Source organism: Dendropsophus ebraccatus, chromosome 6 (assembly GCF_027789765.1).
Source record: "Dendropsophus ebraccatus isolate aDenEbr1 chromosome 6, aDenEbr1.pat, whole genome shotgun sequence".
Taxonomy (NCBI): domain Eukaryota; kingdom Metazoa; phylum Chordata; class Amphibia; order Anura; family Hylidae; genus Dendropsophus; species Dendropsophus ebraccatus.
The window spans coordinates 118,826,488-118,887,435 of NC_091459.1; the positions used below are offsets into that span (position 1 = coordinate 118,826,488).

Below are 60,948 nucleotides of genomic sequence, written 5' to 3' on the forward strand. Positions count from 1 at the left end.
TCCAATGCAGAGAAAAACTGATCCACAGAAGACAATTCAGTGGCTTCTGGAGGCAAAGAAAAGGCCCACTCCTGCGGAGGTCCTTGTAAGAGTGACATAATAATGCCCACTCTCTGGCTCTCATCCCCAGAGGGACAAAGTCTGAAAAACAACTTACATCCCTCTCTGAAGATTCGAAAGGCCCTTCTCTCGCCCTTGAACCTATCAGGAAGCTGCACTGGAGGTTTTGGGGGAGCAGCAGCAGATAGCATGGCATTTTGGCCCAGGAAAGACTCTACCTGCTGCACCCATTGCGTAAGGTCCAGAACAAGCTGGTTGAGACTTTGCATTTGCTCCACAAGAGATTTCATGGGGTCCATAGCCAGGTGGGTAGAGAGAAGAAAAAAAAAAAAAAGTAGGGCTGGTTATTCTGTTAGGAACCGGACAGCAGGACAAGACAAGACAGTGAGCCCTAAGCTCAGCCCCGCCCACTGTCGTCTACCTACTTGCCACAATCCGCCCTAAGATGGCGGCGAGCAACTGGGCGGCAGTCCCTGCACTGGCTAGGTGGGACACAAAGACAAGACAGACAGACAAAACACAATGAAGAATACTCAACAGTCCGGGTCACAACAATCGGCCAGCAAAAGTACAAAATCACAATCCAATAACCGTAGTCAAAGTCCAGGCAATATGGTCAAGGGCAGGCGGCAAGCAGGGAGGTCAAGGAATAAGGCAAAAATCAGGGATAGCAAATACACAGAAGATACAAGCAGGCAGAGACTAAGTCAATAACCAGCAATAAGTGCACAGACTGAGATTTGTTATATAGGAGGCCAGGGCTCTGGTCCAGAATGTAATTGGACCATCCCCCTGATCTCCAAGCACAGACAGCTGAGAACTAAACAGATCTACTGGCAGGATGACCTGTCAGTCACAGCAGAACCAGAACACAGATTAACCCTGACATGGCCAGACAGAACTCAGCAGGTGAAGTCGGGTGTGTCTCCCAAAGAGAGCAAATAAACCAGTGTTCAGACACAGCAAAACAAAACACAGAACAGAATAAGAGAATATCAGCGCCTTCTCGGCCGCACAGCACGAGCCGAGGGGCGCATAACGCTACGCAAAGATACCATCCTGACAATATATCTTCAGTCGCCACCCGCGCACCACTATTACACGTAGCGGTGCGCAGTTGGCCCCCGACGAATATAGGTTGTAACCTATATCAACAATTAGCCGATGATCGTTGTATTTATTACACGGAGCGATAATCGGCCGAATCGGGCCTATTCGGACAATTATCATTCCGTGTAATAGTACTATAAGGGGAGTACCAGTGACAGCAGCAGGCACAGTAAGAGGAGTACCAGAGACAGCAGCAGGCACAATAAGGGGAGTACCAGAGACAGCAGCAGGCACAGTAAGGGGAGTACCAGTGACAGCAGCAGGCACAATAAGGGGAGTACCAGAGACAGCAGCAGGCACAGGAAGAGGAGTACCAGAGAAAGCAGCAGACACAGTAAGGGTGTAATATAAAACAAGGTATCTGATCGCGCTCGTTGGCTTGAAGTAGTGCCTGTTTATTCTCAGGCTGTGTGCACACTATGGTTAATCCTCTCACTACAATGGAGTGTGGAAGATAAATATATATAGAGACACAAATAGTATATATTGAATGATGGATCTTAAGTTCGGTATAGATACTAGCGTTCCCCTAATCACAGCAGTATACTCTCCAAGGTCAGTTTGTATACTTATGAAATGGAGCAAAGATAAACACACTCACCCTCTCACTGTGATTGCATAGCAGAGTCCTGATGTGCTCCAGTAGTACAGCAGTTTTTGTCTGTTGTTCCAATATACAAAACGATACTTGGTTCACTGTTCTAATCCTCTGTGGTGGCTAGCAGTCCTTGATCCTCAGTTCTTTGCTTCCAGAGGAGCACGTCCCGGCCCGTGACGGCTCTGTTATCCGGTACTTTTGTAGAACAGGTAAGTCTCTCAGAAATTCAAAATCTCAGAAGATCAGTGTGACGTCACATCTACTACTGATTCCTGAAAGGGTCAGAATACCTCCGACATGTTTCGAGGGGTACGTCCCTCTTTCTCAAGAAGATCCGCCCTTCCATCTAGTGTGGCTTTTTATAGACAGCTCGAACTCCAAGAGACTTAACCCCTGCAATACTTATAAGAATGCAAATAACTCAATTTCTAAATTTAGTCCTGATGGCAGTATCGTATTAACCCCTTAAGGACAGAGCCTGAAATGGCCTTAAGGACAGAGACAAATTTTATGAATATGACCAGTGTCACTTTATTCATTAATAACTTCGGGATGCTTTTACCTATCCGGCTGATTCTGAGATTGTTTTCTTGTGACATATTGTACTTTACATTTCTGGTAAAATGGAGTCGATACTCATAACGAATCTTTATGAAAAACACCAAAATAACGTGAAAAATTGTGAAAAAATGCATTTTTCAAACTTTGAAACCTTTCTGCTTATACAGAAAATGGTTATGTCACATAAATTATATATTAAATAGCATTAGCAACATGTCTACTTTATGTTGGCGGCATTTATTAAACTATTAAACTTTTTTTTTTTTTAGACAATAGGAAGCTTAAAACATTAGCAGCAATTTTCAAAATTTTCTGTAAAATTTCAAAATCAGATATTTTTAGGGACCTGTTCAGGTTCAAAGTGTATTTGAGGGGCCTGTATGTTAGAAAGCCCCACAAAGCACCCCATTTCAGAAACTGCACCCCCACACTCTGCAAAAGCACATACAGAAAGTATTTTAACCCTTTAGGGGAGTCACAGAAATAAAAGCGAAGTGTGTAAGAAATTTGAAAATTTTTATTTTCTGTGCAGAGATTTTATTGTAATTAAATATCTTTCATAATGATAAACCTATTAGCAGAGAAATGCACCCCAATATTGATTGCCCCGTTTCTGCAGTTTATAGAAATACCCCATATGTGGCCCTATTGCGCTATTTGACGCAACCAGAAGCCTCAGATATAAGGGAGTGCCTAGTGAATTTCAACGCCTCCGTTATATTTGGTCATTTGTGACCGTACCACTTCAGGTTGGCAGAGGCTTTGGGGTGCCAAAACCTAAAAAACACCCCTAAAGGGACACCATTTAGAAAACTGCACCCCTCAAGGAATGTAACAAGGGGTGCGGTGAGGATTTGGACCCCACAGGTGCTTCGCAGATTTTCAGAACAATGTGGTGTAAAAAAGGAAAAATTCTATTTTTTACACTAAAATGTTGTTCTAGCCTTCATTTTTCATTTTTACAAGGGGATAAAAGAAAAAAAAAACACCAAACATGTAGCGCAGTTTCTCACGAGTATGGAAATACCCCACATGTGGACATAAAGTGCCAAGCAGGCGCAGGATGAGCCTCCAAAGGGAAGGAGCGCCAATTGGCTTTTGGAAGCTGGATTTTACTGGAATGGATTTCAAGGGCCACGTCGCATTCACAGAGCCCTCGTGCTGCCAAAACACTGAAAACCCCCCACAAATGACCCCATTCTGGAAACTACACCCCTCAAGGAATCTAACAAGGGGTTCAGTGAGCATATGGACCCCACTGGTGACGGGCACAAATGTGGAACAATGTGACGTGAAAGGGAAAAATTTCATTTTTTCTCTTTCACAGCACAAATGTGGCCGTCATCAAGGGGTCCATATCCTCACTGCACCCCTTGTTAGATTCCTTGAGGGGTGTAGTTTCCAAAATGGGGTCACTTGTGGGGGGTTTCCAGTGTTTTGGCAGCACGAGGGCTCTGTAAATGCGACATGGCGTTCATCATCCATTCTGGCCAAATCCAGCCTTCAAAATCCAAATGGTGCTCCTTCCCTTCGGAGGCTTGCCCTGCGCCCACATGGCGCTTTATGTCCACATGTGGGGTATTTACGGACTCAGGGGAAATTTCTCTACTCATTTTGTGTGTTTTTTTCTCTTATAACCCCTTGTGAAAATGAAAAATTTAAGGCCATATTGTTCCACATTTGTGCCCGTCACCAGTGGGGTCCATATGCTCACTACACCCCTTGTTACATTCCTTGAGGGGTGTAGTTTCCATAATGGGGTCACTTGTGGGGGGGTTCAACTGTCTTGGCAACACAGGGGCCTTTTAAATGCAACATGGCCCCTCGAAATCCATTCCAGCCAAATCCAGCCCAAAAAAGCCAAATGGCGCTCCTTCCCTTCGGAGGCTTACCCTGCACCCGCATGGCGCTTTATGTCCACATGTCGGGTATTTGCATACTCAGGGGAAATTCCTCTACACATTTAGTGTTTTTTTTATCTTTTAACCCCTTGTGAAAATGAAAAAATCAAGACAAGATCAATGATTTAGTGTAAAAATTAAACATTTTTTACACTTAATGTTGGTCTAGCCTTGATTTTTTCCTTTTCCACAAGGGGTTAAAAAGAAAGTGAACACAAAACGTGTAGGGTAATTTCCCCTGAGTACGAAAATACCCCACATGTGGACATAATGTGCCATATGGGCAGAGGGCAAGCCACCAAAGGGACAGAGAGGCTGGAATGGAGGATGGAGGCCATGTCGCAATTACAAAGCTCCTGTGCTGCCAGGACAGTAGAAACCCCCCACAAGTGACCCCATTCTGGAAACTACACCCCATAAGGAATCCAACAAGGGGTACAGTGAGCATATGGACCCCACTGGTGACGGGCACATAAGTGGAACATGTGCCATGAAAATAAAAAATACAATTTTTTCATTTTCACGGCCCAAATGTGGCCGTCACCAGGGGGCCATATCCCCACTGCCCCCCTCGTTAGATTCCTTATGGGGTGTAGTTTCCAGAATGGGGTCACTTGTGGGGTGTTTCTACTGTCCTGGCCGCACAGAGGCTTTGTAATTGCATCATGGCATCCTCTAATGGGAATGGCGGCCATATATATTTAGCTGGGAAAAAGGGACAATTCTAATTTATTTGGGGGTATTAGGCCAATTATTAGTTTATAAGGTTGAAAATTACAGGAGTCTATCAAATTCAACCTGTGTTGATCCAGAGGAAGGCACAAAAAAACCCTCGTAAGGCAGACGACAGTAGCCTCATCACAGGGGGAAAATTCCTTCCCAACTCCATAATGGCGATCAGAATAATCCCTGGATCAATGTGACCCCTGAAATAGGAATAAGGGACAGAATTTAGATAATGTAGAACCCCAATGACGTGTGGTGCGCCTTGAAGCGATCCAGTATGCAGAGGCCGGGGGGATCAGGACAGGTGTCACACTGGAAAATGGTGTCCTTCCTGATCCCCCTGTTACACCACACTCTGCACTTCTTCTGGGGTCTCCTGTTTTACAGTGTGGGGGATGTCACCTGGAAAATGTTGTCCTGGTGCGATACGGGGTCCTTCATATCCAGAAGCGCTGGGTCCGCTCCATGGCTGCTAAATATTAGGGCTTTTTTACTACTTCTGATATTTACGGATCGTGCCGCAAGCTACAGTAGCTCAGGCAGCGAGGGACCAGAAGAGGGGGCGCTGGTATAAAAGTTATTCCCGTGCAGGTGGTAACCTTTATCTAGCAGTGGGAAGATCAGTTCCCGAATGATCTCCCCACTAACTCCGAGGATGGGGGGGGGGCATCTGGGGGCAGGATTCGGGTGTCCCTTCCTTCATACACTCTAAGGGTACGTGCACACTGCGGAATGGCGAAGGATAACCCTTTGTACATTCCGCAGCTGGCACCCGCCGGCGGACTGATGGAGGCGCGCGTCTCCGCTCGTGTCACACTCCATTATATGCACGGGCGGATTCTGCCCTCTGTCCAATGTGTTCATTCTTTGGACTGACGACGGAATCCGCCTGTGCATAGAATAAAGTCTATGACATGGGTGGAGACGCACGCCCGCATCAGTCCGCCGGCAGGTGCAAGCTGCGGAATGCACAAAGGATTATCCTTCGCAATTCTGCAGTGTGCCCGTACCCTGGATCTGTAAGTGTACCCTGAGGTACTCTCACAGAGTGTGTAGAATTTCACGCCATACCGTCATCTCTTATTGGGACGGTACTGGCGAAAAAGACGTGTCTGGGGGGCAGCGTACGCTACGCTACCCCCAGACACATCACTGGATGATGAGGATGATGAGGATGAATGGAGGAAAGAAGGATCCCCCCATTCATCCTCACTGGCTGTTTCGGTGTCGGAGGCAATAATAACGTATGATTACGAAGATTTCCGACGCTGGACGACCGAACCCGGAAGTGACCCGAAGAAAATCGTCGCTCCGGACGCCCAGATCAGGTTAGTATGGTACACCTGCACCACACACACCTGTTCTGCATCCCTCAGCTACCTAGCTGAGGGGTGCAGAACGCGACAAAACTGTTTTTTTACAGTTTGATTGCCATGATGGGCCGGCCGGCCTATCACGATGATCGTGGGGGTGGCATCAGCGCCATCTTTGGTGGGGACACTAATGGCGATTGGTGCTGTCTCGGTCAGCACCAATCGCCATTGCTTTCCGGGTCACCGATGACCCGGAAAGCTGTTTTCAGCTGCTATATGCTGATCTGTATAGATCAGCATATAGCAGCGATCGTCGGCACGGGAGGGGTTAATCCCCCCCCCCTTGCCGACAAGCAGAGATGGCCTGCTATACATTATAGCAGGCCATCTTCCCCGACCGCTGTGTGTGAACACACAGCGATCGGGGAAACATCGGGCGTAAGTATACGCCCGTTTGCGTTAAAGCCCACCCTGCGGGGGCGTATACGTACGCCCGATGTCGTTAAGGGGTTAAAGTTAAAGATGTGTTTACTTTCTGCTCTGGACATTTTCTTGATGAAGTCCCCTTTTCACCAATCTCTCTTTATTTTCTCTATTTCACAAATTGAATTGTTTATTTTTCCTTCATGTTTCTCCTTATAGTGTTTTGAGGATGTCCCTCATATTGTCTCTGGATATTGTAGACGTGTTCATTAATCCTTGTATGTAAAGCTCTCTTTGTCTTTCCGATATTAATTTTTTGACATGGGCATGTAATGCAGTAGATCACTCCTTTTGAATGGCAAGTAATGTGCTCTTTGATTTTAACCCTATGTGACCGATCCTAGTTAGCGATCTCCATTACCTCCTTTTTCATACCCATTTTTTTGCATGGCCTGCAAAATCTACAAGGATAGAAAACCACCTTATGCGATATTATAGCATTATTACTACCCATAGTTCTATTCTCCTTACGCACAGTGGGAGCAACAATATTCCCTATATTTTGTGGTTTTTTTTTAAATGATTTGGGGATTTGATGGGATTAGATCGCCTATAATTTTATCCTGTTTAAGTATTTCCCACCTATTTTTTATAATTTTCTTAAAAGCTCCCGATTTATCTGAGTAGGTGGTTATGATAAGGATTTTAAACCTTTGTTCATTCCTATTCTTTTCTTTCAGTTGTAAAATCTCCTCTATCGTACCTTGTAGTAAGCTTCCATTGTATCCTTTCTGTATAAATTTACCTTTCAATTCCTCAGCTTCATCCTGAAAATCCCCCACATCTGTGCAGTTACTCCTTAGTCTCAGAAATTGGCTTTTTGGTATATTCAATAGCCAAGAAGGCAAATGGCAGCTATCTAATGCAATGTAACTATTGCTATCTGTGGGTTTGTTATATGGCCTGCTGCATATTTTTCCATTTTTAATAAAAATTTTCAAATCTAAAAAGTTAATGGATTTTGTGCTATATGTAGGTGTAAAATGTAGATAAAATTAATTTTTATTTAAATCCTTTAAAAATCCTTGAAGGGTCTCCTCGTCCCCTTTCCATATAAACACAATATCGTCTATAAATCTCTTCCAGAGGATGAGGTTCGCACTCCCGTGGGAAATATGGTGGCCTCTTTCCACCTTTCCATGTATAGATTAGAATAGGCCGGCACGAACCTCGTCCCCATCGCGGTACCCCACGACTGTATATAAAAAATTCCTTCATGTAAAAAATAATTTTTAGTTAAAATAAATTCGATGCACTCTCCAATAAAATTTGCCTGCTTCTCTGGGTATTTTTTAGATTTTTTAAAAAAATACTCCGCTGCTTCCCTGCCTTTTGCATTTTCTATAACTGTGTAGAGGGATGTCACATCAAGTGTTCCTAAGATGTAATCCTCTCTCCATTCCAAGCTTTCTAGAATCTGCAGAACATGTTTACTGTCTTTCAGATAGGCAGGTAAAGTTTTAACACAGCTTTGCAGATGTGTATCCATATACTTGGATAGGTTAGCTGTCAGGCATTCTATGCCTGACACTATAGGCCTGCCAGGCGTTTTTTTGTCATCTTTATTGATTTTTGGCAAATGATAAAATACAGGTAGTGGGGGGGTATTATTTAGTATAAAATTTGCCTCCATTTCATTGATAAGGTCCTGCTCTTTCCCCTGATCTACCAATATTTTTACAAGTTTTAAAAAAACATCCGTTGGGTCTTTCTTGAGAATTTTATATGTTTTTTTATCATTCAAGATCCTTAATGCCTCACATCGGTACTCTGACGTGTCCTGAATCACTATCCCCCCTCCTTTATCCGCTGGTCAGATCGTGATTGCTTTATTAACTTGGAGTTTAATTAAGGATTCTCTCTCCATTTTTGTTAAATTGTTGTATCCCCCTTTTTTATACGTTTTAACCTTACGTATATCTGCTGCAACCATTTTTTCAAAGGTAACGAAGGATTCCGAATACTCGTTGATGAGGTGAAATGTAGATCTTGGTTTTAAATTTGTCTGAACGTAGTTGGTGTTTGGTTTGGAGTGAGTAAACTCAGTTTTTTCTATATTAATTTTTTTGTGGAAATATTTCATTTCTCATATTCTCATGCTTCAAATTTATTGAATTTGTTAGTAGGTGCATATTTTAAACCCTTCTGTAACAATTTTTCTTCACTTGCGTTTAGGGGATGCTTACTTAAATTTAAAAAATTTTGCCCATGCTCTATTTCTATATCCTCATTTTTCCTATTATTATTCAGCAGCTTGGCTAATTTTTTCTTTTTGGTGAATTTCCCTTCCCTACATCCTCTTTTTTGTTTTGTCTTGTCTTTATGTGAAAAAAAGACTCATGCTGACTCCCTTTTTTAATAGGTCCATATAGTTTGTTTTTTGTAGTTCTAGTATTTATTGTTCTTATATGTATCTTTTTCTCTTCCTTCTTTTTCCCTTTCCTCTCCCCTTTATATTTGCCTAGTGAAGTTTTTCCCTTTCCTCTATTTTGTTGTCCTGTTTCTATTTGGTGTTCAGTTTCCACTATTTCTTCATATTCGTGTTCATCCTCCCATGCTTCTTCATATTCTATATTATCTACCGTTTCTATGTTTTCTATATTATCTAGCGATGTAAATCTATTTTGTGTCGGTATCATTATTTGATTTTGCCTACAGATGGTAATAGTAGGTGAAAGTGGTAACGGTACTGATTTATTCTCCTCCTCCCGTTGAGTGGCCGGGTAAGTGCTAATTTGACTAAGTAGTGTACAATTACATGTAATATCTCCCGATTGTATCCTGTCTGTCTTCTCTAGAAGTCTGTCATTTTTTATATCACTAGTTTTTTTCTGTGTTATACCATTGTTCACACCCTTTTTATTTTCCCTTGTATGTTGTTTTCCTCCCTCTTGTGGAACTCTATCTCTACCAAATTTGCGTATTTTCTTCTCCCTAATCTCCTTTTCCTTATTTCTTATACGTATTTTAATACTTGTGGTCAGATCCCTAATTTCCAGATGATCATTCCAGGGTTCAATTTCTTTAAATAGTGATTTAATTTTTGTGTTGGTAACAAGTAAGTTTTGTTTTCTCTTCTCTATAATGTATTGTACTGCTTGTCGGGAGAAGTTCTGAAGTTCCCACTCAATGAGAGTCTGTGGGTCCCGATGTCACCTAATAATGATTTTTGTACCACCAAACCTTTTGGAATTTTATTCCATTCTAAATATTGTTCTAATGAGAAGATTTCCCACAAATCTCTCATTTCTGATAATAATACTCTTTCTAGTTCTTTCAATGTGTTTTTAGCAGGGTTCACATCTTCCTTTCGTAATTCAGTTAATTTATTAGGTTTATGAGTTAAATGAAAGAACGTCTGGATATATTCCAGTCGTTCCCTCCGATCATACCACAAATCTGACATAGTGGATTTGCTGCTTATAGCACTACAGGTATAAATATTTATATCTAAAGTACAATATGGTGCACTATATAGCGCTCTCCACTCTGTTTGGGGCTGCGTATCAGTGTAGAGCTACTACCTGCAATGGTAACAATATAAAACAAGGTATCTGATCGCGCTCCTCTTACAGTAAGGGTGTTCCAGAGACAGCAGTGGGCACAGTCTGTGGGGTAGCAGCATAACGCCACGTTTATAGAAAGCCCTTTCCCCTTTCACTTATCACTCTTCGCCTCTCCATAGATTTGTGTGGGCAACATGTAACTCATACAGCTAAGGTCATGTGACCAATCAATAAGACAAGAGAATCTGAGTTTAGGATATTTATTAGGGAGCAAACATAACACAACTTTATTTATATCTGAACAAACTACTGAAACAACTACTCTTGTGATCTGGTAATTCCATTGATTCTAGGACCCAGAACCCTGGGTTGGAATCACCAATAACTCTGCTTTGACACTTCATGGTGAAGATATAGGAAGTCAATAGGATTAAACTGTTAAAGTTTCTTCAAGATTTATCAACTTTCTTGAGTGGCAAAGTGTTGTTGCCTACTCTTTTCCCTCTTGTTTACTTGATTAGGATGTGGATCGTTTAAGGCCATTTGTACAGATGTCCTAGTGGGAAAAGAATCAAGACAATAAAGTTGCATTCAACTGAACCCCCAACAATCCCACAGGAGCCTGGTGTTTGCTTCCACCTCCCCAACCTTTCCATGACATGTCTATAAAGTCCCCATCCTCCTGCTTGTCGATAATGCAATACCTCCAAGAAGTGAGTCCTTCAAAGGTTCCTACCACCCAGTAGAAAATAAAGGCCCTATTCCACCAAGAGATCTGACGACAGATTATCTGCCAAAGATTTGAAGCCAAACCCAGGAACAGACTATAATGAGAGAACAGGTCATAAAGGAAAGACTGGATTTCTCCTCTTTTCAAATCCACTCCTGGGTTTGGCTTCAAATCTTTGGCAGATAATCTGTTGTCAGATCTGTTGGTGGAATAGGGCCTTAAGTCGGGACCAATCATGGATATTGCCTCACGTTGATGTTCAGCTAGATTAAAGAGATTTTCTATGGGACTTCTATAGTCACCCTATGATGTTCAGTATTGTAAAACATACAAACACCAGCCTCCTTGCCTGACCCCTTGGTTTTGCAGCTGTAATACCTTTAAGTCTACACCCCTTTCTTGCTCTCTCTTCCCCTGGTGACATCCCACTCATCACAGAGCAGAGTGGAGTGGGATGTTACCGTAATAAGAAAGAAGAACACAGAAACGGAGATCAGAAGATCAGTTCTTGTTTCTGGGAAGTGGGTGAGGTGTGCGGGTGTTTGTAGTTTTTGGCAGCGGGGAACTTTACTGGAGTTTTTGCAGAGAATATCATTAAAGAGCCCAATAAGTCCAAGTTAGACCCCTTTTTTATAGTCCTTTTATGGCCTTGATTTAATGATCCTCTTCTTTGACAGGACCATCCTTTAGAATACTCTTGTTAAAAAAAATTTAGGCCAGAGGTATTATTTAGTGTGCATGTACTGCAATTTTTGGTAAACCAATTAGGACCCACTGTGATCACTAGTTAAGAGGCTGGGTTCACACTACGGAACCCAAGCGGAGAATTTTGGCCGGATTCCGTAGCTTGTACCCATTCGCGGCCGCACGCCTCTCCGCCCGTGCCATAGACACCATTCTATGCACGGGCGGATTCTGCATTCCACCCGTGCATAGAATGGTGTCTATGGCACGGGTGGAGAGGCGCGCGGCTGTGAACAGATACGACCTACGGAATCCAGACGAAATTCTCCGCTTGGGTTCCGTAGTGTGAACCCAGCTTAAGCCAGTAAAGCATGCAGTAGCCCATCTGGCTGCAAAATCTGACTCATTTACTAAGTATACTGAATGCTTTGTTTAAAATTTTACATACAAGCCAGAAACGAGGCATAAACTAACCTGAACTAGGCTCTGTCTTTATAACGTTCCGTATGTGCAAGTCCTTGAATGCTAATTGAGTAACTTTACTTTTTGTCTACACAGACAGAAAAGACTCTGAAACGCTTGTCGGAGCTTGGAGATGCTGAAAATTAAGATGGCAGAATGTAGAGCAGGTGTAGCCGATGTAAACACAGAGCACAAAACAATCCAAGGACTATCATGTCTGACTACGCCAGTGGTTGTCAAGTTTACAATGATATAGTACACCACATATAAAAAGAAGAAACAACTCATACTTCTTAAAACTCTGAAATGAGATTCTATGTTCGGGTTCTGGAAACTTCCACTTCTTTGCATTACCCTGGTGTGTGCAAAGAGGTAAGTAATAAGAAGAATGACTGAGACACAACACAGGACAAGTGGGGGGGAAGAGCCAAAATTGTAGATAAGGAAAAGGTTGCTAAAATTGGGAACAATCGAGCCGACACGTAAGGTAACATTCCATGAATCCGAGTTGTATCTTGCGAAGACAAAAAAACCTATAGGAAGACTAGACAGAAGTGAAGCCAAGAGAGATCCAGCAATGATCCAAGGAACCAACTTGGAGATCCTTGTTTTTACGTACATAAATATGGGGTGATTGTACGTTGTGATCTTCACGCAATAAAAAACAGAGAGCAAAGTAGCGAACCAGACACTGCTGTAGCTGAAAAACAAGCGGACCATCATAAAGTATTCATTAGCATGGAACCGGAGATGTGGGAAAAAAGTGACCAAGAAGTTGATGGCCAATACTGTCAACAGTAAGAACAACCGTGAGGGAGCCAAGCATAGCAATATCTGGTCACTGGCATGGAGTCGCCCATGTTTCTTCCACTCAATGCAGGTGGCTATGACAATAAATGCATTGATTATTATACCTAGAAAAATTTCAACCAAGAGAATAGAGGAGAAGATAACGTGGAGGGTGGAATCTGATGTCATCCTCTTATCTTCTCAATGTATCCTGCCCAATGGGGAACTGGGCTCAGTGTTGGCTTCTGAAATGGATGGAGCTGGTGAAGGGCAGAGACTGTAATAAAGTGAATCTGCCCAGATTTTTATTATTCATATTGTGTTTTCACTAACGTGACATTGAGTTGACGGAGATGCAAATCATAGTAGTATCAGTGGGACGTTTTGCATCAGTTAATCTGAAAACATCTTAGATTCACTGTCAGCGTTCAGGACAGGAGCTGCTGATCTCTCCTTCATCTGTTTTGAGGCAAAAAATCTGATGAACAGTTCACCTTATAGAGACTACTAAAGTACTATGCCAGTTTTCCGACATAAAAATGTGACAGGCTTGACTTCTTTGATAGTAGGCAGGGCTTAGTTCCTGCTCGGAACTTGGCTTCCAACTAACTGTGAATTTGGGAACTAGTTGGTGAGAATAGTTTGCATTGTTAACTTTCCATTAGGGATGGTTTTCCTGGTTTCCTGGTTTTTTTAATATACAGAGCTCAGTTAGAGATCCCACATCCATAAATAAATTCAATTGAATAATGTGTGGCCCTGGGCATAGCTAAAAGTGAGGCCCCAAATGCAGTAACACAGTCATAGACTATATACTATAGTAACAGTTACTATCAAAAGCACTAATAATACTGCCACACCATGACTACCCACCATATTCCACTAAATTGGAATATACCGCCATACATACTAACCACCAAATAGAAAACTATATACTAAAACCAATACACTAACTATATAGTGCTTTATTCAAGTTCATTTTTCCTGTATTTCCTATCTGGCCTAGACCACCATGAAGAATTCTTACAGCCACAACTCAATTATGTAGAATTTGAGCACATAAATCTTAGGTTCTTTACTTTTCCAGCACCTTCTCATATTGTTTTCCACTTATACAAACTTCCTATCCATAGTATCCTAAATATTAATAATGACCAACACAGTAATAGTAGTACCCTTTTGTGCCCCACACAGTAAGGATGTAGGTGGGTACAGCTTTCAACTGCATGTGCACCCTAATGATGTGCATAAAGTTAAAAGCACAAATCATTAAGCCTCATAGTGACAACATCTTCATATCCTAATATTTCCATACTGTGGCTTCTACCAATGCTGTACCTGCTGCTACCCTATAGTGCAGCGGGCCGGGGCACAGCAACCCAGGGGGTTAGGTCTTGGGGTAGGATGGAGCACCACATGGGCACTTCTATTACCTGTACATTTTGTTATGTTTCTGCTACGGTACATGATTTTGTTAAAACAATAAAAATATACTTACAAAAAAAAAGTAACAATAAAACTAAATTACAAAACATAAAAAAAAAAAATGAAGACAATAGCAAAGAAGGGATGTGGCCCAGGTGTGACAGTATCAGCAACACGGACAGTAAGAAGCATCTCTACACCTTCCAAGGGAAGTGTTCATCTTTCCTTCCGATGACTAATTTTTACTTATATAGCGCCAACTTATTCCACAGCACTTTTCTATTCTAGGTGATTCCCAGCCACCACTACCTTACTAGGTGGGCCATCCTTGGCTGACATTAACAGATTGAGGAGATGGCGTGTGCTGTTCCACATCAGTTGCAAGGTCCATGTAACCACCAATACATGGACCAGTAAGTCCAGGCAGGGACATTACATCTCCCTAATCGTCCACTTGGTTAATGTACTTGCGTCTGGGCCTCAACCATAAAATATTTTGACGCTTGTCCTTCCACCAACCTGGATTGCTAGACATCAATCCTTTTCTCCTGTTGCCCCCTCCTACCAATCTTCCTCCACTGCCACCTCCTCATACTCTCAGCATAGCTGGGGATGAGTGACAGCAGGCTGTTCTGAAACTCATCTGTCTGGGGGTCGAACCATACACCTTGGCAGAGCCGCCGAGGAGTTTGGAATGGTTGCTGTTGCTCAACCTCAATCGAGCCAAGGTGGTGTGTGATAATGGGTAAAACTTTAGACCAGCAGTGGGCTAAGCCTATTTGATGCACATCCCTGCTTGTGATACAGCTGCTTTTTGCAGGAGGCAGAGTAGGAACCTTTATGATTATAGATGAGTATGTGTAGATAGCTGTCCCGGTAAAGAGCGATGGGTGTTCCCTGCTCGACCTCTGGGTTGCTAGATTGGACAGATTTTGCCCTTAATATTTTGAAGGTGCTGGCCTGCAATACGACAATGGCGCTGTCTTAACGGGTGTTTCCGCATGCCACAGATAGTCACCACGGACAAGCTTATCCGCCTATCTACAGCCAACGTGGACAAGCTGACGTCCCTAAAATATAAGCAAGTGGAAGTCCCACAGGACATTTCCATCCGCTGATTCATTGAGGAGACAAGATACAAATGTACTGAATGTAGTGTCACGTGAGGGGGAAAGAGTTTGAGCCCTGGTCTACCCAAAGCCTCTATCCCTGCCTGCTTGGCGATCTTGCGCTGGGCCACAAAGGCTAAAATAAATTAAAATGCAACAAATATGTGTGTGAGGGAAAGGATGAGGACACATCTGCCTGCTGGTGAATGATTTAAAGGGGAAACCTGTCTGGTCAATTAATAACCTCCTCATCCAGACAGGGGTGTTTTAAATGGAAGTAAATTACAAATCTATATACAGTCATATGAAAAAGTTTGGGCACCCCTATTAATCTTAATCATTTTTAGTAATCAAAATTTTTGCAACAGCTATTTCAGTTTGATATATCTAATAACTGATGGACACAGTAATATTTTAATTGAAATGAGGTTTATTGTACAGAAAATGTGCAATATGCATTCAAACAAAATTTGACAGGTGCAAAAGTATGGGCACCTCAACAGAAAAGTGACATTAATATTTAGTAGATCCTCCTTCTGCAAAAATAACAGCCTCTAGTCGCTTCCTGTAGGTTTGAATGAGTTCCTGGATCCTGGATGAAGGTATTTTTGATCATTCCTCTTTACAAAACAATTCCAGTTCAGTTAAGTTTGATGGTCACAGATGTTCAATGATATTCAGGTCTGAGGACTCGGATGGCCATTCTAGAACATTGTAATTGTTCCTCTGCATGACTGCCTGAGTAGATTTGGAGCAGTGTTTTGGATCATTGTCTTGCTGAAATATCCATCCCCGGCGTAACCTTAACTTCATCACTGATTCTTGAACATTATTCTCAAAAATCTGCTGATACTGAGTGGAATCCATGCAACCCTCAACTTTAACAAGATTCCCGGTGCCGGCATTGGCCACACAGCCCCAAAGCATTATGGAACCTCCACCAAATTTTACAGTAGGTAGCAAGTGTTTTTCTTGGAATGGTGTATTTTTTTGCCGCCATGCATAACGCCTTTTTGTATGACCAAACAACTCAATCTTTGTGTTATCAGTCCACAGGACCTTCTTCCAAAATGGCACTGGCTTGTCCAAATGTGTTTTGCATCCCTCAGGTGACTCTATGTGTGGCGTGCTTGCATCCCTCAGGCGACTCTCTGTGTGGCGTGCTTGCAGAAAAGGCTTCTTTCGCATCACTCTCCCATACAGCTTCTCCTTGTGCGTGGTGTGCTGCATTGTTGACCGATGCACAGTGACACCATCTGCAGCAAGATAATGCTGCAGCTCTTTGGAGGTGGTCTGTGAATTGAAGGTGGTCTGTAGATTGTCCTTTGGAGGGGGTCTGTGGATTGTCCTTTGGAGGTGGTCTGTGGATTGTCCTTTGGAGGTGGTCTGTGGATTGTCCTTTGGAGGGGGTCTGTGGATTGTCCTTTGGAGGGGGTCTGTGGATTGTCCTTTGGAGGGGGTCTGTGGATTGTCCTTTGGAGGTGGTCTGTAGATTGTCCTTTGGAGGGGGTCTGTGGATTGTCCTTTGGAGGTGGTCTGTGGATTGTCCTTTGGAGGTGGTCTGTGGATTGTCCTTTGGAGGTGGTCTGTGGATTGTCCTTGACTGTTCTCACCATTCTTCATCTCTGCCTTTCTGATATTTTTCTTGGCCTGCCACTTCTGGGCTTAACAAGAACTGTCCCTGTGGTCTTCCATTCCCTTACTATGTTCCTCACAGTGGAAACTGACAGGTTAAATCTCTGAGACAACTTTTTGTATCCTTCCCCTGATCAACTATGTTGAACAATCTTTGTTTTCAGATCATTTGAGAGTTGTTTTGAGGAGCCCATGATGCCACTCTTCAGAGGAGATTCAAATAGAACAACTTGCAAGTGGCCACCTTAAATACCTGTTCTCATGATTGGATACACCTGGCTATGAAGTTCAAAGCTCAATGAGGTTACCAAACCAATTTAGTGCTTCAGTTAAAAGTCGGTAAAAAGTAGTTAGGAGTATTCATATCAAGAAAATGATAAAGGTGCCCATACTTTTGCACCTGTCGAATTTTGATTGAATGCATATTGTACATTTTCTGTTAGTACAATAAACCTCATTTCAATCCTAACATATTACTGTGTCCATCAGTTATTAGATATATCAAACTCAAATAGCTGTTACAAAAACCCAAACTTTGATAACTAAAAATGATTAAGATTAATAGGAGTGCCCAAACTTTTTTATATGACTGTAACTTTCTGAATCTGATTTGAAAGAAGAAGCTTTTCGCCAGGGTACCCGTTAAAAGAGGAGAAACTGTTAGGGAGGGGTGGATAAAATGCAATGCCAGTTGTGGTGACCCTTGGAAAAATATTTTAAATTTACCGCACAAAATTTAATTTGTATTTGACATTTAATATTTATTCGAATTTTAATTAAATTTTCAGCAAATTTTATTTCAGTTTGTATTTTTGTCAAAGTTAATTTGAAAAAATAAAAAGGAAGCTTTCAAAGAAATTTTGAAAAGAAAAATGAAAGGTAAGAGAGGACACTGCTTTGTGTGGGGGGGGGGAGGGGGGAGTTTGGGGGATAACATTGAGGACCCTTTAAAAAGTGGCACAGACACTCCAGTTCCATACAAACATGTAACATCATCTGCTTGGACGCATCTATCTAAAATTAAATTGATTTGGCAATTCTGTAAACTAGTAGATGTTTCAGTATAGATCAAATAACCAGACAAAAATCTGCAGATATAACACATCAATTGAGCCAAGACAAATTTTAAGTTTGTCCCCATAGAACACTTTTTCTGCTTTGGACAGTTTCTGACATGGACAGAGCAGTGGCAGTAGAGAGCACTGTGTCAGAATGGAAATAATATACCACTTCAGGGCTGGCGTCAGCATCTGGCTTACCTGGGAAGTGCCTGGGCCCACAGCATCCCTAGGGGCCCAGTCCCGCCAGGGCTGCTTTCTTTCTTCACTGAGACTGGCTGGAGGTAGGGAACATTCCCCTCCCTGCCTGGCCAGCCAGCGTCTCCTCTGTGCTGCACATCAGCCTGATCTGCACTCCCTGCATCTTTCTGCCCTGGCCCAGACCTGATTAGAGGAGGCCAGAGCAGCAGAGCAGCTCAGCTCCCGGGCCAGGAGACTGGTGAGTGTACACAGGGGAAAGGGGCGGGCAGTGTTTTGTGGGGTGTTTAGAAACCATGTGACTCTCCAATTGCTGCAAAACTCCAACTGCAATCATGCACTGCTAGCAGGACATGATGGGAGTTGTAGTTTGATAACAACTGAAGAGTCACTTGTTGGGAAACAGTGATTTGTGGGACTGTATATTTAGTGTGGTGTTCCCTAACGTATAACTTTCCAGTTGCTGCCAAACTACAAGTTCCATCATCCACTGCTGGCAGGACATGATTGGAGTTGTAGTTTGGCAACAACTGTCGAGCCACTGGTTGGGAAACACTGATTTATGGGGATAATGGCAAAATTTATCTAGGGGGGCAGTGGCACAGTTTATTGGGGGGCAGTGAGAGTTTATTGTGGGGGAGCAGTGGTACAGATTATTGGGGGACAGTGAGAGTTTATTGTGGGGAGCAGTGGCACAGATCATGAGGGCAAAGTTCTTTTTGCACAAAGAGAGGAAGCCCAAAGGGGCTCACCTACAGATGAGGGGCAGAAAGGAGGCCTAACTACAGATATGCGCACTAAGAGGGGGCACAGCTACAGATAGGGGTAAAAAGAGGGGGCTCAACTACAGATGGCATCCCAACTACAGAATAAGGCATAAAGAAAAGAAAAGAGGGTCCAGTTATTGTTGGGAGCTTGTATAGAGGAAGGTGCTGAAGTGCCTTAGATGTTTGTCTGGCAGAGGGGGCATCTATAAGAGGGCTACACAAAGGGGACCAACTGTTTTACTGTTGTGAGTGGTCCACAAAGGGGCCCGCTGAGGCTCTGTCACCCAAGGGCCCACAAAAACCTGGAGCCGGCCCTGCACCACTTCCTGCAAGACATAGAGCAGCTGATAAATACTGAAATACTGGATTTTTTTAAATAGAAGTGAATTACAAATTTATATAATTTTCTGATGCCAGTTGATTTGAAAGAAAAAAACTATTTTGCTGAACTACCACTAAATTACCCAAGACTGTGAAAAGCTTGTAGTGACTTGCCAAATTATATATACTCTGTTTCCCATTATTCAGGAAAGACTATTTTTTTTCTAGAAAATGGCCAACACTGTTTAAGTGGGCCCCAATTTTTTTCCATGAGCCCAGCTGTGTAACTGTGATGCAGCATAGACTTCTTTCTGTAAGACACTAGAGAAGACTCTAGTCTCATTGATGTTCTTACAGCCACCAGCTCTTCAGCACGGACCACTGTTTTAGGACACTTGTTCAGGACTTTCTATTCTGCCTCAGTGAACAGAGGTGTGAATCTGTGGACGTTCTTTACCCCCTTCTCCTGTCTCACTGATGATCTGACAACCAGCTGCTCCTCAGTACAGACAAGCATACTGTTGTTCCCCGAAAAGAGCAGTTGTTAAAGTTTTTGTCCTACCTATCTCTGCCTGACAGCAGTGCCAACCTTTCCCTACACTAATCAGCAGCAGAATGGTAGTAGGACGTGTGACCAGCATTATTATACACCAGGGTCACATGTCCTACCCGACCAATGTTAGCTAGGCCCCGTAGGGATTGCCAGGGCAACAGTGATATGTACAAGCTTGCCTTTCAACAAACTTTATTGAAGAACAACCACCAGACACATGAACAGACATGTGACTATTCAGGTGTCCGTTTGTTGCTCGAACACATGATAGATAGATAGATAGATAGATAGATAGATAGATAGATAGACAGATAGATGATAGATAGATAGATAGATAGATAGATAGATATATGCAGAAATTCCCACAGCACTCCAATGTGGCAAATCAAACGTGATTTATTGCATGGTGGAAAACAGCACACAAAGTCAAGGCAACGTTTCAACGACCGCTGTCGTCTTTTTCAAGCGTCACGCTTGAAAAAGACGACAGCGGTCGTTGAAACGTTGCCTTGACTTTGTGTGCTGTTTTCCACCATGCAATAAATCACGTTTGATTTGCCACATTGGAGTGCTGTGGGAATTTCTGCATATAGCTAATTGGAAGCCGTGGTCGCGGCCACCCGCTGGCACCCACCTCGAGACTGCAAGTAGTGCTGCTCCAAAATACAAGCTTTTCTAGATAGATAGATAGATAGATAGATAGAGCAAGGTAACAGCACATCCAAGGCTGAAGTAGAGGGTGCTGAGCAGAGAAAGTCCTTTGGCAGGGGATCCCGGAATACAGAGAAACAAGAGTCCGCAGCACACCAACATGTAGTGAAGAGTGGTTTATTCCATCAATAAGGTGCAGGATACAATGTTTCAATTCACTCCAGAATCATTTTCAAGCTTGAAAATGATTCTGGAGTGAATTGAAACATTGTATCCTGCACCTTATTGAAGGTGGAATAAACCACTCTTCACTACATGTTGGTGTGCTGCGGACTCTTGTTGCTCTAGATCAGTAATTTTCAACCTTTTTTGAGCCGCGGCACACTTTTTATACTTAAAAAATCCTGGGGCACACCACCAACCAAAATGGCACAAATTGACACTAAAACAGTACATGTTATACATATAGTTAATAATATAGATTTTAAATGTATTTATACTCACTCAGTGTGAAACCTGGGCCTGTTTTCTTCTCCCCCCTGTGCTTCTCTCCGGTGCTTCTCTCCACCATACTTCTCCCCCCTGTGCTTCTCTTCTGTGCTTCTCTCCACCTTACTTCTCCCCCCTGCTTCTCTCCTGTGCTTCTCTCCTGTGCTTCTCTCCACCATACTTCTCTCTCCCCCTGCTTCTCTCCACCATACTTCTCCCCCCCACTTCTCTCCTGTGCTTCTCTCCACCATACTTCTCCCCTATGCTTCTCTCCTGTGCTTCTCTCCCCCATGCTTCTCTCCTGTGCTTCTCTCCCCCATGCTTCTCTCCTGTGCTTCTCTCCACCATACTTCTCTCCCCCCTGCTTCTCTCCACCAAACTTCTCTCCCCCCTGCTTCTCTCCGCTGTTTCTCTCCCCCATCCCCATGTTTCTCTCCCCCCTGCTTCTCTCCCCTGTTTCTCCCCCATCCCCAGGTTTCTCTCCCCCATGCTTCTCTCCCTGTCTCCCCCCCCTGTTTCTCCCCCATGCTTCTCTCCCCCATCCCCAGGTTTCTCTCCCCCATTGTTTTCTCCTATTTCTCTACCCCATCCTCATGTTTCTCTCCCCCCTGCTTCTCTCCCTGTCTCTCTCCCCCCCCCCCCCCCCCCCCGTTTCTCACCTCCTCCGAGATGGTCGCCGCTGCTGTCCGCCTCACCTACTGGCTGCCCGTAGGGCCCGGATGTGCTCCTCCAATCAGAGGAGATCGGGAACGCTCCTGGTCTCCGCTGATTGGATAGGAGGAGCACATCTGGGCGCTACAGGCGGCCAGTAGGTGAGGCGGACAGCAGCAGCGGGGCGATCTGCAGGGGCACCATAGTTTGGGGAACTTTCCCCGCGGCACACCCGAGCATGTGTCGCGGCACAATGGTTGAAAATCACTGCTCTAGATAGATAGATAGATAGATAGATAGATAGATAGATAGATAGATAGAACAAACTTATATAGAGCAGCACCACCGTTGTGTTGAGTGTCAGGTGCCAGCGGAAAATCCAGACCACGGATTAAAGTAGTTAGTCCACTGAGAAATACTCCGCAGCACACTTGTTCATACTGATTCAGTGTGTTACGATCGCAGTATGCGAATAAAAGTCCATGGTGTATAGTGTCCAAAATAAATCAAAATTGAAAGAGGCTTGAAAATATAGCAGAGTCCTCCTATAGACTACATTTAAGTTCAAAAGAAATGTGTAATTATGTAAACGTGGACTTCTGAACTCCCTCCTGGATTCAAACGGCACAGCAACATCAAGGTCACGTGATCTTAGGTTCAGATGATGTTCCATCACGTGATCCATGACAATTTCATTCATGGAGAGAATCATTACCGGACTACAGGAGTAGCATAACAAGGTAATCAAATATTTCATGTACAATGTACTGGCTCAGGGGCGAAGTTCAGGCATCACCGTTCCGGATCCTCGCCGTCACTATGACCGTATCCCACAGACTCGCCGCGCTCACGGAGCACACCGATATATGTAGACACAGAGCACCCCTTCTACGCCGGATGGTCCCTCCGGGCCGAATTCACACATAGTAAAAGAAACCAAATGCACTCCTGATCGTGGTCCGGGTTGCATGTGCGGGTTGCATGTACAGAAATACAAGTGCCAGTAAATCCCTAATGAGGTGAGTTCAGTTGTCCATATTATCTGCAATGATACAAAGAAAGTGTAAGTTCAATAATAAATATACATATTTACATATTTACATGTTTGGTGGTTTCACATTTCCCACCAATGTAGAGGTCTGCCTGACAAGAGAAGAAGGGCAAACCGCTCCCTGTACATACCACTGCTGACCTTGTATTCAACATTCAAGCCTTTCGGAGTTAATGTCTCTAGTTCATAGATCCACTGGAGCTCTCGTCTTTTCAAGATTGTAAGTCTGTCACCACCATATCGAGGGGGCATAATTCTATCAATAAGCATGAAACGCAAATCCTTTTCCTGACAGGGGGTAGCCCAGACCATTTCTTACCTTACAGTAAAACCTCCCTTCCCCCCTTCCGCTGGACCAACCCTCTCGTCCCCGAATAAGACACGGAAACCTGCTTGGAAAAATTGGCCACAGCAGCCATTTTATTAACAAAATCAACATACAAAATATTGCACCAAATATTAAAACCAAATATTAAAACTAAATATAGAAATAAATATATACATATATACATATCCAACGACCAAACAAGTAATGTTAGATACGTATATACATATCGGCCTTCTTAATGTGCAGGGGGTCCTTGGGGCTCCAATTTCCCAACCAATCTGCTCCCCATGAATTTAAAACCTCCAGCCGCCCGCTACCGGCTCAAAGGCCCCATACCCTCTATATAAAGCTCAGCAGATGGCTGTATTGACCATAACTATAACTCCGCTCCCCGTGACACCACACTGGCAGGAGCCCAGAACTTCCCCTGATGATACCAGTACATCAGAGGATTGCTACCCATGTACCCCCAAATCAGAATACGAGACCAACCCCAAGGACCCTCCACACCCGCCACCACGAACATACCTTGAGACCTCAAGTATGTGAGCCCCCCACCAAGACCAGGGCCCGCTCAATCCCTTCCTGAACTCTCAACGCCCACAAATCGGTTCCCACCGCGTTGAGGTGAACACCATCCCCCAGCCAGTAGTTGCCCTGCCCGGCCTCCAAATCCAGATGCCGCACCACCACACCGCCATTCCAGGCCAAAAATCCCCCAACTGCTCTGTTCACCTTAACTCGGGCCTTGTTCAGGCGCACAACTGACCGAGCCTTCCGCCAGCATTGCCTTGGGACAATATCCGACCACACCACCCGCACGTGCGGCCATGCCACCCATAAGCGCAGGATATCATAGCGTATATCCCGGATCAATTCCCTGAAAGGACGGCTTCCCAAATCGTTCCCCCCCCAAATGCAACACGAGCACATCAGGGGGCCTATCCAACCCCACATACCGCTGGAAGTCTGGCAGCGCCCGGTTCCACAGCATGCCCCCCTTTCCCAACCATCGGAGCACCGCAACATTTCGGGAAAAACCGAGCTGTCGACCATCCGGCCTGACCTCCGCCCTCTGCGCTCCCCGAACCACATATGAATGGCCCAAAATCCACACTAAAAAGGGGGGACCTGTAACGAGAAGAAAAACACAACATGCCGTGCGTCACTCAACTATAAGCGAAGCCCAAACCAACCTAAACCAACTGCGGGCGCACATATGATCTATAGCGCCCCGACTCCCACCGCCCAATACGCCTAACCACCTCAGCACTGAGGCCCCAGCTCGCTGCCTCGGTCGCCGCCCCGATCCTGAAGGAATGAGGAGCAAACGCCGACCCGTCCAACCCCAAAGAAACCAAACACTTCCGGAAAATGGCAGAAAACTGAAACCTCGACAGGTATGTACCCCCCGCGTGGCGCAGCAATGGGCCACCCTGCAAACCTCTAACCTCCAAAAACTCGCGCAAGCACTGCACCGGACAAACCGCCGAACCAGCCACTGCCCCTAGCGCAACCCGACGCCCCCGTCCATCCTGATCCGTCTTGGAGCGACGAATCCAGAAAAACACCCGACCGTCTTCAAGCACCACGTCTTCCCGCAACAAGCCTCCCGGCCGACTACCCGACGGAGACACCAACTCCCCCACTCTCAACGCCCCGAAAAAAGCCCACGAAAAAGCCAAACGAAACAAAAGGAACTCTCCCTGCGACCGACAAATCCCCCCCAAGCAGCCCACAATCCGTTCCAACAGCGCAAACGAAACAGGCCTTCTCGAGTCCGGGCGCACTTTGCCCCTACGAAAACCCTTCAAAGCCTGCACTACCAAAAACTCCTTCGTGATGTCCCGCAACCCTCGCACTTTAAGCCAGAAAACCAACGCTGACATAAAACGATTGACCCTGGCCACCGACCAACCGCCCCCCGCCACGCTACCCAACCAGCCCAACACGGCCAAAGTCCTGTCACCATCAGAGCAAGCCCCTCCCCAACCGCACAACCACTCCTCCCAAACCACCCAATCTGCCGCATACGACCTCCATGTAGCAGACGCCAGAGACGACCGAATCAGTCCACCAACCATCAACAGACCAGAGTCCACAGGTGTGGCGGGCACGGGATCCCTTCCTCGTCGGCCTCCGGAGCCAGGGCTCGAAAACGTTCCCACTGCTGGCGAGAAAGAGAGTCGGCAATGTCATTTCTTACTCCTGGCACGTGCACCGCCACCACCCACGCGTTCAAAGACAAGCAACTAAGGACCAGATGTCGCAACAGGCGCACTACCGGAGGCGAAGATGCAGATCCAGTGTTCACCGCAGACACCGCAGCCTCATTATCACAATGAAATCTGACTTTCCTGTCCCTAAACCTGTCGCCCCAGACACCCACCGCCACCACAATCGGGAACAACTCCAGAAAAGCCAAATTCCGCACAAGACCCGACTGCTCCCATGATCCCGGCCAGGACCCCGCGCACCACTGCCCTTGGCAGTATGCCCCGAAACCCACACTCCCAGCCGCATCCGTGAACAACTCCCAATCAACTGAATCCACCACCGGGGCCAACATCAATGACCTACCGTTATAGGTATCCAAAAACCCCGCCCACACAGCCAAATCGTCCCGATGCTCACCCGTCAGCCTAACAAAATGATGAGGCGCCCGCACCCCAGCCGTCGCCCCCGCCAGCCGCCTACAAAAAACTCGTCCCATTGTCATAATCCTGCAGGCAAAATTCAATTTGCCCAGCAAGGATTGCAACTCCTTCAGAGTGATTTTGCGTAATCCTTGCGCCCGCCGCACCTCGGCCTTCAGGGCCACAAGTTTATCCTCCGGCAGCCGGCACTCCATTCTACAGGAATCAATCACGATCCCCAAGAACTTTAGTGCCGTCGCCGGACCCTCTGTTTTCTCCGAAGCCAAGGGGACCCCAAACTGACCAGCAACCCATTCCATGGTACCCAACAAAGTTCCACAAATGGGCGAGTCGGGCGGCCCCACGAACAAAAAGTCGTCCAAGTAGTGAATGACTGACTTCAAGCCCGCCAGGTCCCGCACCGCCCATTCCAGGAAAGAACCAAACGCCTCAAAATAAGCGCAAGACAACGAGCAACCCATTGGGAGGCAACGATCCACGTAAAACTTTCCCTCCCAATGGCAACCTAACAGCCTCATGCTGTCAGGGTGTACGGGTAACAGGCGGAAAGCGGACTCAATGTCCGTCTTGGCCAGCAGAGCCCCCTGCCCATAGTCCCGCATCCATGCCACGGCGGTGTCGAAAGACGTATAAACCACCGAACAAAGTTCAGGGTCTATACCATCATTCACCAACTGACCATGAGGATATGACAGATGGTGAATGAGCCGAAATTTATTCGGCTCCTTCTTAGGAACGACCCCCAGCGGACAAACAACCAAATTGGACAAGGGGAGTGACTCAAAAGGCCCTGCCATCCGCCCCATGGCCACCTCCTTGTCCAATTTTTCCTGAACCACCCGCGGATGCAAATACGCCGACTTCAAATTGCGCAACGAGAAAGGCACCTCATAAGGAGGGGCCGGGATGACAAAGCCACAAGTAAAACCGTCAAACAGCAACAACGCCTTCCCCCTATCCGGGAATCTATCTAGAAACGGTCGCATCGCGCCCACCCTCACCGGCGTCACCCCCATGACCAGAACTACCGCCCCCTCGCCCCTTGCCTTTTCTAAAACACCGCGCCGTGCCGTGCGATGTTCCACCACAAGTCCCGCAGACATGCTTGAATTTACAGGCGCCCCCGTATTTGCACTGGCCCTCGTTAAAGAGCCAGCATAAACCGGACTTGCCGCTCCCCGCTGGCGAGGCCTGCCCGGACGGTCCTGCGTGGCCGGCCGAACCGGCCCCCCCCTGAAAGGGCTGACCATAACGCGCCGAACCCATTACCCGCAGCCACAGACCAATATCTTTTTGGTCCCAGCGAATACTGGGCCTGACCGCCTTACGCTGACGAAACTGTTCGTCGTAGCGGAGCCAAAACTGGCCCCCATAAACACGCTGAGCTTCCCCGATTGAGTCCAGGTAGCAAAACAAGGCCGCGCAGTTCTGCGGCGCCTTGTCGCCGATCACGCTGGCCAAGATCGCAAACGCCTGGAGCCAATTAGAGAAGGTCTGAGGAATAAGACGCCACCGGCGCTTCTCCTCCTCTTCCTTTTTACTCTCAAAACGCTTCCCTTTGTCAAGATTGAACTTATCCAACGGGAGAAGGGAGAAAATCTCCACGTACTCATCCCGGCCAATCTTGTCCCTCACCTCCTGCTTCAGGTGGGCCCCCAACGGCCCCTCAAAACACACATACACCTCCCCTCGAGCCCGATCATCCATCCTCACCCAATCCACCTCCCTATCCTTATCCGTTTGCACTGCAACAGCCACACCCCCTGGACCCCCTACTTCCAACGCCCTACCCCCCGCTGGTATCTCCGCGTCAGTCCATGCCACCGCCGGCGACGTACCCCCCACAGGCCCCCTGCCCCCTCCCGCCAAATATGCCCTAAAACCACTAAACAATTCATGCCACATAGCGCTATCACCGGGCGCACCCCCCCCCCCAACCCCCCCGGGGCCAGCAACCATGGGGACCCTACCCCCCACCTCCCCCCGAATTACATCAGACACAGAAGACATCACAAGAGACAACTCACCGGGCTGCCCGGGCGCTGTGTTCCCGCCAGCCGGAGGTCCGGGATCTCCATGACGAACGCTCTCACTTGCCGCTGCGCCGTCGTCCACCACTCTCTGAGAGGGAGCAGAATTGGGCTGGCCGCTGCAGGTTCGGCACTGATGGACCGAAGCAGGGGCCCCCGAGCCCCCCGCCGCCACGACACTCCTGGGCCCACTGGGACCCGGTGGCTCCCAGGAAGGGAAACCGATGGCATTGAGGCCGACATCCCTGCGCCCGGCCCGGACCGTGGGCCAGCGCGAAGTACCGGGACGCCCCCCTGCCGGGGGCGGGCGACAGGCTCCTCCCCCGACTGGATCATCGCCAGGGGAGCCAGCCGCAGCAACAGGTGCAGGACGACAGGAGGGGGAGGGGAGCCACGGGCCCGCAGCCTCAGCCTCCCCCGCTCCGCAGAACCCGGCCGCTTCCTCGGATTCCTCCCAGGCCGGGCCCCGCGACCGGTGCGAGGAGGAGGCGGAGCCTGGCCTGTAGGGTCCCCGGAGGGGCTCACACGCTGTCGCCGGGTTCTAACGCCCGCCTCCGGGCTGAGCCGCGTCGGCGGCCGGGAGCGCCGGGAGCTCCGCTGGCGGGGAGGGGGGGAGGAGGGGGAGAGGGGGTCAATCTGGAGCCCGGCCGCACCAGAACCCTCACCTGACAGGGCCAGGGGTCCGACGCCAGCATCACCGGACGGCACCGGGCGGAGCGCCGCCCGAATCTGTTCCTCAAACAGGCCGCGGTCCGCAGCCGAGGCGGTCGCCTCCCGCAGCTGATCCAACAAGGCGGCCAGGGACATGGTAAGCCTGATCTTTCCCTCACTGCTAATCTCCTGACCCCTGACACTCTTCACACTGGTCTCTCCTCCCGAGTGTTACCATGAGGAGAGAGCCAGTCCCTTAAGTAAACTCCGTCCCCTCCCTGTTCCCTCCCCTACCCCTCCCCTAGCAACTCCCGCGCTATACTCCCTATCTGCCATTTTAACCCCCTCATGGCTGGACACCCCGTCATGGCGGCTTACCGCTCACGGGGTCGCGTGCAGCCTTTCTATATGTCTAGCCTCTGCAAAATGTTTGGATACTGGAAGATCTAACTTTTGTTTTCTGATAGTGTAGCGGTGCTGATTGATGCGTGTTTTAAAATCATAGGTAGTCTCACCTATATACAATTTTTTGCAGGGGCACCAGAGGGCGTAAATCACCCAATCAGATTCACAGATAAGGAAATGTTTAATCTCATATCTTTTATTGGTTGTAGGATGCGTGAAGTGTGTGCCCTTCTCCATGTCTTTACAATTAATACATCTAACACAGGGGTATGACCCTTTCTTCAGGGGGGCTAGATGTCGTTGTTTCTCCATCCGGGGACCTATGATGTCTGTTTTAACCAGTTTGTCTCTTAGATTCGGTCCTCTCCTATATGAAAGTAGTGGTGGGACTTGAAATTCACTGAAGTTAGTGTATGTGTCCCTTACAATATGCCAATGTTTCCTTAGTATATTACCGATCTTAGGGGAGAAATGAGTATAGGTAGACACAAAAGGAATGCGTTGTACATTAGAAAGTCTATTAACCCTTTGTAATAAGGTGTTTCTCTCGGTCTGTTTAGTTACTGTACGGCAATTCTGTAACAATGATAACGGGTACCCCCTGGCCTTGAAGTCATCCACCATACTGTCCAAAGTAACATCCAGCTGATCCTCATGTTCAATGATCCGGCGTGCCCTTAGCATTTGGCTTGAGGACAGAGACCTGACCATTATCGGAGGATGACAGCTGGAAAAATGGAGAGTGTTGTTACAATCTGTAGGTTTTTTATATAGACTGGTGACAAATTTTTTATCTTGTATCTCCACTGTCATATCTAAATAATGAATTTTTTTATCCGAGAAATCAGCTGTAAATTTGATCGTAGTGTCAATGGTGTTCAAGTGAGAGATGAAATCAATTAATGTCTGTTGGTCACCTGTCCAAATCATGAAAGCGTCATCTATGTATCTCCACCAGACCAAGGCATGTCTGTACAGTGGAGATACATAGATGTGTTGCTCCTCCAGGTAAGTCATTACGATATTTGCATAAGTGGGCGCGACGTTCGCGCCCATGGCCACGCCCCTTCGTTGTAAGTATGTCTTACCATTAAATGAAAAGTAGTTGTTCGACAAAACAAGCTCCAAATGTCTCATAATGAAATCTGTCTCTTTGGCTGATAGCGGGAGTGTACCTAGTGGACAACTGAACTCACCTCATTAGGGATTTACTGGCACTTGTATTTCTGTACATGCAACCCGCACATGCAACCAGGACCACGATCAGGAATGCATTTGGTTTCTTTTACTATGTGTGAATTCGGCCCGGAGGGACCATCCGGCATAGAAGGGGTGCTCTGTGTCTACAGATATCGGTGTGCTCTGTGAGCGCGGCGAGTGTGTGGGATACGGTCATAGTGACGGCGAGGATCCGGAACGGTGATGCCTGAACTTCGCCCCTGAGCCAGTACATTGTACATGAAATATTTGATTACCTTGTTATGCTACTCCTGTAGTCCGGTAATGATTCTCTCCATGAATGAAATTGGCATGGATCACGTGATGGAACATCATCTGAACCTAAGATCACGTGACCTTGATGTTGCTGTGCCGTTTGAATCCAGGACACATGTGTTGTATAATTGCCTATTATGTTTGACCAATGAAATGTATTCACCATTCACCACACGTGTATAAGTATTTTGCTGTGTTTCACTATTTGCACGCTTGAGAATGATGGCGGAGGCCATCGAAACGTCGCGTCTAGCCATATGTCGTTTTGTGTTTTTACACTAATTATGGAATAAACGTTCAAGATTTTTTCACTTCAACAAGTGTGCTGCGGAGTATTTCTCAGTGGACTAGATAGATAGATAGATAGATAGATAGATAGATAGATAGATAGATAGATGATATATATAATATTTTAAACGATTTCTTATATGTGAGTAAATATTCTGGATGACTTCTGCCTTGTACACTATTTCGGTGCCTATCTCTCCCGGTCTGAGCTGCTTTGCATTATAGTAAGATGAGGAGAGATGTGAGGACACATTAGTATCACTGTGTGTCCTGTGGTTACGGATATATCCGATGTTATATACAGAGCTGCTACCTGTCAGGTTCCGGCCGCTCCGCTCCCCCTGCAATGGAAAGAGGCTGATTTGCTTGTGAGATGTTTCCAGTTTCCAGACAAGATGGAACCAGAGAAAGCGACAGAGAACACCACAGCTCTCACCATCTAATTTCCATCTACTACATCTCTTCTCGCTCTACAGACAGGTATATTTTGAATCTAATATTGTGCTACACTAAAGTCTATGGGAAAATATCAAGCTGTGCACAAATCTTTCCCATAGATTTTAGTGTAGAATATTATTAGATTTAAAATACAGCCATTTATACCTATTTTACTGTCGAATTTTGCTTTTATTTTACTGTGTGAACATACATCTATGGTGGGACATTTCTGATTGCCTAGGGTACTGAAGGAGTTACCAGTAACTCCCCTGGCTGGTGGTCTAGGGTAGCAGAGGATTTAAAGGGACTATCAAGGAATTAAAAAAAAAACATAGCTTCCTTTTTCTAAAACAGCACCACCCTTATCCTCAGGATGTGTGTGGTCTTACAACGCGGCAATATTCACTTCGGTGATCTGCAATACCACACACAACCTGGAGGGCTGTTTCTAGAAGAGAAGAGTTATGTTTTTTTTCTAATCCTGGATTACTCCTTTTAAAGGGATATTCCACTCAAACATAACTTTTCATATGTTGCTGCCCATGGTGAGACTAACAATTCATTCCATACTTGTTATTATCTATTCCGTCTCCTTTCCCCAGTTCTTAGCTGCTGCTTTCTGCTGGAAAAAAAAAATCTGTGAGTGAGCCTTTCCCTTTGTCTCCGCCTCCCCCTCCCCTTCTGAGACAGCTGATGTAAACAAGTCCCTGGCTTTATCTGCAACTTTGTAGCTTCCTTGTCATGCTGGGAGGAATAATCACAGTGGGTTCATCGACAACATGACCTCAGAATAACCCTCCCAGCATTACAAAGAATCTACAAAGTTGCAGATAAAGCCAACCAAGCACTTGTTTACATCAGCTGTCTTGGAAAGGAGGAGGAAGGGAGACAGAGAGAATAGTATTGAATAATGGAATGAATTGTTAGTCTCACCATAGGCAGCAGCATATGAAAATGTATGTTTGAGTGGAATACCCCGTTAGTGTTTCATACCCAAAGGTGCAGTAAGTATCTCACTTCTCAGTGGCTTGCAGTGAACAGAGAGGGGGAGTTTATTAAAACTTTTTAAAAAATGTACTCTAAAATGTCACAATTTATCATATGAAAATAAACGTTATTTATCCTACAATAAACACTGGAAATGATAGAAAAAAATATGCAGCATTATATGTGTTTCATTATAATATATATATATATATATATATATATATATATATATATATATATATATATATATATATATATATATATATATATATATATATATATATACTGTATTTTAGGAGAAAAATCCCTGCTGTAACTAGTTTTGGACACTAGATGGCGCCATAGTCCGCAGTCCGTCCCGTGTTTCATAGCCTGGAGCGCGTCCCCGCTGTCTGTTCGGGATCACATGACGTCACTGTTCCCGCGCGGTGCATGCTGGAATTGCACCAGGGTTTGAACAGTCTGGCGGCAAATTTGTGCAGCAGCAGTAGGATAGTACAGTCCGCACCGGAGATCACAGCCCGATACCCGCCATGGCCGCCCGGACCCCCAGAAAGAGGAAGCAGAGCTCCGTCAGCGCAGACGGGTGAGCGCCCTGTGTGATATAATCTTCTGTAGTGTAATAAGATGGGGGGGGGGGGGGGGGGAATGTGACTAGCTGCACCCCTCTATATACTAGGGGCTGTGTGCATGAGCGATAATCTGCAGAGAGGCAGCTGGGGCTGCAGATCATTGCGCCTTATAGAGGCTCGCGCTATATTATCACATCAACCTGTTATATAAGAGGCGCCTGCAGTGCGCGGAGCGGCCGCCGGGTGGCAGCAGAGAGCAGCAGGATGTGTACTGTCTATGGAGGGCTCTTTCTATGTGCTCAGGGCATGCTGGGAAATGTAGTGCTGAAAGCGTCTGATAGTCCAGAACCCCAGTATAACTGCTTAGGGGATCACAGAATTAGGGCATGCTGGGAGGTGTAGTGCTGCAAGCATCTCATAGGCCAGAACTACATTATAACTGCATAGAGGATCACAAAATTATGGCTGTCAGGGCATGCTGGGAGTTGTAGTTCAGGAGCTGCTGCAGGGTCAGGTGATGGTGGGACACTGGTGTGTGGGGTCAGGTGATGGTGGGCGGACGGACGGACGGACACACTGTTGTACGGGGTCAGTCAGGTCATGGGGACACTGCTGTACGGGGTCGGTCAGGTGATGGGGGAGGGCACTGCTGTGTGGGGTCAGGTGATGAGAGGGGACACTGCTGTGTGGGGTCAGGTGATGAGGGGGGACACTGCTGTGTGGGGTCAGGTGATGAGGGGGGACACTGCTGTGTGGGGTCAGGTGATGAGGGGGGACACTGCTGTGTGGGGTCAGGTGATGAGGGGGGACACTGCTGTGTGGGGTCAGGTGATGAGAGGGGACACTGCTGTGTGGGGTCAGGTGATGAGGGGGGACACTGCTGTGTGGGGTCAGGTGATGAGGGGGGACACTGCTGTGTGGGGTCAGGTGATGAGGGGGGACACTGCTGTGTGGGGTCAGGTGATGAGGGGGGACACTGCTGTGTGGGGTCAGGTGATGAGGGGGGACACTGCTGTGTGGGGTCAGGTGATGAGGGGGGACACTGCTGTGTGGGGTCAGGTGATGAGGGGGGACACTGCTGTGTGGGGTCAGGTGATGAGGGGGGACACTGCTGTGTGGGGTCAGGTGATGAGGGGGGACACTGCTGTGTGGGGTCAGGTGATGAGGGGGGACACTGCTGTGTGGGGTCAGGTGATGAGGGGGGACACTGCTGTGTGGGGTCAGGTGATGGAGGGGGGACACTGCTGTGTGGGGTCAGGTGATGGAGGGGGGACACTGCTGTGTGGGGTCAGGTGATGAGGGGGGACACTGCTGTGTGGGGTCAGGTGATGAGGGGGGACACTGCTGTGTGGGGTCAGGTGATGAGGGGGGACACTGCTGTGTGGGGTCAGGTGATGAGGGGGGACACTGCTGTGTGGGGTCAGGTGATGAGGGGGGACACTGCTGTGTGGGGTCAGGTGATGAGGGGGGACACTGCTGTGTGGGGTCAGGTGATGGAGGGGGGACACTGCTGTGTGGGGTCAGGTGATGGAGGGGGGACACTGCTGTGTGGGGTCAGGTGATGGGGGGGGACACTGCTGTGTGGGGTCAGGTGATGAGGGGGGACACTGCTGTGTGGGGTCAGGTGATGAGGGGGGACACTGCTGTGTGGGGTCAGGTGATGAGGGGGGACACTGCTGTGTGGGGTCATGATAATCTGGCACATCGGGAAGTTTACTGCAATCTACATTATCTGTATACTAGATGAAGGAAATGTTCCTGTATACATGGTAAAATCGCTGGATTCCTATAATCCAGAATATGTGATAATCCAGCACTTCTGGATTAGTAGAGAGGTTCTATTACTTGTGTACACTTACAATGGCAGCACAGGGAGGTATCTGTATCTGCTGTGTATTACTGCACTGGTTGGGATCAGAGATGACACTGATCCCGGCTGTATGTCCAAAGCATAGCATCCGACCGTCTGCCACCATCCTGTCCCCGCTAATCCAGTCATGTGAGCCGGGGGTGTAATGAGGACCCACCAGCTCTGTGCTGTAGAGATAGATAGGACAGCAGTATACGGCGTATACACATCATCCTACATGGGCTAAAAATAAAGAGAAGGAAGAAATGTGAAAACACATCGGAGCAGATTTATCAGAACTAGCTATAAGGAACACTTTGGTTTGATCAGTGATCGGTTGCTATGGGATCAGTGATCACTGACTGGTCCCATAGAAGCCAATCCCATAATCCCACAGGTTTTTGCTTAGTTTTTTCCTCCCATACACCCCTATACGGACCTCCTTTCCTCCCATACACCCCTATACAGACCTCCTTTCCTCCCATACACCCCTATACGGACCTCCTTTCCTCCCATACACCCCTATACGGACCTCCTTTCCTCCCATACACCCCTATACGGACCTCCTTTCCTCCCATACACCTCTATACGGACCTCCTTTCCTCCCATACACCCCTATACGGACCTCCTTTCCTCCCATACACCCCTATACGGACCTCCTTTCCTCCCATACACCCCTATACGGACCTCCTTTCCTCCCATACACCCCTATACGGACCTCCTTTCCTCCCATACACCTCTAGACGGACCTCCTTTCCTCCCATACACCCCTATACGGACCTCCTTTCCTCCCATACACCTCTAGACGGACCTCCTTTCCTCCCATACACCCCTATATGGACCTCCTTTCCTCCCATACACCCCTATACGACCTCCTTTCCTCCCATACACCTCTATACGGACCTCCTTTCCTCCCATACACCTCTATACGGACCTCCTTTCCTCCCATACACCCCTATACGGACCTCCTTTCCTCCCATACACCTCTATACGGACCTCCTTTCCTCCCATACACCTCTATACGGACCTCCTTTCCTCCCATACACCCCTATACGGACCTCCTTTCCTCCCATACACCCCTATACGGACCTCCTTTCCTCCCATACACCTCTAGACGGACCTCCTTTCCTCCCATACACCTCTAGACGGACCTCCTTTCCTCCCATACACCCCTATACGGACCTCCTTTCCTCCCATACACCCCTATACGGACCTCCTTTCCTCCCATACACCCCTATACGGACCTCCTTTCCTCCCATACACCTCTAGACGGACCTCCTTTCCTCCCATACACCTCTAGACGGACCTCCTTTCCTCCCTCAAAGCCTAAATTAAGGTACCAGAAATGGCTAAAGAAACAAACTTTTTTTTTTTTTTTTTTTTTTTTTTATTAAAAAAGAAAAAGTACAAAAGTCTAGAAAAGGCTGTATATGTGTGTGTGTGTGTGTGTGTGTGTGTAATATATATATATATATATATATATATTATACACACTAAGAGATGCATAACTTTCCCAGTCACTATGAAACAAACACATGGCTGCACCTTAGACCACCGGGCATGCTGGGAGTTGTAGTACCATCAGTTATAGAACACTGTTGTAGCTAATTGCTCTTGAACTACATGTCCCAGGATGCTGTGGGGGAGGAGGTCACATGAGCTGTGAGGCTGCACTGCATGCTGGGTAGGAGAACCATGTGGCTGCTGTGTTCCATCCCCTGAGGTGTGTGTGGTGTCCTGTCCTCCTCCATCATCCCCTGAGGTGTGTGTGGTGTCCTGTGCTCCATCATCCCCTGAGGTGTGTGTGGTGTCCTGTGCTCCATCATCCCCTGAGGTGTGTGTGGTGTCCTGTCCTCCTCTATCATCCCCTGAGGTGTGTGTGGTGTCCTGTGCTCCTCCATCATCCCCTGAGGTGTGTGTGGTGTCCTGTGCTCCTCCATCATCCCCTGAGGTGTGTGTGGTGTCCTGTGCTCCTCCGTCATCCCCTGAGGTGTGTGTGGTGTCCTGTCCTCCTCTATCATCCCCTGAGGTGTGTGTGGTGTCCTGTGCTCCTCCATCCCCTGAGGTGTGTGTGGTGTCCTGTGCTCCTCCATCATCATCCCCTGAGGTGTGTGTGGTGTCCTGTGCTCCTCCATCATCCCCTGAGGTGTGTGTGGTGTCCTGTGCTCCTCCATCATCCCCTGAGGTGTGTGTGGTGTCCTGTGCTCCTCCATCATCCCCTGAGGTGTGTGTGGTGTCCTGTGCTCCTCCATCCCCTGAGGTGTGTGTGGTGTCCTGTGCTCCTCCGTCCAGTAATCTGATGATCTGGGGTACTCCCATCTCTCTCCCTCCATCCCCCTATTACAATCAGTGTACACAGGTACTGTCACCACTGACCATTACCTGTACTGTACATGGCTACTAGTTATAGTGGCCGGACACACGTGACAGGAGAGCTACTGCTGCCACATTATAGGAGACTCTAGGTTATCTGGAGGCAAAAATTATATTCCAGAACATTCTATACACCAGTGGTCTCCAGCATGTCCCAACCACCCCCGAGCTACAACTTTTTTTTTTTTCTTTCTCTACTCTGCGGAAAGATCAAAATAAGACATTCAAGATATGAGTCTATGATCAATGGAAATTCTGGACCATCAGGTGCCGGACAGCTGGGATGTATGTTGCTTTATATTCTATAGAGATTTTGTGCTGACTGTATTGGAAGTATGGTGGACTAGCAGATTATGAGGCTGTTCTGATGGTCCAGGATAGTCCATTCCTTTGGCAGTCTATAGTCTCACCCTGTCTAGTCTCATCCTGTCCAGTCTGTTGTATGGGATGATTCTGGATTATTGGAATGCTATGTGACATTATGATCTATAACAGGGGTGTCAAACTCAAATACACAGTGGGCAAAAATTTTAAAATTGGACAAAGTCGCGGGCCAACCTTGATAATTATTGAAGCGGAAATGCCGCGGTGCTGGCACTGTCAGAGCAGCGTGCATTGTTCCTGGCACTGTCAGTGGTGTGCGTCTCCCAGCGCTGTGCACTATGATAAATGACGTGATAAATTACTATGATATGATTAAACCCAAACCGATGTCAAATTGCCCCAAATAATAGCCAGCCCCCCAAGAGTCCCATATAGTAACTAGCCCTCCCCAATAGTCTCATATAGTAGGCAGCCCTCCCCCATAGTCTCTTCTATAGTAGGCAGCCCTCCCCCTTGGTCTCTTCTATAGTAGCCAGCCCTCCCTCTTGGTCTCTTCTATAGTAGCCAGCCCTCCCCCTTGGTCTCTTCTATAGTAGCCAGCCCTCCCCCTTGGTCTCTTCTATAGTAGCCAGCCCTCCCCCTTGGTCTCTTCTATAGTAGCCAGCCCTCCCCATTGGTCTCTTCTATAGTAGCCAGCCCTCCCCCTTGGTCTCTTCTATAGTAGGCAGCCCTCCCCCTTGGTCTCTTCTATAGTAGCCAGCCCTCCCCCTTGGTCTCTTCTATAGTAGCCAGCCCTCCCCCTTGGTCTCTTCTATAGTAGCCATGGTGGGCCAGATGTAATTCAAACTTTGAATTGCCTGGCGGGCCAAAAATAATGGCACCATGGGCCAGATTTGGCCCGCGGGCCAGAGCCATGACTGATCTATAAGGTATCTGTATGTTCTCTCCTTAGGCGCCGCTCCTCCTTTGGAACGCCGGTAAAGAAGTTAATGGTGGATTGTAGCGTCATCTTGACCCCGCTCCAGACACGGAACCTGAACAACGGCTCCATAAAACGGCCGCCAACACAGAGCTACACGAGTATCAAGGACCCCGAAGATAAGGAGAATATGGCGGCGTCTCCTCAGAAAAACAGCGTTGCCCGGAAACTCATCGTCTCGCCTCAGGGCAGCGACAAAGACGCCTACGTCTTCTCCCCGGTAAAGTCACCTGACTCCTTCACGAAGGTGCCGACGCGGTCCTTCTATAAGAAGCAGAGCGTGTACGTGACGCCAGTGGAGCGTAAGATGATCAATGAGAGTAGAGGGCAGAGCGGTGAGGACGCAGCGCCCCCTGCTGTGAGATTGGGCGCCAAAGAAGCTTCTAGATTTACCAGGGTGAAAAAAGGGCCAACCACAAAGAAAAGGAAGTCGACCGGAAATGGCGCCCCCGTGAAAAAAACTAAAGCAAAGCCGCTGAAAAATAAGACCGCTGCACCCCCACCAAGCAAAAGTGACTCCCCTCAGAATACAAAGCAGAGTGACCCCTCACCTAAGGCGGCAGAGGAGCCAAACACCCAGAAAACCACCATCCTGGGGCTGAAGATGAAATCCAGGCCGAAGCTGACGGTGGGTGCCGCCTTTTTTGCCACCAGCAAGAAGCCTCATTCTGCGCCAAAGAGGCCCCCGCCCCACGTCAAGTATCCAGCCATGTCCAAACCATCATTCAAAGCCACGAAAGAGAGTGTGGCACCATGTGTGAGGTCAGAGGCCACCTCCCAGGGTGGCAAAGTGGCAGCTGATGGCAGCCGCAAAGAGGTCACAGGTCACGTGCTGCCTGCTGGGGAGAAGAGTAGGAACGAGCGCCAGAAGGACGCAGACACAAAGGGAAAGAGGAGTCTGGAAGAGAAGGATGCCCACCCACAGCAAGAGGGCGCCACTTTAGCGGTAGGAGGACATGACTTTTTTTTGTTAGGGTCTTTTTAATATATATAATTTTTTAATTCCCATTTTTGTTCTTTTCCCTCTGCAGGATGCAGAGAATGAATCTCAGATCATGTTTGACGCTGATGACTCCGTCTTGAAATCATCAGACAAGAAAGGTAACGGCTCCGGGCGGCTCCGTCACCCCCGGCAGAACCAAAGCTAAAAAGTTGATTTATTGTTATTACTGTTATATTTGTATTAATTCACTTTGACTATTTTCTGAAAAAATCTGGCCTTGTTTCAGACTCCACGGTGTACCCGATCTTCAGCACGCCCTCCATCACCAGGAAGAGGTGAGTGCCGCTCTCATGGCTTTTATTCTGCTGTGTTTGCTGCCCCCTAGGGGATGTCTGCACATTATAACAGGATCCCAGGGGCACATTAGAATCTGGTCTGTGAGATTCTGACCCCTTATGTTGTGTTTTTACAATCGTCTTCTCTCTCCCTCCTCAGACCTGTAGATTTCTGCACAGATTTGGCGTCCCCGGTTTGCCCCAGTACTCCAATGAACGTGCCGCCTGCCTTAAACAAAGTCCCAAAACTGAGTAAGAGGAAGGAGACGGCGCCTGACGATCAGCTGATCATTGTAAGTCTGACTGGCGCTGATATCCTAACAAGATCAGCAATCTCCTCTCCTGAAATACTCTGTGCTCCTGGGCACCTTGATGTAGCTAAACCTGTGATCACCCCAAAGATCAGCACATTCACCTGCTAAAATACTCTGTACTGCTGGAAACCCTGCCCCTTATACTGCATAACCATCAATCCGTATCTCCCGTAATATTTTACCTAAAATACTCTGTGCTGCTGTGAACCCTACTCCTTCCTCAGTGTAACTTTCAGTCCACCATCTCGGATTAGCACCCTCCTCTCCTGAAATTCTCTGTGCTGCTGGGGACCCGGCACTTTATGCCACATAACTTCCCACAAGAGATCAGTTCAGTCCTTACCTGAAGTCCTCTGTGCTGCTATGAGACCTTTCCAGTCTGTATCTCTAGCGAGATCGGCACACTCCTCACCTGAAATGCTCTGTGCTGCTGTGAACTATACTCCTTCTACTGTGTAACTCTCAGATCACCCCCCTCCTCTCCTGAAATCCTCACCCCTCTCTCCCTATGGCAGGACGCAGGTCAGAAGCACTTTGGTCCGGTGTCGTGCAGCACCTGCGGGATGATATACTCTGCGGCCAGTGTAGAGGATGAGGCTCAGCACGCGCAGTATCACCAGAGGCTGCTGGAGAGCATCCGCTACGTGGTAAGGACCCCGACCATATTCATGAGGATAGTGTATCACTATAGACAAGAACCATCGCCATAGAACTGATGGAGGATGGATGTGAGCAGGACAAGATCACTGACAGGCAGCAGAGATGGATAAGATTGGACTGTCCCTTTTACTGCTCATATATAGATTTTTTATCCTCTGGATCTTTTTGTGTTTTTCATAAGATTTTTACTTTTTTCGCAGGGTTGGAAAAAAGAGCGAGTTGTGGCCGAATTCTGGGACGGGAAGATCCTATTGATCTGCCCCGAAGATCCGAAATACGCCCTGAGAAAGGTGGGGGATAAATCAGCATCACACCCACAGGGGGGCGGGGCCTAAGACTTTATACTTTGTAATCTATAAGACGTTCAGTACATTTGTTTTCTTGTGTTGTACTGCTCATGTTTTATTATTTTAGTCACATCCAGAGCTGCATTTATAGCATTTAGTCCTGCTTCTTGCATAGAGCTCTTTCCACATTCAAAATGTCAACTGGCAGAATTATGAACGCAGCTCTGGATGTGACTAGAGAATTAAAAAAAAAACTGCAGTCAGTGTTTGCTAAAAATCTACATTACGTGTTAAATGTATGACAAATCCTTCTTCCCTCCCCTCTCTTGCACCGGTTAAAGATTGTGCATTACACTCCAATCACATCCAGAGCTGCATTCACAATGCTGCTGTGAACATAGGAGCTTCTCTCCCTGCTGCTTTAGTGTATTTTAAAGGTGTTTGCTTTAGTCCCTTCAGGAGGAGGAGGTCCTATGTTTACTGCAGAATTGTGAATGCAGCTTTAGATGCGACTGGAGTGTAGAACACAGTGCAGTTCTGGGCCTGGATAACGTGAGAAAATAATGTTTATTATTTTCTTTGGAAAATTAAAAAGTGGAATCTGATTGGTTGCTAGGGGCAACTGAGCCAGTTTCACTTTACACCATGTTTGATAAATCTCCCACTAAATCTTCTCTAGTTAATCTACACTTTTACCAGAGCAATGCATTGTGGGAGCTCAGAAGGCAGTTAGTGTTTTAGTCAAGCAGTTTGGTCACATGACTAATGGTGGTGGAGCTAAATTGGTAGAATTTTGAAAGCAGCTTTTGCTGTGACAGAGGTCGAGGCTTTTTTTTTTTTATCCAGTGAAATGTTGATGCGGTAGAATTGTGTTTCACTGTACTTTTGTCCTGCAGGCGGAGGAGGTGCGAGAACTGGTGGACATGGAGCTCGGCTTCCAGCAGACCAGCCTGCATTCTCCCAGCAGGACCCGCACTTATCTGTTTGTCACCAATGAGAAGAAGATAGTGGGGTGCCTGATCGCCGAGCCCATCAAACAGGTACCGTGCCCCACCCACTCACACACACACTTTTGTCTACAATTCACTGGACCATGTGACACCCGCTATAACGTAGGTGATAATGTAATGCTGGACTATTGGATTATACACTGTTCAGATTATTTTATAAATGCTTGTACTGATGCAAACCTTCTCCACTAGTCCAGATGAAATATATGATATGTGACATATAGATGTGCGGATCTCATGTTGCTTTGTTCATTGGTTTTGCAGGGGTTCCGGGTCTTGGCGGAGCCGTCATCTCCTAAGACAAATACCGTGCTGGAGAGGCACCGGGCCTGGCGTTGCTCCTCAGAACCTGAGCCGGCGATCTGTGGAATCAGCAGGATCTGGGTGTTCGCCCTCATGCGGAGGAAGGGGATCGCCAGCCGGCTGGTGGACACCGTAAGGTAAGTCCATATTTTTATCTTTTTTTTTTAAAGTGTCACTGTCGTTTAAACTTTTTGTGCAGAAATCAATAGTACAGGCGATTTTAAGAAATTATGTAATTGGGTTTATCAGCCGAAAAAATGCATTTTTACCATGAGAGCAGTTTGAAGCTCTCCCCCCTGTCTTCATGATTTTCTTTGGAGAGGGGTGGAGGGAGATGAGGCACCAAAACAGGACAACAAAGAGTTAATTTACAGCTACGTCACCGGGCTATCTCCTCTGAAGTCAGCTCTGACCTCTGAATACCGGCTTTCATGCAGCTCTCACTTTGTAATTCTTTTGTTCTCTGCTGCCGACTAATCTCCCCTCTCCATAGAACTGACAGGGGCCGGCTGATGTAAAAGAGTCGAGATTTCCTGATAATGAGCAGTGGATGAGAGAGATGGGGGGGGGGGGCTGGGAAAGTCTTTTTGAATGCAGACAATGGCATATTTGCCTAATAAATCCAATTACAAAGTTTCTTAACCTCTTAAGGACCCATGACGTACCGGTACTCGGCGCTGCGGTGAAGATGGCTGCTGATTCTATGCCGGGCGCCGGGTGCCTCCTCCCCCCATGTGTGTCCCGCCCCCCCGGTGAGTCCTCCGTTGCAGGGAGACAGCTAGCAGGTCCTTGCTGCTAGCTGCCTCCCTGTTCTGCAACCTCCCCCCCCCTCTCCCCCTTCGGGTGCCGGGAGCCATGTCCTCCATCCTTCCTCCCCCACCCCCACCCCCCATGTTGCGTCCTCCTCCCCACCCGCCATGTAGCGTCCTCCTCTCCCTGGTGGTACTGCTTCCTCCTCCTGCCTACCTGCAGCCGCCGCCACCCGACCCTCCTGTGTCCTGCCACTCACCCCCTGCGTCCTGCCACCCACCCCTCCTGCGTCCTGCCACTCACCCCCTCTGTCCTGCCACTCACCCCCTCTGTCCTGCCACTCGCCCCCTCTGTCCTGCCACTCGCCCCCTCTGTCCTGCCACTCGCCCCCTCTGTCCTGCCACTCGCCCCCTCTGTCCTGCCACTCGCCCCCTCTGTCCTGCCACTCGCCCCCTCTGTCCTGCCACTCGCCCCCTCTGTCCTGCCACTCGCCCCCTCTGTCCTGCCACTCACCCCCTCTGTCCTGCCACCCCTCCATCCTGCGTCCTGCCACCCCCTCCGTCTTGCCACTCACCACCACCACACATTGCTTCATGGAATAGCGGCGCGCGTTGGCGACCAACGATTTGAGAAGCACCATACATTACCTGGCAGGACTTCCCCTCTGCTCAGTCTGCACAGCATCAACTCCAGAGCGGCCTGACTGAGCTGTCAGACCGCTCAGCCAATCACAGGCCAGGACCGCCGCGGCCAGTGATTGGCTGATCGGTCTGACAGCTCAGACAGTAGTGCGGAGTTGATGCTGCGCCACGGGACCAGGGGAGGAAGATGGAGTGCAGGAGAAGCCCTGCAAGGTAATGTATGGTGCAAGGGCTGCAAGGACAAAAGTAACTATGTCCCTGCAGCCCACGCTCAACGATCATCAGGTCGTGGAATAGGCCCAGTAAACGAGCGCCGATCTAGCAGATCGGCGCTCGTTTATATCGTTGATCGGGCCCTGCTCAGCCTGTGGAATAAGGCTTTAAGTCTGCGTCTTCCCTTTGTCTTCCAGGAGCTCCTTCGTCTACGGCTCACACCTGACAACCGATGAAATCGCCTTCTCAGACCCAACGCCGGACGGAAAGCTTTTCGCCAGCACCTACTGCAGGATCCCTGACTTCCTGGTGTACAATTTCCTCAGTTAGATGAGTTGCAGTCATCCCCAATCTATAGCTCTCCAGCCATGGCAGATCCACCTGCTGCAAGGCATGCTGGGAGTTGTAGTGATGCATATTGGAAACTGCTGGTTCTGAGTTTGTTGCACTTTTTGCCTCTTGTTGGCTGCTAGAACAGATTATTATAGTTAATAGTTAATGGGAGGGAGGTTTCTGATCTTGCAATGTTTTGCTATTAACAGGCATCAGGTGTCACTCCTGAGATATATCGTGGCAGTGCGCTTAAAGTGACACTGCCACCCCTTTATGCATTGACTTCTCTACACAGTGTACTGAGTAAATTAGATTTTCATACCTTATTTGGCCGTCATGGAGGGGCGGGGCCAATGGTGGCGCTGATGCCGCGAGGCCCCGCTCACTTAACACAATCTGCAGTTGATTAAAGATCACTTTTTACTTGACCAAGCACCATGATGTATAATATAAAATAAGGTATGAAAACTGCTAAATTTACCCTTTACACCTGTGTAGAGAAGTCAGAATGCATAAAGAGGGAGACAGTGTCACTTTAAGTCTCCGGCCAGCCAAACATCCCACTCTTTTGCCTCATAGACTGTAATAAAAAAAAAGGGCCAGACTTGAGTGACAGCTGAGGAGAGGCGGGCTATTTTGCACTTCCCCTGACTGTAAATCAGGAGTGACAACTGCTGCAATAACTAATGATATATGAAAAGTTATACCAATTGACAGTGCTGCTTTTAAGGATTGAGGGGGAGGGGGAGTTTTTAAATCAACAAGTGTCAGAAAGTTAAATAGGTTTGTAATTCACTTCTACTTAAAAATCAGCTACTGTATGTCCTGCAGGAAGTGAGGTATTCTTTCCAGTCAGACAGTCAGCAGTCTGCTCTCTGTTGCCACCTCTGTCCATGTCAGGAACTGTCCAGAGCATGAGCAAATCACCAAAGAAAACCCCTCCTGCTCTGGACAGTTCCTGACATGGACAGAGGTGGCAGCAGAGAGCACTGTGTCAGACTGGAAAGAATACACCACTTCCTGCAGGATATACAGCGGCTGATAAGTAACCTAAGACCCACATGGAGTCTTTGGGTATGTGCACACTACAGAATCTGTGTGGATAACTTCCAGCGTATTCTGTGCAAGGTTCTGCTGGAAGTTCTGTCCATCCCTATGCTCAGGCAGATTTCGCCGTCAATTCTTTGGGCAGATTTCGCCGTCAATTCTCTGTCTGAGCATAGAATGAAGCCTATGGGATGGACGGGATGTGCGCAGATTCTCTAGTGTGCACATACCCTTGTAGGCCATAGTTTCAGTCCTAAGTAAAATTTCATTCATACAGAAGTGCTGCAGTTCTCATGATCTCTTCTTGCTGTCAGTGAATGTGAACTCTGCCCAGACATATTTCTCCAGCTGTAACAAACCCTCAGCTCTGAGCTCTACTATGGGATCAGGATGTAAATCATGGACACTCCTCATTCACTGACCAAGTAGAGATCTGAGAGGGTAAAGAATAAAAAAAACAGCTTTGAGATAATCGTCAGTTTTATCGTGTTTAGTTGTCTTGTGTTCTGTAAATATTTCATTGTTTATTGTACAGAATGGAAATGGGGGGAGAGGGTCACATGACCCAATCATAGCCCCTGGATATGGGGTCACATGACTCAGGATAGAAGGGGTGGTTGTTTTTACAGTGTTTTATCTTAAAGTTACTGCTAACAAGAATAAAACAGTTTTGTTTCTTGCATTGCTGCGATTCATTTATACACATGCAATAGAGCATTGGCCATTATTTAGAGGATCTGTTGGGGCTCCTGGTCTGTTTTACTTTGTGTTAAAAGAAAGTATCACTGCAGGGGCAATTTATTTCCAGGAGGAATTGTTCACCATACTGTTACTAACTAACTAACTGTTACATCTTAAGTTTTTATGACCAAGGAGCAGCCAGGAAAGCGGCTGTGAGGAGGGGACCACCCACTATCTGCAGTGCATCAGGGATTCCCACTTCTCTATCTGGCGTCTGACAGGTTTGGTGATGCCAGGAGAACGTTACCAGCCTGACTGCATTGTGGAAGCTGTAATTTAAATATGAGCAAATTTAAAGTACAAACAAATCAAATTACTTTGTTAGTTCGGCAATCTGCTTGTCAGCCGGCTGCTTTTGAAGTCTGCGCTGCTTCTCCCTGGGTGCCCGGAAAAGCTGGATCCAGTCCTGGGAGAAGTTTACCAGCACTGGATTCAGCATTCAGAGTGGCGCAGTCTTCAAAAACAGCCGGCTCCCACGATGCATTGCTCTGGTAACAATGGAATTCTCAACACAGTTTTGGGCACGACTAGAGAAGATTTAGTGAATCAAGTTCAATACAATTCAAAAATAAATGATTTACACGTTCCTCTATACCACGGAGACCCATAATGTTGTCAGGAAACACTTGCACTTAAAAACATGCAAATTTCAATCAAAATTTTTTTTTAAAACTCTGTTGAAATTTGCACATAATTAGATTGCCGAACTAAGTCATTTGCTCCTCTCTAGCTGTAATGTATGCTGAGGAGGATATTACTATTGGAGGCTTCACAGGGGTCAGCTGAGACCTTCATTCCAATGAATGTGAGAACAGAAAAGTCATCTTACCCTTGCCATAAAGACTGAGCCCGGCTTCTCCTCAGCACCACTGTCTGACCTCACAAATGTCTTCTGGAAGGAAGGAGGGAATTTCCCATAGATACTTCCAAAATGTTACTTTTAAAGTGACAGTCAACCCCTTTTTGCATTCTGACTTCTCTATACAGGTCTAAAGGGTAAATTCAGAGGTTTTCATACCTTATTTTTAGATCATGGTGCTTATTCTAATAAAAAGTGATCTATTATCATCTGCAGATTGCTACCTGGCCTCAGCGCCACTTAGCCCTGCCCCTGTGATGTCATCACCACATATGCCCTGCTCCCTTGGCCATTGGTATGGGCTGACCTAGAGGGGTTGGGGCTGGGCCTAGACAACTATAATGACACAGATGGACAGGGTTTACAATGTCATTGTGGGTGGGGCTAAGAAGCGCTTCAGTTGAGAAGCCCCGCCCAGGTGGCACAATACGCAGATGATAAAAGATCACTTTTAACTGGAACAAGCACCATAACGTATGATATAAAAGAGGGTATGAAAACTGCTAAATTTACCCTTTACACCTGTGTAGAGAAGTTATGATGCATAAAAGGGGGTGACAGTGTCACTTTAAGTCTAGAGATGAGTGAACCTGGAGCATGCTCGAGTCCATCCGAACTTTCGGCATTTGATTAGCGGTGGCTGCTGAAGTTGGATAAAGCCCTAAGGCTATGTGGAAAACATGGAAATAGTCATTGGCTGTATCCATGTTTTGCAGACAACCTTAGAGCTTTATCCAAGTTCAGCAGCCGCCACTAATCAAATGCCGAACATTCGGGTTCGGATGGACTCGAACCCGGTTTGCTCATCTCGATTTAAGTCCCAAGAGAGCAGAAGCTGCTATACCTGCAAGAGGGTGAAGACTTAATATTAGGGACTCTGGGTGTAGAAGGGGAACCTTGCAGCCCTCTGGAGTAAAAGGCAGCTCACGGAACCTCCGCTGGGAAACCCTAATGGTGCATGGGACAGCTGTATGGCACACAGCAAATGCAGAGACGAGGAAAGAAGGATGTCTGGCTCCCGATATCCAGTCCCATTAAAGCAAACTTTATTTGAAGATGAAACAGATACTCCTGGTCCAAAGGATCGACATGTTTAGTTGCTAATTCAGTCCAATAGAAACTGGTGGCTAAAACAAAAATCCAGTAGCTTTCTCCATTCAAGAGTTTCCGTTTGTATTCTCACCCTCTTGTTGGACGGGTGACTTTTTCAATGCCCGTGGCGTCCTATCTCAGATGTATCTAGCCTGACAGTGAGTGTATCCATGCTAACAAGGCATTTTCCATTCAGGGTCCACAGAGTCATTACGTGTTACGGACATTGAAAAAGTCACCCGTCCAATAAGAGGGGGAGAATACAAACGGAAACTCCTGAATAGAGAAAGCTACTGGATTTTTGTTCTAGCCACCAGAATTCCTAATGGACTGAATCAGCGACGTGGTCTTCTCCTCACTTACTGAATAGTTGTCTAGTTGCTGGATGCATTATATGCTGAATGTTTTTTTGGTCAGTAGGTGATAACATTCATTGCATCTATTACAATCATGTTACCAATATTTGTATGATTACATTTATTATTATAATGATATCAGTATTTGTAAATCTGCATGTTTTGGTTTTTGAGGACAAATTTGTTGGTTGCTGTTCACATTTGCTTTTATGCTCAGTCTGTCAGCAATTCCAAAATATGCATTTATTTTTTACTATTTTTTTTTAATAGCACATTGACAATTTCTCCACGTTTTAATTGTATCCTGGGGGGTTGAGGTGTTGACACACGTGATCCCACCTCAACAGATTTTTAAATGCGGTTTGTCATTGTGAATGTGTATCAAGTTTAAGGGCATGTAGCCCGAAACATGTCGATCCTTTGGACTAGGAGTATCTGTTTCATTTTCAAATAAAGTGTGCTTTTATGGGAGTGGATATCTGGAGCCGGACATCCTTCTTTCCAAACCTTGCAGCCCTCCAGCTGTTGCAAAAACAATTATTCCTACAGTTTGTAAATTCCTCATGGCAGTACCACAACCTCTAGTTGTGTTGCCAACGTGGTTTGAGGTTTATTGTAGACACAGCAGGCTATAGCATGGAAGGGGGAAGGTGTACAGGAGTACTTAGGGACATGCCTGCTGTACACCTTCACCCTTCCACGCTAAAGCCTATTGTGTCTACAATAAACCTCAAACCGCGTTGGTTTATTGGTGAGTGCAGGACTTTTTCTCTAGCTTTGTGTTGGATAACTGCTATACTACTGCCCCCTATATACAAGAATATAACTACTATAATACTGCTCCTATGTTAACCATGGTTATCTCTAAAGAAACACGTGCAGTCATCATTGCACTGCACAAAAATGGCCTCACAGGAAAAAGTATCGCAGCTAGAAAGATTGCACCTCAGTCAACAATCTATCGCATCATCAAGAACTTCAAGGAGAGAGGTTCCATTGTTGCCAAAAAGACTCCAGGGCACCCAAGAAAGACCAAGCACCAGGACCGTCTCTTAAAAGTGTTTCAGCTGCGGGATCAGGCTACCAGCAGTGCAGAGCTTGCTCAGGAATGGCAGCAGGCCGGTGTGAGTGCATCTGCACGCACTGTGAGGCGGAGACTCTTGGAGCAAGGCCTGGTCTCAAGGAGGGCAGCAAAGAAGCCACTTCTCTCCAGAAAAAACATCAGGGACAGACTGATATACTGCAAAAGGTACAGGGAGTGGACTGCTGAGGACTGGGGTAAAGTCATTTTCTCTGATGAATCCCCTTTCCGATTGGGACATCTGGAAAACAGCTTATTCAGAGAAGACGAGGTGAGCGCTACCACCAGTCTTGTCTCACGCCAACTGTAAAGCATCCTGAAACCATTCATGTTTGGGGTTGCTTCTCAGCCAAGGGAATCATCTCTCTCAGTCTTGCTTAAAAACACAGCCATGAATAAAGAATGGTACCAGAATGTCCTCCAAGAGGAACTTCTCCCAACCGTCCAAGAGCAGTTTGGCCATCAACAATGCCTTTTCCAGCATGATGGAGCACCTTGCCATAAAGCAAAGTTGATAACTAAATGGCTCAGGGAACAAAACAAAGATTTTGGGTCCATTGCCTGGAACCTCCCCAGATCTTAATCCCATTGAGAACTTGTGGTCAATCATCAAGAGACGGGTGGACAAACAAAAAAACAACAATTCTGACAAAATGCAAGCATTGATTGTGCAGGAATGGACAAAATGCAAGCATTGATTGTGCAGGAATGGACTGCTATCAGTCAGGATTTGGTCCAGAAGTTGATTGAGAGCATGCCAGGGAGAATTGCAGAGGTCCTGAAGAAGGGTCAACACTGCAAATATTGACTTGCTGCATTAACTCATTCTAACTGTCAATATAAGCTTTTGTTACTCATAATATGATTGCAATTATATTTCTGTAGGTGATTAAAACATCTGACAAACACATAAAAACCAAAGGGCAGCAGATCATGTGAAAATATAATTGTATCATCCTCAAAACTTCTGGCCATGACTGTACAAGAATATAACTACTATAATATACGACATTGAGAGAAAGAAGCGGCGGCACATCCCATCTATGGCTGATACTAATGCCGCTAGGCCTATTTTAAAAAAACAAACGCCAGGATGTTGGTATATAATTTGATCAAACCATTTTGCCCCATGTACCACATGCAGGTCCCCCTGGTTCACACGGGTCCCTACGCTAACTCCACAACGTGTCGGTCAGCGACCGCCAACCCCACAGAGCGTGCACATGCAGGGAAGGGAGACCATGGAATGGCCCTGCAACCCCAATGTCACAGGACCAAACCCAAAATGCCACACCAGCGAGGAAGGCTGCCCCCAAACAACACAAGTATGAGTATGGTATTGCACTCACCACTGCTGCAGACAGAATGGAAAAGACATAAGGCACTGACATGTGAGCACAGGCATATCCTGCTAAATTTGGGTAGGGACCCGTGTGAACCAGGGGACCTGCACATGGTACACGGGGCAATATGGTTTGATAAAATTATATACCAACATCCTGGCGTTTTTTTTTTTTTTTTTTTTTAAATAGGCCTAGTATCAGGCATTAGTATCAGCCATAGGTGGGATATACAGCCGCTCCTTTCTCTCCATGTTGTATTTTATAGTCCTCTCTTTTCTGAGCAGCTGGCACTCCCCTTCATAAGACCCACATGAACCAAATTAGCAGGATATACCTGTGCTCACATGTCAGTGCCTTATGTCTTTCCCATTCTGTCTGCAGCAGTGGTGGTGAGTGCAATACCATATTCATACTTGTGTTGTTTGGGGGCAGCCTTCCCCGCCGGTGGTGCCGGCTGGGTTTTGGTGGGGCATTTTGGGTTTGGTCCTGTGACATGGGGGTTGCAGGGCCATTCCATGGCCTCCCTTCCCTGCATGTGCACACTTTGCGGGATTGGCGGTCGCTGACCGACAGTGTGAAGTTCGCGTAGGGACCCGTGTGGACCAGAGGACCTGCATGTGGTACATGGGGCAATATGGTTTGATCAAATTATATACCAACATCCTGGCGTTGGTTTTTAAAATAGGCCTAGCGGTATTAGTATCAGCCATAGGTGGGATGTGCAGCCGCTCCTTTCTCTCCATGTCGTATAACTACTATAACACTGCTCTTTTATACAAAAATGTAACTACAATAATACTGTCTCCTATACACAAGACTATTATAATACAGCTCCAATGTAACTAGTGACTGTAGTATATTCAGTATAATGACCAGACTTTTCTTAATAAACTAAGTTTTATTATGAACACTTAACATGTATAAACATTGATATAACACAACAAAACATTGATCAGACAAAACAAATACAAACCATTTTCTACACTGCAGTTCTCACCCTCACCTCTAGGGGCGCTCTATCCTGGGCTTTAATGTTTCTCCTCATTCACAGTAAAATACCATCTATATAGAACCGCTTATTCCAACAACAAAACTGGAACCAACTAACTTTTCTATAGGAAATGTTGCATTAAAACTCTAAAACTGTTAGTGCAGCCTATAAAATACTCATTGGATGTTCTCTGCTTCTAAGGCTGCAACGATCTGCGCAGCAGATGGACGTTCCTTGGGGTCCTCGCTGGAGCACATAAAGAACAGCTCAATGACGCGCTGGTAGGCGTCGTCCAGTTCGTCCATGTTGAGTGGCGGCCGGGTCCCCAGCGCTTCATAGTAGGCATCTTCATCAAAGTCATCTTCATCGAACGAGTCCTCTGTAAAGAAATGGGAGAAGTGATGAGTGGGTGAAGGGGAATATCACCGCCATACACAGCCGGGTAGTGACTGCACCTTCGTCATCGTCTTCAGGCGGCAGGTTGACGTGAGGGATGGACAGAGTCATCATCTCCCAAAGTGTTAGACCAAAAGCATAGATGTCAGCTTTATCGGTGATCACCCCGTCCTCCTCCAGAGCTTCCTTAGGCTTCCAGGATTCAGTGCCGATGTAATACGCCTTAGGATCACTCACTGCAAGGGAAGAAGGGGTTAATCAGCAACTGAAAATCAGCTTGCTTTATAGCTGATCGTCTGGCATCAGGTTCCCATCTCATCTCTCCAAGTAGAAGAGGTCACAGACCCCTGCTGCCATATAATATCACTATGTACCCCACAGACCCCTGCTGCCATATAATATCACTATGTACCCCACAGACCCCTGCTGCCATATATCACTATATACCCCACAGACCCCTGCTGCCATATAATATCACTATGTACCCCACAGACCCCTACTGTCATATCACTATATACCCCACAGACCCCTGCTGCCATATAATATCACTATATACCCCACAGACCCCTACTGTCATATATCACTATATACCCCACAGACCCCTACTGTCATATCACTATATACCCCACAGACCCCTACTGTCATATCACTATATACCCCACAGACCCCTGCTGCCATATAATATCACTATATACCCCACAGACCCCTACTGTCATATCACTATGTACCGTATGGACTCCTGCTGTCATATATCACTATATACCCCACAGACCCCTACTGTCATATATAACTATATACCCCACATACCCCTGCTGCCATATATAACTATATACCCCACAGACCCCTGCTGCCATATAATATCACCATGTACCCCACAGACCCCTACTGTCATATCACTATGTACCGTATGGACTCCTGCTGTCATATATCACTATATACCCCACAGACCCCTACTGTCATATATAACTATATACCCCACATACCCCTGCTGCCATATATAACTATATACCCCACAGACCCCTGCTGCCATATAATATCACCATGTACCCCACAGACCCCTACTGTCATATCACTATGTACCGTATGGACTCCTGCTATCATATATCACTATATACCCCACAGACCCCTACTGTCATATATAACTATATACCCCACATACCCCTGCTGCCATATATAACTATATACCCCACAGACCCCTGCTGCCATATAATATCACCATGTACCCCACAGACCCCTACTGTCATATCACTATATACCCAACTGAGCCCTACTGCCATATATAACTATATACCCCACAGACCATGCTGGCATATAATATCACTATATACCCCTGCTGCCATATATAACTATATACCCCACAGACCCCTGCTGCCATATAACACTGTGTACCCCACAGACCCCTACTGTCATATAATATCACTAAATACCCAACTGAGCCCTACTGCCATATATAACTATATACCCCACAGACCCCTGCTGCCATATAATATCACTATATACCCCACAGACCCCTGCTGCCATATAATATTACTGTATATACCCCACAGACCCCTGTTGCCATATAATATTACTGTATATACCCCACAGACCCCTGCTGCCATATAATATCACTGTATATACCCCACAGACCCCTGCTGCCATATAATATCACTATATACCACACAGACCCCTGCTGCCATATAATATTACTGTATATACCCCACAGACCCCTGCTGCCATATAATATCACTATATACCACACAGACCCCTGCTGCCATATAATATTACTGTATATACCCCACAGACCCCTGCTGCCATATAATATCACTATATACCACACAGACCCCTGCTGCCATATAATATTACTGTATATACCCCACAGACCCCTGCTGCCACATAATATTACTGTATATACCCCACAGACCCCTGCTGCCATATAATATCACTATATACCCTACAGACCCCTGCTGCCATATAATATTACTGTATACCCTACAGACCCCTGCTGCCATATAATATCACTGTACCCTACAGACACTCAGGACACTCACTGATCATGTTCTCGTCCAGCGGCAGGGACACTCCGACATCGCAGATCTTGATGGACTCGAAGTCACCTTTGATGACCACGTTAGAGGATTTGATGTCACCGTGTAGGATTTTCTTATCGTTGTGCAGATACTGGAGGGAAAGGGAGAATAAGACGTCAGACAAAGCAGCCTGCACCCCCACACCCTGCCTGGACATGGACCAGGACCGTGCAGAGAACCCCACATCAGAACCCATGAGGAATCGGTTTTATAGGGAGTGGAGCTGAGTGGCAGATGTGACATCACCAGATCTTCCATTGAAACCAATGGGACAGTCTATAAGGTAAAACATGGTTTTTGAGGAGAAAATGAACATGATTTCCTTATCAGACATATTCACTTCTATGGGGAGTAGCCGTATACCCGCAGCAGTCCCCTCTATGGGGAGTAGCCGTATACCCGCAGCAGTCCCCTCTATGGGGAGTAGCCGTATACCCGCAGCAGTCCCCTCTATGGGGAGTAGCCGTATACCCGCAGCAGTCCCCTCTATGGGGAGTAGCCGTATACCCGCAGCAGTCCCCTCTATGGGGAGTAGCCGTATACCCGCAGCAGTCCCCTCTATGGGGAGTAGCCGTATACCCGCAGCAGTCCCCTCTATGGGGAGTAGCCGTATACCCGCAGCAGTCCCCTCTATGGGGAGTAGCCGTATACCCGCAGCAGTCCCCTCTATGGGGAGTAGCCGTATACCCGCAGCAGTCCCCTCTATGGGGAGTAGCCGTATACCTGCAGCAGTCCCCTCTATGGGGAGTAGCCGTATACCCGCAGCAGTGCCCTCTATGGGGAGTAGCTGTATTCCCGCAGCAGTCCCCTCTATGGGGAGTAGCTGTATACCCGCAGCAGTCCCCTCTATGGGGAGTAGCCGTATACCCGCAGCAGTCCCCTCTATGGGGAGTAGCCGTATACCCGCAGCAGTCCCCTCTATGGGGAGTAGCCGTATACCCGCAGCAGTCCCCTGTATGGGGAGTAGCTGTATACCTGCAGTATTCAGTGGTAAAGAACTGAATGCAGCTCTGGATGTGACTGGTGAATAAATGTGAAGGTTGCTCAGGATGTGACTGATGAGGAACTATAAAATGCAGCTCTTGATGGGAGTGGTGAAGTACTGTGAATGCTACACTATAACTCCCATCATGCCTGGACAGTCAGAGACGACGCTTGGGCTTCTGGGGAGAAAGTCATGGTGCAGGCCCGTAATAAGTCAGCTTGTGACACAGGGCAGGAAGGGGTTAAACACAGTTACTCCCCAAACCCTGATAAAGCTCTCCTACAGGTGGGTGCAGTCACATGACCCGGTAACCTGTAAAAGTACAGGTTCCCTTCAGGCAGCAAGATGAATATTATACAGGGTTAGGATGAGACTGAGTACCTTCAGCCCCTGCGCCATGTTCAGCGCCACCTTCAGGATGATGTCAGCAGGAAAGGGGCCCAGACTCTTCTCGCTCCTCTCCTCTATGAGGTCGTTCAGCGACTTCTCTCCGCCGTACTCCATGGCCAGGCAGAGGCTGCCATCTGTAGTCTTGGCGATGCCTCTGTAACCTGAGGGGTTAAGAGATTATAGCTTGTATTATACTTCAGAGCTGCACTCACTATTCTGAATAGAGAGTTATTATGGAGATCAATGACAGCCGTACAGACTGCCAGTAGATACAGTCTAGGTGCGGATGTATAGGCCCATTGGCATACTGTCAGGGTTTCCAGACTTCTATTACACATCTGTCACTCACCAATGATGTTGGGATGTTGCAGATTTTTGAGGATTTTCGCCTCTTCATTCAGCCTCTTCTCATACAGGTTTTTGCTGGACTTATCACATTGTTTATTCACCTTCTTCACAGCCCAAGGAGAGTGAGACAAACCCTTAGGAGACCTGAGGGGCGAAAAAAAGATTATCTTAGTGTGCTCCAGAGCTGCACTCACTATTCTGCTGGGGGGGGGATGTCACTGTGTACATACATTACTTATCCTGTACTGATCCTGAGTTACATCCTGTATTATACTCCAGAGCTGCACTCACTATTCTGCTGGTGGGGTCACTGTGTACATACATTACTTATCCTGTACTGATCCTGAGTTACATCCTGTATTATACTCCAGAGCTGCACTCACTATTCTGCTGGTGGGGTCACTGTGTACATACATTACTTATCCTGTACTGATACTGAGTTACATCCTGTATTATACCCCAGAGCTGCACTCACTATTCTGCTGGTGGGGTCACTGTGTACATACATTACTTATCCTGTACTGATCCTGAGTTACATCCTGTATTATACCCCAGAGCTGCACTCACTATTCTGCTGGTGGGGTCACACTGTGTACATACATTACATCACTTATCCTGAGTTACATCCTGTATTATACTCCAGAGCTGCACTCACTATTCTGCTGGTGGGGTCACTGTGTACATACATTACTTATCCTGTACTGATCCTGAGTTACATCCTGTATTATACTCCAGAGCTGCACTCACTATTCTGCTGGTGGGGAGTAACTGTAGATTTACCTTTTCATCAGGTAGACACTGACTCCGGTGCCGTAACCAAACTTCTTCATGAAGGGAGATGCTGGGATAGAGAAGGCCGGGGAGGGGGTGGAGGTTGCTGTGATAGTAAGATAGAACGCTCAGGTTATAATAGTCCAGCAGTGCTTTATTATAAATCAGTCCCACATAACACGCAGGCTATTGCGGTTCTCTCCAGTCACACTGGCTCCTTCCCTTCATGTTACTGATCCTCCGCTACTTGAGTCAGTTACATGAAGTCATGTGACATCTAGGCTTCGCCCAGGGAAGGGGGGGGGGTTATAAAATGACAGTTTGAAATTATGTTGCCACCTATAGTGACATCACATGACCATGTATGACTGCAACATATCTCCTCCCATCTACATCACTATGATGACATCATCCTGCTCAGTATACCACCCCCTATATCCTATGACATCATACCCTTCTCAGTATAACACCCCCCTATATCCGATGACATCTTCCTGCTCAGTATACCACCCTCCTATATCCTGACATCATCCTGCTCAGTGTAACACCTCCTATATCCTATGACATCATCCTGCTCAGTACAACACCTCCTATATCCTATGACATCACACCTATCTGTATAACCAAACTCCATATTTTAATTCAAGCATGACGTAACACTAAATAACATTTCTTAGTATCACTGTAAGCAGTGACGTCACTCCCTTCCCATCCATCATACGGACCCATACCTCATAGTTACGTCAACCCCTAACACGTTACTATACAAGTGACACTATGTCACTTCATACAGCTGTATGATAAAATGACACTGCGTCACACATACAGTGACGTCACATGCCGGTGTACACACTATTCCCCCAAGTGATACGGGGGTGGCGGCTCTCACCCGAGCTCTTCTTCCTCTCCACCTTACAGGGGGTCTTGAAGCTGCTCTCTGGCGCCTCCATGGTGTCCGCTGATTCCGGCTCTCCGCTATTTCTCGTACACTCCGCAGTTTCTCCCGCGACGTTTTCAAACCAAAGCTGGCGCGCGCCCGCTCGTGACGTCACGTTAAAAAGCCGACGTGCTCGCGCGCGTACCAACGTCCACGGAGAAGGGCGCGCACGTACTGTTTCTATAATGAGGAGGCGGGGCACAACAACCAAATGTGTGATACTGTGGACTGTGTATGGAAGCATGTTATGGGTGATAGGTGATACTGCCATATGCACTGTATCTGACTGGACTGCATCCGTTTCTGAGGTATGATACTGTGTGCTAGGCTGTGAGTCTAAGCCTGTTGTGTGATACTGCTGTAATGTATGTGTGCAATATACCATTAGGCAGCTGTGGCTCAGTGCCTAGGGCACAGCAGGAGGAAGGAAAAAACTTTTGTTTTGTTTTTATTAATTTTTTTAGTCTCCCACCTCCAATTCCGACTTGCCAGGACATCTGGTGTCTTTTCAAAGGGGCACGGTAGGGAGTTATGGCGGTATTGGTCTGGTATGGTGGTCTTACCCAGTCACAGTATGGTGGTATTGGTCAGGTCTGGTATGGTGGTCTTACCCAGTCACAGTATGGCGGTATTGGTCAGGTCTGGTATGGTGGTCTTACCCAGTCACAGTATGGCGGTATTGGTCAGGTCTGGTATGGTGGTCTTACCCAGTCACAGTATGGCGGTATTGGTCAGGTCTGGTATGGTGGTCTTACCCAGTCACAGTATGGTGGTATTGGTCAGGTCTGGTATGGTGGTCTTACCCAGTCACAGTATGGCGGTATTGGTCAGGTCTGGTATGGTGGTCTTACCCAGTCACAGTATGGTGGTATTGGTCAGGTCTGGTCTGGTCTGGTGGTCTTCAGTCAACGTATAGTGGTATTGGTCAGGTCTGGTATGGCAGTGTTAACCAGTCACAGTATGGCGGTATAGGTCTGGTATGGTGGTCTTACCCAGTCACAGTATGGCGGTATTGGTCAGGTCTGGTCTGGTGGTCTCCAGTCAGCATATGATGGTATTGGTCAGGTCTCCAGTCACCGTATAGTGGTATTGGTCAGGTCTGGTATGGCAGTGTTATCCAGTCACCGTATGGTGGTATTGGTCAGGTCTGGTCTGGTATGGTGGTCTCCAGTCACCGTATAGTGGTATTGGTCAGGTCTTGTGTGGTAGTGTTATCCAGTGACAGTATGGTGGTATTGGTCTGGTCTGATGTGGTCTTGGTATTGGTCAGGTCTGGTGTGGTGGTGTTATCGAGTTACAGTATGGTGGTGTTGGTCAGGTCTGGTGTGATGGTGTTATCCAGTCACCATATGATAGCAGTGACAGGACCCTACCACCCCTATATTATGCATACACTCCGCTCATGTATAGGTCTTCCACTAGAGGGTGCCAGCAGCTTATTCCCTACAGTTATAGCTGTAACTTGCTCCTTCAGACTGAGCATCCGTGTTCTTGGGGAGAGAAAGGGGGATGTATTGGATATCTGCAGAACTTGTGGTGTAGATCAGCTCTGCTGTGTCACAGGGGCACGATGCCTGCGGGTTGAGGTGGACCACCTGTGCCCCCTGCCCCTGTGTGACGATTGATGCTGTGTTTCAAGCTTCTGCTATGATCTGAGCAGATCTCCCAGGGGGCCCCTGATAAATGATCTATCCTGAGAATACGGACATTCGGCTGTCATTGTCTCCGCCAGGAATCTGAAGGCCCCTGATGATGTCATCAGATCATTTACAGGCACATTCTTTCTAAGCTGAAGATTTATTGTTCTGCATTATTTCATTATTAGACCATGAAATGTGTCGGTCCATTTCCTGACCATTGTAGATAGGGGCACAAGGGGGAAGCAAGGAAGAGACCCGCCCTGGAGCTGGTATAGCAGCTGTGGTTGCAGCGGTTTTGTGGAGGAAGAGCGTGGAGCCACAAGTGTAATGCGGAAAAACTGGTCAACAATGCACTGCAAAGACATTGCTATATTGGAATTATTGGACGTGCATTGTATTTTGGGACTGAAGTCGAGAGTTCTATAAATTTCCATCAATTTATCAGCGTGTTACGGATCCGTACAAGGCTCAAAATCTTTACTGAATCAGCAACGCGTTTCAGGAGTGATAAAGTACTGTACGGAAATTAATGCATGCTCTCTGCCTGTTGGGCTTGTAAATTCTGTAAATAATCATTGTATGGGCAAATGTACAAAGGTTAATGTTGCATTTCAGGACCTGTTGCCAACAACGCTTTTCTACAATGTTCAGGACCAAGGCTAAATGTTGTAAATGGATCAATGAGTTTTGGGACTCTTCTGGTACCGTACTGAATATAGTGGATGAGCACATTGGGGGCTAAACCTCTACAGTTCTGTAAATCTTCATCAGTTTAACCACGCGTTTCAGGACAGAATAATAAAGCTGAGCTCCTTTTTTTTTTTCTTTAATTTTTTTTTATTAATATATACCGAGAAACAGACAGTTACATAAATGAATGCAAAAATGTTTTCAGGACACAGCCCAAGTAAACAGTCAAGTACAATCAACAAGCCAATCCTGATAACAATTGTAGCATCTAAATAGCAATAAAAGAAGAGAAATCCAATACACACAAGGCATGTAGCTATAATATGTTGACCTTGTTAATACAATTCTCAGGGACACCAGGTAAGTTAAACGAGAGAAAATAAATGACAAAGCAGAAGGTAGAGGGGGGGGGGAGGATGAAGAGGAAGGTGGGGCACATTGGGGGGGGGAGGCTGTCGACAATGTCTACGCCCCTTAAAGAAAGAGCATCTCAGAGACCCAAGCCTGCAGTGGAGGTACAGTAGTACGTTTCCAATGGTGTGGAATGACCACATGAGCAGCTGTGAGGAAATGGCACAATAAGCTTATCTTCAAAAGATGAGATGGAGCCAGGGACCATCAACAACAGACCAACCTTGTCACCATGCATGGAGCCCTCTGCAGAGAGACATCGTCATCACTGTGGGGAAACTGTGGGGAATATTGTGTGTAGCAAGAAGGGGTAACAATACTATCAAGTAGTTGGATTACCCCCTGTGAAATGCTATTAACAGATGACAATAACTTGGAGGGTCAGTTTGCTATGGAAGAGAACCTGAAAATTTTTACTAAAGTAATATTGCGTTTCAGGAGCAGCTACTAAGAGTATTGGTTCTGGACTGCTCGGGAACAAACTAAAAAATCTTATCTGGTACAATACTGTGTGTGTCTTGAAATAGTTACAAGCCCTGGCAAACATTATGGAATAACCAGCCTCATAGGATGTTCATTCAGTTGTTTAATGTTGTAGGGAAAAAAAAGCAGATCGCACATATGACACAAAACTAAACTCATGTGACAAAACAAATAGGTGTGGTGGGCACCACAAATCACATATCAAAACATAGAGGTGCAGAAAATAGCTAGCCAAAGGACAACATTGAACAAAAAGAAAGAGAGAGCGGCTAGACTAACAAGGAGTAATGCACACTCAATAGATTAAATAATGAAAAATAGTT

At 46.8% G+C, this 60,948-nt stretch overlaps 2 protein-coding genes across 6 annotated transcripts; one reads left to right on the plus strand and one right to left on the minus strand.

The window, feature by feature from the left end:
- Positions 1-32,549: 32,549 nt before the first annotated feature.
- On the plus strand, positions 32,550-45,724 carry ESCO2 (establishment of sister chromatid cohesion N-acetyltransferase 2). 5 transcript variants are annotated; one of them, XM_069975742.1, is made up of 11 exons: positions 36,243-36,292; positions 36,791-36,889; positions 38,180-39,152; positions 39,238-39,307; positions 39,436-39,484; positions 39,645-39,777; positions 40,314-40,445; positions 40,659-40,748; positions 41,642-41,785; positions 42,020-42,195; positions 43,860-45,724. In XM_069975742.1, exons 3-11 carry the CDS (start codon positions 38,217-38,219, stop codon positions 43,990-43,992), a joined length of 1,863 nt encoding a protein of 620 aa, XP_069831843.1. In that variant the 5' UTR covers positions 36,243-36,292; positions 36,791-36,889; positions 38,180-38,216; the 3' UTR covers positions 43,993-45,724. The 5 variants fall into 5 exon arrangements, with proteins under 5 accessions (XP_069831840.1, XP_069831842.1, XP_069831843.1 ...); XM_069975739.1 differs by lacking the exons at positions 36,243-36,292; positions 36,791-36,889 and adding an exon at positions 32,550-32,695; XM_069975741.1 differs by lacking the exon at positions 36,791-36,889 and having other exon boundaries at positions 36,212-36,253.
- Positions 45,725-51,392: 5,668 nt separating this feature from the next.
- Positions 51,393-57,528, minus strand: PBK (PDZ binding kinase). The gene is made up of 7 exons (XM_069973978.1): positions 57,354-57,528; positions 56,474-56,570; positions 55,695-55,837; positions 55,337-55,506; positions 53,932-54,061; positions 51,961-52,137; positions 51,393-51,884 (listed from the first exon to the last, which is right to left on the minus strand). Exons 1-7 carry the CDS (start codon positions 57,412-57,414, stop codon positions 51,682-51,684), a joined length of 981 nt encoding a protein of 326 aa, XP_069830079.1. The 5' UTR covers positions 57,415-57,528; the 3' UTR covers positions 51,393-51,681.
- Between the last annotated feature and the right edge of the window lie 3,420 nt (positions 57,529-60,948).

Bases quoted from the DNA above. Each gene is read 5' to 3' on its own strand.
- ESCO2 (XM_069975739.1), top strand. From the start codon at position 32,643: ATGGCCGCCCGGACCCCCAGAAAGAGGAAGCAGAGCTCCGTCAGCGCA. The intron at 32,696-38,179 runs GTGAGCGCCCTG...TTCTCTCCTTAG, and splicing joins AGCTCCGTCAGCGCAGACGG to GCGCCGCTCCTCCTTTGGAA. The intron at 40,749-41,641 runs GTGGGGGATAAA...TTTGTCCTGCAG, and splicing joins CGAAATACGCCCTGAGAAAG to GCGGAGGAGGTGCGAGAACT.
- PBK (XM_069973978.1), bottom strand. From the start codon at position 57,414: ATGGAGGCGCCAGAGAGCAGCTTCAAGACCCCCTGTAAGGTGGAGAGG. The intron at 55,507-55,694 runs GTGAGTGACAGA...TTAACCCCTCAG, and splicing joins GCAACATCCCAACATCATTG to GTTACAGAGGCATCGCCAAG. The intron at 54,062-55,336 runs GTACTCAGTCTC...CTTTCCCTCCAG, and splicing joins ACATGGCGCAGGGGCTGAAG to TATCTGCACAACGATAAGAA.